Source organism: Leptodactylus fuscus, chromosome 7 (genome assembly GCF_031893055.1).
Source record: "Leptodactylus fuscus isolate aLepFus1 chromosome 7, aLepFus1.hap2, whole genome shotgun sequence".
Classification (NCBI taxonomy): domain Eukaryota; kingdom Metazoa; phylum Chordata; class Amphibia; order Anura; family Leptodactylidae; genus Leptodactylus; species Leptodactylus fuscus.
The window spans coordinates 50,269,738-50,341,826 of record NC_134271.1 but is presented as its reverse complement, the minus strand read 5'-3'; the positions used below and the strand labels follow the sequence as shown (position 1 = coordinate 50,341,826).

Sequence of the window (72,089 nt, the reverse complement as noted above, 5' to 3'; positions counted from 1 at the left end):
TTTTGATGTATACATATATCAATATACATAAATCAATCTTTTATTCCCCACCCCCAATAATATTTACCTTGATCGTGTTTATTGTTTTTTTAATTGTACATGATTTATAGCTCACTGGTTAACTTTTCTCCGCAGAACGTTTCTGATGTTTGGGCAATGGTGAAACAGATGACTGATGTTCTGCTGGTTCCAGCCTCTGATACACTGAAAAGTCGCTGCTCAGTTCAGATGCAGATGGCTTTTGTTAGACAAGCTTTAAGGTTCTTGGAAGAAAGGTAATGGTGGCCGCCTACTAGTATGAAATGGGATACTGCTCAATAGCGGTGATCTATTGAGAAGGAAGTGGTGCTTAGGCTAGTGAATCGATTTACTTGTGCATAGCTCTCATATGTAATTTATTTGCAGTTATAAAAACTACACAATGACGAGTGTATATGCCAACCTGCAGCAAGCACAGCTGGGAGGTGTCCCTGGCACTTACCATATAGTGCGGAGCTTCCTTAATATCAGGCTTCCTGCTCCTATCCCTGGACTACAGGTGACTATAGTTAGGTCATGTTTTATAAATAATAGTGTGTATGAAGAACAATGCTTAAGTAATTGTAAATTTACAGGATGGTGAACTGGATGGATACCCAGTTTGGGCCCTGATATACTACTGCCTGCGCTGTGGAGATATTTTAGCAGCACAGCAGGTCGTGAACAGAGTTCAGCATCAGTTGGGGGAGTTCAAGAACTGGTTTCAAGAATATGTTCACAGCGATGATCGCAGGTAACTGCAGTAATTCTTGACGGCTGATCTCTGCTGCTTAATGTTTGGATTGTTATTTGTATGTGTCTACGGGAGAACTGATTCTCTACAGTTCTCTAGGATCTTCTAGAAATGTCATTAGTTTCTAGTGTAGTAGAACTATTCATACTTTTTTCTGTCTTAAGAATTCAGTAACATGATATTATTAGACAGGTAATTTGAAGTACAATATAGGAGGATGTAACTTTTACATATGCAAGTTCACATGCTTTACTGCCTTTCATCACAGCCCATTATACTTGTGTTGTCTTATGCACTGGAGTCCTGGGTTCGAATCCTGCCAGGAACAACATCTGCAAGGAGTTTGTATGTTCTCCCCATGATTGCATGGATTTCCTCCCATTCTACAAAAAACATACTAATAGGAAAATAAATGTACAATGTGATCCCTTTATGGGACTTACAATCTACATTAAAAAAAATAAATTAGATGTTTCAGTGCCATTGCTAGTGTTGTATAGAATCCTGCACCCAGCCATGCAGTCTGCCTTTACAAACATTTGTGAAAGAATGGGCTGCACTAAAGAACTCACTAAATTCCAGAATGGTTTTTGTAATAGTTTTTGCAATTTCTTTCTGAAATTGCAGCTTTGAATGGTATCTTTGAAAAGTGAAAGTGCTTAGAAACCTCAACCATGAAGTAGAAAACCTGTGTAAAGTTACTGAGCAGCATTGCCAAGTGCTAACATCCATAGTTGGCAACACTGTGCTAACTCAGTAACTGCAGACTTCCAAACCTCTCTTGCCATTAAAACCAGCACGAAAACTGTGCGACAAGAACTTCATGACCCGGGTTTCCATATCCAATCTGCTGCATGAAAGCCTCAGATCACTAAGCACAATGTCAAGAGATGAATGGAGCAGTGTGAAGTATACTGCCACTGGACTCTGGAGCATTGGAGTGTGATCTCTAGCAGGCTAATAGATGAGTCTGGGTTTGACAAATGCCAGAACATTACATGCCCGTCTGCACTGTGCAAACTGTAAAGCATGGTGGAAGAGGGGTAATACTAAGGGTTAGTCTATATTTCCTAGTTTCAGTGAAAGGAAATCTTAATGCTTCAGCTTTCAATGATATTAAGTAAAATTGCATGAATTGAACTTTGAGAACAGTTTGGGGAAGGTCCTTTTCTGTTCCAATATAACTGTGCACCAAGCAAGGTCCATAAAGGGTTTGAGTTTAGTGTGGAACAATTTGACTGTCCCGCACAGAGACCTGACCTCAACCCCATCGAACACAATGATAAAGATTGCAGACCCTGCACCAGGCCCTCTCAACATCTGTGTCTGACTTCATGAATCAAATACCCACAGACATACTCTAAAGTTTGTAGAAAGTCCTCCATTGGATTTAGTATGGGACCTAACAGCTCCTTTAAGTGCAATGTGTAGGTGTACTTCTGTCCATATAGTAATTTCTAGAAGCTGTTCCAGTCCAGATATTTATCTTGAATGGGTTCTCTTGTTCCAGGTTATGTCCTTCAACAGAAAACAAACTCCGCCTACATTACAGAAGAGCTGTAAGGTCAAGCACTGATCCCTATAAAAGAGCTGTCTACTGTATCATTGGCCGCTGCGATGTGGCAGATAATCATAATGAGGTGGCAGATAAAACCGAAGACTATCTGTGGTTGAAGGTGAGTGGTGACATTCACAGGCAAAATTATAATTTCTGATAGCGAGCTCACATTATGCAGATTTTTCTAACCTTGACACTTTGCAGTAGAATTGTCATTGTCGTCATGGACCTAAGTTTCCACCTTGTTTGTTGGCTTACTTTCTCAAGAGGCTCAGAGGCCCGTGATCAAAACTCAGGACAGATCCTATTCCTGATCAGTTTTGTGGACCGTTCTCACTGACCTCAATGAATGGGTCTGTGGATGCATGGGTGGCATACAGATGACATCCATGTTGTGCATACCGCCTTTTCTGTATTTTTAAGTTTTACTAATTTTATACAATCTGCATAAAAAAGTTTCTTTTCTGCATGCAGCTCTAGCCTAAAGAAGTATTCTGAGCTATTTATGGCATACTTACTGAATCTGGAGGTCCATCATTAAAATGAGGCACATGGTTAAAACATTTCACCTTTTTTGCATGGCCTAATATTTTTTTTAATAATACCCTGAGTAGCATTTAGTACAGATAAGCAATGGGTGATACCAGAGACAGATACCATATTTCTTCTGCATCTCAGTGTTCTGTATTTTTTTTCATACAGTTGAATCAGATTTGCTTTGATGATGACACTAGCAGCTCTCCTCAAGACAGGCTTACTTTGCCACAGTTCCAGAAGCAGCTCCTTGAAGACTATGGTACATAGACTACAAATATGTATGCAAAAATGCATTCCAAATCTGTACAGGATTTTTATGGGATTGTTCTGTGTTTCAGGGGAATCGCATTTTGCTGCTAACCAGCATCCCTTCCTGTATTTTCAAGTCCTATTTCTTACTGCGCAGTTTGAGGCCGCTATTGCCCACTTGTTCCGTACAGAGCGCACACGCTGTCACGCAGTGCATGTGGCACTTGCTCTTTTTGAACTTAAGTTGCTTTTGAAGTCCTCTTCACAGAGTGCACAACTGTGTAAGTATGCAAGTTCTCTATAGTTATGTCATATTTGCTTTCCTTCTCTGTATCTTGACATGACATAGCTTAGACTGATAGCCAAGTGATAGGACTGTAGATGGCCAGTAATTCTTCTCATTAATACTGTTTTGTTTTTGTGCTTTTCCTTATTTTGTCAGTATTGAATACTGTCTGTCATTATCGTTCAGCTAATGTTCTTTGATATGCAGTGTGTTTGTGTATACACATATATAAGGGAGCACATCCTATTTGTTTACTTGGGAGAACAGAGCGCTACACACACACACACACACTCACACACACGGTATGGCTGGGCCTAGAACTAGTCAAGTCCCACTCAGGTTGTCAGTCTAGATGAGCTACTCAGTAGTTGGTAGGTAGGTATTGTAAATATGTTATACAGTTTTGCATTTGTCATTGCAGTGAGCCAGGAAGGAGGGGACCCTGTTGGTGTCAGACGTCTCAACTTTGTCCGTCTCCTTATGCTTTACACACGGAAGTTTGAACCAACAGACCCCCGAGAAGCTCTGCAATATTTTTACTTCCTCAGGTGGGTGTTATGAAAACCAAAGAGTAGACTGTTAAAGATTCTATTTGCATTGATTTAAAGGTATGCAGTGATCAGAAAGGGGGACATTTGTCCCTTCCGATATTTTGAGAATTGTTTTTTGCTGTGTGTATTTTTTATTTCAAAGCATCTATTCATGTATAAATTTATTAGAAAGTATTGTTGTATTACAGCATTGTAATATATCGTAAAGAATAATGTTTCCTTCTACACGTGTCATGCTGATTTTCTCCTGCTTACCTTCATACAGAATGTCCAGTAGCACACGTTTCCATATTCAACCTTCACATACACAAGACTTTGGGAGGGGGGGACGGAGGCTGCTGCCAGCAAGTGAATTGATTTATTGCCTGGTTCTGTACAGTGGTAGAGCAGTTTCAGTGCTTAGCCATTGCAGTTATTTGTGTCTTTCCTTAAGCCTCCTGCCCCTTCCCTATCCATAGACTTCTATGTTAAAAGTAACTCAGCCTGATTAATGGAGAGCAAAGCAGTTTTTTTTTTAATTGAGATCTATTACAAAGTTTCTTATATTAACTTATACTACTCATTTATGACCAGATGTATTAAAACTAGAAATACTTTTTAAAAATATGTACCTGAAACAAACATTCACGTAGATATCTGCCATAGCGGCAGGAACCCTTCAGATTGTACTACATCATATATTATTAGCAGAAGAGTTAGATGGGGACTTGCAGCATAGAGAAGGTGTAAGCTGTAACTCAGTTTTCAGAATATTAGAGCTTACTTCCCAATTGGAGAGAAAATAGGCTAAGCCACACACCCTTTCTCTTATCCATTATTACAAATGCTGGATTGTAATTTGAAATGGCATGGACGTGTGTGTTTTAGTGCTGGGACTGCGTTGCAAGCCTTTTTTTTTTCTTGCAGAAATGATAAGGACAGTCAAGACAAGAATATGTTCCTTCGATGCGTCAGTGAACTAGTGATTGAAAGTCGAGAGGTACAGACACTTCTGGTCTTAATACTCATTCCTCTTTTTAAGTTGGCATCTGATTATTTTTCTCTTTCATTTATAGTTTGATATGCTTCTTGGGAAGTTGGAGAAAGATGGTACAAGAAAGGTAATGGAATTTGTCACTTTACAAAAAACGTATAAAGCTCTGACATTATAAGCTTATTGTCAGAATGTGCAGCATGATTATGGCTGTCAGTTTTGTTTTATGCCAGGTTGTCCCATCTTTTAACATTTGTATTATTTTGGCAGCCTGGCGCAATTGATAAATTTACAAGGGACACAAATCCTATCATAAGCGAGGTGGCATCTGTAGCAGAACAGAAGGGGCTGTTTGAGGAAGCTGCTAAGCTGTATGACTTGGCAAAGGTAAATATCTCGCATTGTTTCCCAATGAACATTCCATGTTAATATTTAGTGCATTGTTGTAAAGGGAGGTTAGGAAAATAATTCTTCAGTGCAGAATCTGTATTTACACCAAAAGTTTTTATTTGACTATAATGTCTTGACTATCTCTCAGAGAATCATTTAGATCAAAACTGAATTGCACATAGATTTATTTAAAAAGAGTCAGTGCAAACACACAGGCATGGTGGAAGAGTGACCTATATGGTCTTCTGCTATGTTATTGATGGCAGCGCCGTCCACACAAGCCGTGGATAAAGCAGAACAGGGGCAGGGTGTCTTAATCAATAGGGAAAACTGTGCAAAGGAGTTAAGAGCACCACATAATAAGTGACAGCAGTCTGAAGTTAATTTTAAATTGCCAAGACCTTTAATGCTTTTGCCACACATTAGCGAATTCTCATGGCTTCTGAACAGGTACAATTATTTGAAGTGCATGTTCACATCTGGATATTTTGTTCATCTCTTTCTGCAGAATCCAGACAAGGTTTTGGAGTTGATCAATAAGTTGTTGAGTCCGGTTATTTCTCAAATCAGCTCTCCGCAGTCTAACAAGGAGCGACTGAAAAATATGGCGCTGTCTATTGCTGAAAGGTGAGATGATTCTCTATTTATTGCATCAAAATCTGATGTTCAGCAGTTTAGAGGAGGCAAAGTCATCATCAAAATGTACTGAGCAAGACTGCACACTCTTCAAGATTGCATTGAGAAGTACCTGAGTTTTCATTAAAAGTTGAAATGTGTGCAGGGTCTTGCTGGGCAGTCTATTCTATGACTGTATAAGCAGTCATAAATTATTTCTTATCAGTTTTTCTGCTACTAATAATCACTAGAGATGAACCGATCCGAACAGCACGCTCGCATAGAAATGAATGGACGTAGACGGCACGCGGGGGGTTAAGCGGCCGACCGCCGTCAAAGCGGAATTACCAGGTGCATCCATTCATTTCTATGGAGCGTGCTGTTCGGATCGGCTGATCCGAACAGTACTCGCTCATCTCTAATAATCACATTATGGCTGAAACACATTTTACATTTGTCTCAGGCTGTGGGTTTGTACAATAAGGGTCAGTCTGCCCCCTCCCCTATTCATTACTGATACTGTTCTGCCAGGAGTAACTATAAAATACCAAACAAATAGCTGAGGAAAGCCCAAGTGACCATAATGTTGGTCATCTAGGAACACTGGACAGCAAATACATGCAGACAAGCAGGTGAAACACAAGAGAAAAAAAAAACATGCACATAGTCATTAAAGCTACTTGCTGCCTGTGAATAATATCCCATCTCTAATCATGCAAGCAGCTAGAAGTACATACAAGTACATATGTAGGCTTTTCTTACATTGTAAGTTGTGAGATTTGCAAACTGTTCAGTTTTTTCACAGAGCAACAGTTTGCAGACGTGTGTGTTTGTGTGGTGTGAGGAGAATCAACCTCTCCCATCTGCATTCACTGTGTGAAGACAGAACAGAACCTCCTCGTCGATCTTGTGTCTATGGGCAAACTTCCCATAGAAAAGAGTGAACTTCAAATTGGATAGAAGGGAGAATCACATGCTCTATGAAAGGAGACCAAGTTGCCTGAAAAATTTGTGACTATTTAATGAATTGACGACTTTGCAAAACGAGCATTTGAATTCCTGTTTCTACTTACCGTATTTTTCGGACTATAAGACGCACTTTATGCGTCCCCGTACAGCTGCAGGGTCACCTGTCAATGTGGCCTTGCAGCTGTTGCAAAACTACAACTCCCATATATTAAATATTTTACCATTTTTTGCTTCAAAATTTTTCCCCTATTTTCCTCCTCTAAAACCTAGGTGCGTCTTATAGTCCGAAAAATACGGTAAATCCTTTTTACTGCTAGATGTTTTTATGTTGGTTTTTAGCAAGATGCTTGTGTGGATGAGTGACAGTCATCTTTAGTCTTCATATAATATAAACCCAATATTTTTTTTCATTTCCAGGTACAGATCACAAGGTGTAAGCGCAGAAAAAGCAGTAAACTCTACATTTTATCTGCTGTTGGATCTCATGACTTTCTTTGATAACTATCATTCTGGCCACGTGGATTTAGCATTTGATGTAAGTTTGTAAGGCGGCATCAAACATCTGTAGTTGGGGTGATTGTGTTTAAAAGACGTAATCATTTTTATAGGAGTGTTTCTGAATTAGTAGACTTCACGCTATATTTGAAGTGGAGGTAAAGGGCTGCTCCAGTTTCGTGAAGTAGTGGCTTTATCACTAGGATATGCCATCACTTTGACACATTAGTGTGCACTATTTTAGACCTACCAATCCCAAAAAGTAAAGGAGCTGCAGCACTAAATCAGACCCACACCAATGATTACTGTAGGTGGTAGCATATAATAACTATATGCCTCACTTTATGAGATGGCAGTATCCCTTTAAGGCCAATACTTTTGTGTCTTAATATCTTTATCTTGTTAATAGATTATTGAGAGGTTGAAGATTGTGCCTCTGAGCCAGGACACCGTGGAGGAGAGAGTTGCTGCATTCAGAAACTTCAGTGATGAGGTAAGTGAACAAAGAGATATGCATATAATATCAAGCAAAAGTATGAAGTGGTTTTCAATGTCTTTAGGATGTGCAGTAAAAAAAAAAAAAAAAAAGCACAAGTCGACCCACCAATCTGCAGAATAAATCGCCACCACATTTGTGTATCAGACATGGCAACTCTGGAAGTGGACTTCTCTGCTAGTGCAGCTTAGCCATGTTCAGCAAAATGGATGAACTGCAAAGTTGGGCACAGTTGCAAGTACAGACGTAATACCATGTCTGGTCCAACACAAATATCATTTCATGCTGTTAAATGGCAAGGGAACACTCTGTTCACCTGTCTATGCTATTAACCTATTGAAGTAAGCTTATTTTGTTTATCTCTACTTATGCTATTTCCAGGTCAGGCATAATTTATCAGAAGTTCTTCTTGCTACAATGAACATATTATACACCAAATACAAGAGGTTGAAGAGCAGTGGCCCATCTACACTTGGAAGACCACAGCGAGTATCAGAAGATAAAGACTTGGTGGGTAGTAGTCTGGTGTTTTGGGTATATATATAGTTGATTGTTTCTCTTGTTTATGTGTGTCACTAAATGCTTTTGTTTCATGCAGGTGTTACGCAGTCAAGCCCGGGCTCTGATCACTTTTGCTGGAATGATTCCATTCAGAATGTCTGGAGACACAAATGCACGGCTTGTACAGATGGAAGTCTTGATGAACTGATTCCGATATTTGTTTAAACCTTTTACAAGCACTATGTTTAGTATTGTTGTTGTTACTATATCCCAAATACAACTTATTTTGTTTTCAAGATCCTGTTGATTTATTTCTGTCCATCAGCTCCTTCTTGGATTTGGAGTCTCGACTGGAATAGTCCTTCACAAGCTTGCTTCAAAAAAATGTGTCTGATTCTGACTAACATAATATCTTCCACGTGTATTCCCACAGAGGCTAAAGGAAACTCCTGGCCACTTTGCAAAAGTCCACATGGGTGGTGTGGATTACCTGCTTCTGCAGGACCCTGCAGTCCCTAAAGTAGTGATTTCCTGCCTTATGTCTGAAGAAAGCCATAGTGTCAGGGACCCCTGGTTGGGTTAAAACTACCCTGATAAGAATAAAAATCTTATAACATGGCTGATAAAAAGACCTTTATCCAGTCAACCATTGTTGTAATTTTTATTGAAGACTATTTGCAATGTTGTTTCATTTTAGGAGTGGTTGAAAAATAACAATAAATCATTGTGAAGGTGGACGTTCCCTACCAGACCCTTTGTGGCATTGACCTGCACATTATGTGCACGCTCTGTAGAGATATTTGAATTACTCATTCTATTACTGTATTTCACCAAAGTCTTTGCCCTAGGTTATACTGGCTGACTCTTTTAGTCAGTGTTCTCTTTTTATCTACCCTTGATCTCTGTAAACAATTCCAGGTATATATTTCTGCAAGGTTTTTAGAGCTGCAGAGAAACATTCCTTGACCAACAAGCGTGATTTATGGGCTTGACTAATGAATTACAAAGTACATTGCTTAGTTTTTGGGTTTTTTTTTTCTCCTTTTACCTTCATTCATGTAGCAGGTAAAATAACGATTAAAAAATACTTCTTGGGTGGCAATATGACTTTTTAATATAAATATATATATATAGCGTTGCTCTCTATTGTAGCTTTTTTTAAATTCCTATTAAAGACAATTTATATCATAGTGTACAGTAAATGGCAGAGTCTGTAGTGAATTGCAAATATGTGCGAATACTTTGAGCAACATCAGTATTTCTTTAACCTAAAGTAAAAGTCTATTGCAGTGTCCATCCTTGTTCTACCTGTGAGCGTTGTATTGCACTACTAACTGTTTCCAGGACAAACAGGGTTAATTCCACCTTACATAAATTTCCCCTTACCCTTAGGGCAGACAATACACTTTTTCCATTAACTTCCCAGGATACTGCCAAACTCATTGTAGTAAAACTAATTTGCTCGCTGTCTCAAATGCTCTTGATAAAGATTTCTATCTTTTGGGCCCATTACAGCTGCATGTGACCTAAGACTTCAATAACCTTAATGAGACTTGTAATCTGATGCATTGAAAATGAAAAGGTTTTTTTTTTTACCCTTTGTAGAAAGTTTCATGGTAGATCTGTTATATTGTGAATGCAGCAGGGTCTTCATTCAGTTAGGAATTGAAAGGGGTTGATCGCTTTGTACAATCCCTGTTTGTTAGGATCCTTCTTCGATGATAAGATGTTCTGCTGCTGAGGTCTCGGTGATCCCCTGTAATCTGTGTGGATACCCTGCAGCGCCACCACAGGGGAAATGAAGCATTACATAGTTCTTGTAAATCAGTGGCCTGTCTGTGTAGTGCACAACTTGGGTCTATAGTGAATGCTGCCCTTTGTAGTTGTGGTTTACCCTGGGCAATAGATAAGGCTCTGGATTGTGGGTTTTCCTCTATTAACCCACTATTCCCTTAGGGTCTGTTTCTATGTTCAGGTTTTCTGATTAAGTTCTGAAGCCAAAACCACGTGTGGATCATAAAGGGAGAGAACATTAAAGGACAGGTTGTACTACTTTATTTAAATCTACTCTTGGTTTCCACTGTTTTTTGATGCTTCTTTTATGTTTGTTTTATGGTGCTGTTTTTTCAGCTTCCTATTTTTGTTCTGCCCTCAGGATAGAGGAGGATGTGTCCAGAGGCACAAAGGTCGCTAAAGGCCAGAGACCAACGTGTAGGGTAAACACCTCAATTAAAAACCGCGACGTTTCGCAGTCCCTGCAAAGTGGATGGGAACTTTTGCTAATCCCACCCACACATTGCAGTAAAATATCCTCAATGGAAATGCTGCGATTTCAAAAACCTCTGCATCTTTATAAATCGTAGCATTATAATTATACCTATGGAAATGTTGCCATTTTCCTTATAGGTATAAAGGAACAGAAAGTCTGCAGAGGAAAATTCTGTGCACTTTCTGTGAAAAAACAAACAAACAAAAACACAATGCATTTTCACTATGGTCTTTTCTACAGCGCTTTTTGGCTGCAGCTCATTACATAGGTCCTTAGCTTTAGTCTCTCCTCATAACAGGTCCTCTATGCCCCTTATGTTTATGGCCCTCTGTCTTTTTCAAGCCTAGTACAGTCTTTCTATGATCTGCCCTGAACTGAACTGTATAATCTAGGTGGGACTATACCTTTTTAATACATGACAATATCCTGCCGGCCTTAGAAGCATTCAGTTGACATTGCATACAGGTCCTTCTCCACCAGTGACTCTCCCAGCTTTACTACCCCCTAGGACATATGTTCTATGCAGATTATATTTACCCAGATACTTAACTTTACATTTATCCACATTAAACCTCATTTGCCATGTGGATGCCCAAACACTCAGTCCGTCCAAGTATTTTTTGTTACCTATGCACTACCTATTGCACTGTACTACATATCTTGGTGTCAACTTCAAAAATATTTGCGTTGCCAGTTTAGGATTATTTTTTCTTTTCATTATAATATGTTTGCAACTGGAATAGAGGCCTCCAGGAAAATCTGTTTAGTAGTGTAAAATATTTCCCATTGTAATAATGTAGTCTCAGGCCTTACTATAACTCCTAGGCAGCAGGCCCGCTGCCTCGGGGTCATATTTGACGCAGACCTTTCCTTCACCCCTCATGTTGAATCACTCGCACGTTCATGCCACCTCCACCTCAAAAACATCTCCAGAATACGCCCTTTTCTCACCAGAGATACACTAAAGACACTTATTGTCTCTTTCATTCATTCTCGCCTTGACTACTGTAACTCCTTACTTATCGGTCTTCCCCTCACTGAACTCTCCCCTCTACAATCTATTCTGAATGCAGTGGCCAGGCTCATCTATCAGGCTAGACGCTACAGTGATGCCTCTGGTCTGTGCCAGTCACTACATTGGCTGCCTATTCATTATAGAATAAAATATAAAGTTATCACCCTCATCCACAAGGCTCTTCATAATGCCGCACCTCCCTACATTTCCTCCCTCATCTCTGTCTACCGCCCAACCCGTGCTCTCCGTTCGCTCAATGACCTAACACATCCTCTATTATCAGAACCTCAAACGCTCGTATACAAGACTTCTCCCGAGCTGCACCACTTCTCTGGAATGCTCTACCCTGGACAATCAGATTAACTCCCAATTTCTACAGCTTCAAGCGCAAACTAAAGACACATCTTTTCAGACAAGCCTATCACAATTTCTAACGTAAACCCTTAACCCTCCTCTGTCCCCGCTCCCACATGATATGAGGCCATCTCAGGATAACTTTCTGTCCAAGCTCCATCCACATGTTACAGGACACGACTGGTGACGGCTCATAAAGTTTTATGTTTGTGTAATGACAGTCACCTCTATTACAAAAGTGTCTGACCTCTGCATAAGCAATACCGCCCCTGCTACCTCTTGTGTCACCCCCTCTACCTCATAGATTGTAAGCTCTTGCGAGCACGGCCCTCAGTCCCATTGTGTGAAATGACTTTCTTTGTAATGTATCTGTCTGTATTTGAACCCTACAAATTGTACAGCGCTGCGGAATATGTTGGCGCTATAGAAATAAAATTTATTATTATCTAACAATTGAATAACGCTGTGCTATATGCTATAAGCCCTTTGGGGTGGTGTTTACTAGTAGATGACATAGATATGGATGGGTTGTGGCACATGTTCATATATACTGCCACCGTTTCTCACCCTGACTACTGAGAAGAGAAGTGGTGACCGGTATTCATCGAGTCCTTACCTAATACAGAGGTATTTTACCCAATAAAAATGCTTTATGTGGAGTTTGGTTTTTTAACAACTCCACATGAGTACATAGAGGAACGAACAAAACTGAGAAATGGGGCGACTCGGATAGGAAAAAGATGGAAAGCAGTTCATCCAAATGACATACAATTAGAGAAACCAGGACTGTCATTTTGCTCCTCTAATAATAGACACGTGTTTGGTCAATACAGTCGTGTATTGTGTTAGGATGAAAGACATGCCTTGGGAATGTAATGCAAGTGTACCTGTTACCAAGGGGGAGGTATCAGCTGCAAATCCATCAGGGACCATCTACTCCTAAATTCTCATACAGGATCATGCAGATCAGAGGACTCCTTTTTGTACAAGGTAAGATTATAATTTAGGTATAAAGTGTTCATTTCTCAGTCCTTTGGTGCTGAATACTGAGGGACATACATGTATCCTCAGGCAGGGACGTTACATTGTGTATACTTGGATGTTGATCTATAGATTTGGGAGCTATGGTAATTCATTGCGGTGAATGAATGTCTTATTATGCTACATAACACTGCAGTTTTAGGTCATTGTGTGGTTTTTACTGTTCTTATGTGGTTATTACTTTTTTGTACCACAATGTGATTTTTAGTAGTTACATAGTAGATAAAGTTGGATGAAGACTCAGGTCCTAGAATTCCAATTCCAAACTCTAAAGTGTTGATCCAGAGGAAGGCAAAAAACCCCAAGAGGGTTATACCAATTGCCCCATGTCAGAGGAAAATGATTTCCTGACTCCAATCTGGCAATAAGTATAAATCAACTTGTCCTTACCAAAATCTAAGATTTCTCTGTTCGATAAGGGCATCCAGGTCCTCTTTGAACTTGAAAACTGAATCCACCATCACCACATATCACCTACTTATTCCCTTATTAAGGTATATGGTTTTCACTGGTCCTATTTAGAATGCTTTTAAAATGTCCCATTTTGTTTGTGTTTCATTTGGAGGACATCGTCCCAGTTTATGCTGCTAAACTCCTCTCTCAGCTTGTGGGTTTCCATCTTTTTCTGAAGATTACATCCAGCCTTATCCTTTCAGTCCTGTGACGCTGTTTTATGTTGATACTATTGCCTATTCAACTGTGTGGCCCTGGGGCCCAGGAGCGGCTATGCTATCAGAAAGCCCATCTCCCATCAATACAAATGTTTCCGAGATCTCCTCGTCCCCAGACTTACACCGATGTTTAATAGTATCGATGTTGATACACCGTTCACACGTCAGTCTGTCTTGGCACTTATTAACTGATAAGGATCCGACCAGTTGCGCAAGTTATTGTCCAGTTTCCCTCATTAACGTCCATGTCAGGCTATGCTCTAAAATACTGGCTAACTGATTGTCCCTTTAAGGCTGGGCCTCATCCATACTGGGGATGGGATCCTTTCCATGCCTTTCTTGGTACAGAACAGGAGCAGGAAGGGGTGCCCCTTGTCTTCCCTTCTATATGCACTTATGATGGAAGACCTGGTGGTGGTGTTGCATGATCCAGTGTGTCTTCAAATGGGACACAAACAGGTTAAGACAATGTTATATGCCAACAATTTCTTCCTATATGTATAATTTCCTACTCAGCCACGTATTTTGCTCATGTTGATTTTTAATGTGTTCAGACATTTTGAGCTTCTGAGTAATTTTAAAGTTAATCTTTCTAAGAGCCAGACCCATAAAATTACCCTGTACCCATCCAAGGCCACCCACATGGTGTATTGCTTTTCTTTTAAATGGCAGTCCACATCTATTAAGTACCTGGGAGCTCAGGGGACATTATACCATGTGGAGGGGCAGCTGTGGGACATTATAGGGCATGCTCACATGGCGGAAAAGGCCGCGGAAACTTTTTCCGCCGTGTGAACAGGGTATATCTCTAGAATAGTCTGAAATAAATGTGAGGTTTTGGAATCACCCCAGATGGGCAGTTATATTTCACTCTTGTGGAGCTATAGCCAGCGCTACTGAAGGCCCTTTAGTTTGTGCCTGGAAAAAAGCTAACGTGGGGGTACGTCCAACTTAGTGAACCATGCACTTGTGGCCCCCATACTCAATATTTATAACCAAATTTCAGGACCTGTAAAATATAGATCCAAAGAAATATCCCTTCAAAAGCTCAGAAATCATTTTTATAGAATGAATTTCATATATCTACTTGCCTGGTCCACCTGCAACTTGTTTAGGTCACATATTTGTGTTCAATGTCCTCAACGCTATATACTGTATATAGTCTTGGGCAAAAAATTGTAAAGGGAAACAGGGCACTCACCAACCAAAAGTAAAATTTTCAAGCTTTAATTCGTCATCATTAAAAAATGTATATAGTTATTGGCTATCCCTGTCTGACACCCTGTATTTCCCCTGTGTGATCTCCCACTTTCCCTCTGTGCAGGGGCGTAAGACTGGGCACCATAGCAAACTTTGGGGCCCCCCTTCACAGTATAATGTATCATAGTGACCCCTCTACGAGTATAATGTTATATAACGGACCCCACACACAGTATATTCCTTAGTGGCCCCTCCACACAGTATTATGTCCCATTGTGGTCTCTACGGTGTTCATTGCAAAAATTTTGGGTTCTAAAAAAAAACCTCATGATGATCGGAGGCCCAGCGGAGATGATACTTAGCTCTCCTGGGCTCCAGCATGAATCACTGCTGTTTTCGGCCTTATTCAATGACATCACAGAATTTTTACTATCTATTCTTTTCCTCCTACTATTTTCAGTGACTTGATATTTCACTCTTGTGGAGCTATAGCCTGCGATACTGAGGTTCCTTTTGTCTGTGTCTGAGATCACATAAGGTATGTCTGACTCCGTGAACCACACACATGTGCTCCCCCCTTACTCAATATTTATAACTACATTTTAGGACCTGTAAAATGTGGATCCAAAAAGTAACCATTTATAATCTCTAAAATGATTGTTGTACTGTGAAAAGTAGAGCGTACATTTGAAGGCGCCCATAACCCCTCCTCATTGTGTGGTTTCCTATCTGTTCTCTCATCTCGATCTGTTCTCAGCTCATTTACTTTTTTCTTTTTTTGGCCTAAGGCTGTGACATTTAGAGTTAAAGCATCTCACCGTCTCTTATTCTGGTTAGTGATTTTCAGGTTTGGTTCTTACTGGTTCCATGGAGTATAAAACCCCCATTCTCAGTTTATTGGAATAAGTTCCCTCAAACACCAGCCTGGCGATGAAATGGCTGAAAGCAGAGATGAGACTGCAGCAGAGACTGCCCCATCCTGTGGCCGCTTCACTATCCGCTCCCTGATCAGCTCTGAAGAGAGTACCAAATCTCAGTATGGACAGCAAGAAACTGCATATGACACCTTCAATCCCAACAACCTTACCCATTCCAATACCTTTTACATGAGGACATTTGGATATAATACACTTGATGCAGTCCCAAACTATGACCACTATGCTAATACTGAAATATCTGGAGAAGTGAAAAAAGTCAGACCAACTTTAGAGGACCTCCATTCCATCTTAAAGGTAAGATACAGAGGCAAGTTACTGTAATAAAATAGCTACATTGTGATGTTCTACTACTAGTTTTTATGATGTTCTCTATAACTTACTGATTCACTCTGTTATGTTCATCATTACATTATAGTATAATATAGATTTTTCTGTCCATTTTAATAAATGTTGTCCTCTATGCCTGATAAAAGTAGATATATGTGTTACTGTCTTCTGTGATACTTCATATATTTGCCCCCCTCCCTAGTTAAACACTTATTTATAATGTATGACCGATATTATTTCTTTGTATTCCACAATTGTCATCTTCTCTTATATATTTCCTTAGGTCTAGCCTAGGCACTGAGACGTCCTTTTAGATTCTTTCATATACATCCTTCGTGCTACGGGACTAGATGGCATACAGGTCCTCGATAGAGGACAGTCAATGGCACTGAAGGGAATTTGCTGGCTAACACTCTATTTACTAGGTTATTGTAGTATTTGTGCACCAAGAAAGAATCAGTCATACCTTAAACTGACTTTTTGTGGCTCTGCAGAGATACCATTTCCTTGCTGTTATTCATTACATCCTTCTTACAGGAAATAAGTGCTAACCAGGTCTCGTTATTCTCATAAGATGTGTGTAAATGGCACTGAGTATGTAAAATACTGAAATTATACTATAGTATATACAGGAGGATATATGATATTGCTATGACATTAGATTCTTGAAGAACTATTTCCCCAAGGTGGGACTATTAAAGGATTATTTTATCTTATCTTATCTACCTGGAACCCCGGGTAGGATATAACAGAGAGACTGTTGATCAAATATCGGTCCTTTTTCATTTGGGTCAGCTAAGCAGGCAGGGACTTGCATAGAAACTATGGAGCCCTATTAGCAAATGCTAAAATTACCCCCCTTTCCCCTTCCAATAATAAATAGTATTCCAATAGCATTCCAAATACCCCCTTTCCCCTTGCAGAATAAAGAAAACCAGCCAGTGTAGAAATGATGTCCTTTCTCTTGAAATATTTTAAGTAAATGCAAAAAAGAATAAAAAAAACCCTTCCCCCCTCCTGCCTGACTAACCCTTTCATATACATTGTTCCCCAAAGTGTCTCTTATTTGACCATACACTGACCTACCGCTGCTTTTTAATGATCTCCTGACAGTAAAGCTATGGAGTTGATAGGCCAAACCACAGGATCAGCTTTCTTAATTTTACTACAACCCAACTCTTCAGCTTTTAAACCAGGGTTGGCTGCCATTTTGCCAATATATGTACTGTGCAGTTTGCTTGTGTTACCAATAAATCTTGGATTTGGACCTAAAGAAGGGGAAAACGTCCCTGAAATGTGTCATTCTTGAACACATTTTCCTATTAAAGTTGCTATATTCCTCTAACTATCCAATCCTTGGAATACCTTCTTTCTGTCATTGTGAAATATATACAGAATCCATACAGATGCTTTTTTCTACGTTCTCTAGTTGTACATCTGTTTAGAAGAAACATGCTGTCTAGATTTCATTTGTTCATACTGGAAACAACAGCACTCAGTTTGATCTGTTGTACCACATACCACCGGTGCTTGCTAGACCTCCATTTTGCCTTATCAATCACGTTCCAGGATAGTGTCCATCATTTTCATGGAAGAAATGTCACTGAACAGACCCTTAGCTGCACTGCAGTTGATGACCCCTAGTTAAGGTTTCAGTACTCACAGAGAGCTGAACCTTCGACTGTTACAAAACATCATAAGGCCCGGTTCACATCTGCATTTAGTATTCCATTTGGGGAGTCCGCTTTGGGTCCCCTGAATGGAATACAGAACGCATTAAAAAGCAGTTAGCTAAGAAACCACATGGACCCATTGACTATAATGGGGTCCATGTGGTTAATGCTCGGTGTCCGCATGAATCTGGAAGCAGCACTTTTCTCTCTGCAGGAATGTGAATCGGGCCTTAGAGTCAAGTATTATAAAATAAACAGTGATGTATATGTCCATTAGTCAAATGAGAAATTGTCATTTACAAGCAGAGGGAGAATATTACATCTTATACAGACAGCTATGGACTCAGTAGTCCAAAACACCAACTGTACCTTTAATTTACAACATCCCAACTCCAACTCCTTAAATGGCTGATAGCCACAAGTCAGAAGCTCCTCTAATTCATTAAAAAGTCAGTGAATGAATCCCTATGAAAGTAAATTGAATGAATTATAAATAAAATATCAATAATTCTATTATATAAACGAAGATAAGTAATACAATTATTTTGAAGCTAGAGGCGGTAACTGTTGTCCGACCCCTAAATTAGCTCCAACAACCAACTTTACAGCCATGCTTATACAAGACCCCTTCTTCAATTGCAAGGAAAGCATGAAGGCAATGCAAAGTCACCAGGGCCTGACCTCTCCCAAGTGGTATATTTAGGATATGCAGATTATCTAGGCCCACCTCTCTTTCAAATGTTCATATGGTTAGCCCCTATTACCCAAATGACCTTTTAGGTCCCATGGCTCTCACAAGAGATATCTGGGGCACTTCTGTGGCCTGTTTCCCTCTCTCCCCCACATGCTCCTTGATGACAGCTTCTCTATTTCACTCCATCTTCCCACTGGGACTTGCAACGACAGTCTCAGGCACTTGGCTAAAGGCAGGTCTGTTTTAGATTATAGGACTCTCTCCCTCTTTCCATTTTATGCCTTGCAGTCTAAGTTTAATCTTTCCTTTTCTAGTGAATTTTCATAGATCCAGATCTCCCACTTAACTTGGACTATTTTTAGGGTTACCCAGGCTCCCGAGTCTACAATCTTTTAGAAAATCTGCAAATCTGAAGCCTCCATGGCTGCTCTCATTTCTGATATCTGTGGGATTCTTTCAGATCCAACCCCTGATGTGTTACCTAAGAACCCTTATATTCGAAAGTCTGAGAGTTACCTGGGGTAGACCTTGTCAGATGTACCTTGGCCACTGATATGGAGATGGGCGGCAAAGACCTTCCGTTGTATCACGCACAAGGAGAACTTATACAAGATGTTGATGCAATGGTGCCACACCACAGCCTTGTTTCATTCTTTTAATATGACTATACAAGACAATTGCTGGATATGGGGTCTCCGTCGAGCCCAACATTTTCCACCTGTTTTGGTCGTGTTCCCTTCTCCAGCCTTATTGGTGCCAGGTTCAAATGTTTATAGAACTCGTGATGGGAGTTTGCTTTCTCCTACTCCCTAAGATGTTCCTGCTGGGTGAACATACCCTACAGCGTTTAATCTATATGCTCAGCCAGTTGCCTCATGGCAAAATACTGGAGGTGGGCATCCCACTGGCACTTAAAGAGCTATATGCCAGAATTACAGCTCTCCAATAATGACAAGGAGAAGTTCCAGGTGGTCTGAGGACCTTTAGATTCTTTTCTATTGTACCCTCTTAAACTTGATTGTGATTTGTAAAGTTATAATTTTTTTCTTACTTGTGACCCCCCCCCCCTCCTTCGTGGCATATTTACTATTTTTCTATTTTATATAGTATTTATATATTTTGTTACTTTTATATGTTGGAAAACTTTAATAAAAATTACAATAAATAATTTTGTATAACAGACTTAGCTGACTTAGCTAGGGCAAATATCTTGAACATGGCGGGGCACACATCAGAGGTGTCCCTATCCCACAGCAATAGAGCCCTTGGCAGTCCCTCCACAAAATATAATGTTCCATAGCAGCCACACTGCACAGTATAATGTCCCATAGTGGCCCTTTTGGTGTTCCTTGCAAATATTGCCTAAAGTTTGTGTTTGGCAGAAGCCACAATTTTGGGGTTCACTACCCAAGAATTATTATTGTACTCTGAGGTCTTGAACTCGAAGGCCCAGGGGAGGTAACAAACATGACAAACTGTGTTACTTACCTCTCCTGGGCTCCAACGCGACTTCCTGCTCAGTTGTCAACTCTCTTCAATGACGTCACAGATGTGGGTTATGTCGGCACTATTATGTGTTATGATGCCGGCCTGACCCATTTGACGTCTGTAATGTCACTATAGAGGGCCGAAGACAGCAAGAAGTTGCGCTAAAGCCCATGAGATATACGTAACACTGTTTTTTTTTAAGTTTGATCACCTTCCTGAGGTCTCCGATCGTTATACTCCAGGATCTGAAGAGAGTATAATGATAGTTGTTTCGGTCCGGTCATATTTGGTCTGAACAGAACCGCCAGGCAATCCTCACAAGATGAATCTCACTAGCTTCGCCCAACAAATATTCTTACCACATGCCGTATTTGCCGACCCTGTTCCTCCTCATGGACGTCTTTGCTTCAACTTCAACCCTCCAGGGACCCCCGTGTGCCTCATATTATGCTGCCCAGTCTTTGCTGTATGTTTGTTCCTTTGCTATATATATGTATAAATAGTACCATTATGAAGAAAAAATCGTCCTGCAAACATTAAGCTCTCATGTGGCTCTATGAATGGAAAAATAAAAAATAGTCAAAAATGAAAATCGAAAATGCAGATGGGAAAGGGTTATAAAAACAAGACAAAAAAACTGTAGCAGCCAAAGTCAGCATGGTCCTGACTGTGGTTATCACTTAGAGCATTGCCTATGCTGATACATTGTAACGGACCACCACCTAACAGAAATCAAGAAAAAAATACTTTTCAAAGTTACTTCATTTTGCCATTTGTATAGGATATACAGTAGTATATAGACTGCTTAGACTTGGAGTCGGCTATAAACTCTCACATTCTGTCTCTACAGCAAGATCACCTGCAGCTTCCAGTATATGAAGCCAGTGACTCTCCTGATGGAGAAGCTGAAAACGTGGTGCAGAAACCAGCAGGGGAACCTGTTAGATTTGGGTGGATAAAAGGTGTAATGGTAAGATCTAAAAGATTAATGACAGATACCTGCTGTGTATTCCATTTTAGAATTTTTTTAGGGGGTCTAGCTATACTCAATGCACCAAGGTCCTGGCGCTTCATAGAACCCTCTACCAGAGGTATTACAAATAGTACACTAGTAAGGGCCATTGTTACGGATTTTGCAATAGGGCTCAAGAGCTTCAATATGCACATGTGTTCTGTATTCATTGAGGTTTTAAAAAAAAACAAAAAACTTCTAGATTATTCTATTAATATGGTAGAGTACATACTTGGTTATTATACAGATAGATGTGTTCCACTATGGCTAAAGAAGTTGCATAGTTAGTCATAAAAGGGCTGTGATACTTGAGGGGACCCAAAAGTTCCTTGGCCACAAAGAAAAACACCAGTATTACAAATGTCACATGTTAGGTGTTATATGATACTACAGACTTTGCATTATGACTCAGGAGCTTCAAGTCTTCTTGGGCTATTGTCTGCCTCTCACAATTACTTTTTCACTTCTAACATAGAAGAAATAATCCTATGTATTGCCATGTCACTTTTCCATACCTTTTAAGATCCGCTGCATGTTGAATATATGGGGAGTAATTCTTTATCTCCGACTGCCTTGGATAACAGCTCAAGCTGGGATAGGTCAGTACCATGTTCCATTTTCAAGTTACACTTTCTCATAACTGATATTTCGTACAGTAATTCATTGCTTACTCTTCCCATAGCACTCACCTGGATAATAATCTTCATATCTATAACAGTCACCACCATCACAGGATTGTCCATTTCAGCCATTTCCACCAATGGGAAAGTCAAATCAGGTAAAGTCATTGTGTGCCACCTGCCCATAGAAAAATAAAGCCACAGTTGTAGCAAGTTTTATATCCATCGGCAACTATGTTTGGGACCTCCACAAATTAATTCTATGCCAAATGTGACTGCATTTGTGTAGGGCATTAAAGGGGTTTTCTTATCTCAGGGTTTCACCTGCCCTCCTGTCTCCTCTTCCCTCCACTTCCTGGTTTTCAGCTGGATTTACATACACAGATAACAGAAGTGCTGCTCAAGAAACTTATCTAGCCCTTATCAGGGCTCATAAACTTAAAGCAGTATGCAGAAATAGAGCACGATAGATAAAGCAATGTGCTGGATAAAACAAACTGCAAATCTGAACGAGTATGATCCTTCAAATGCGAATACCCCTTTAAGCTATTTTTGGGATACATTTAGTTTGTGCCAATTTTTGTCCAACTTTTAGAGTCAACACACAATAGAGGCATTGAAGCACATTCTTTTCAAATAATTTGATGTGGAGATTTAAAGATATTCACTTTAAACACAATACCGCTTTGAGATCTTATGTACTGTGGAAGCCATTTTTAAATATATCATTTTAGGCAGTCATAACTTTTTCTGATACAGATCTCCAAATCCCATAATTTGACATACAGATAAAAAAATGAAATTTTGACTGCCAGCTACCACCACTAGAGGCAGTTTACTGTACTGTCAGTATTGTGTATGCAGTAAACTTTCTCTAGTGGAGACCGCAGACAAGAAATTAGAATTTTCTCTTCCTATAAAAAAATCTAGCTGTCTGAAGTCTCCACTAGAGGGTGCTTACTGCATACACAATACTGACAGTACAGTAAGCTCCCTCTAGTGGAGACTGCAGACAGCTAGATTTTTAGATGAAAAGAAAATTCTAATTTCTCTGGAGGGAGACCTTGTCCAAGAAAGCTGGTGGATGGACCATAACCCACAAATATGTTAACATTTTAGCCATTTATAAGTTAAAAATGAATGGGTATTTTATAGATAATCACTTTTGAGTGTGAAATAATAGAGAATGACCCACAGCCCAGGTATAAGTTGTAAGTGTATAACTATTGCACTACTTGTGGCTCATGTCTGCAAACTTAACTATTGGTGTGTTTCTTCACTGAAAATGTAGGAGGTACATATTTCCTTATATCTAGAAGTCTGGGGCCTGAGCTGGGAGGATCCATTGGGCTTATATTTGCATTTGCCAATGCTGTTGCAGTCGCCATGCATACTGTTGGTTTTGCAGAGACAGTTCGTGATCTAATGCAGGTAAAAGGAATATATGTATCCATTGGAATTAGAGATGACAAATACACGCTGCCATAAATAACATCTATCATTTTCTGACCTATAGGAAAATGGAGCAACCATTGTGGATCCTTCTAATGACATAAGAATTATTGGCATCATTACTGTCTTTATCCTATTAGGAATTTCACTCGCTGGTATGGAGTGGGAGGCTAAGGTAAGGACTATGCCACCAAACACGGACTCATTCTCTCCATGTGACTTCATGCTCTGTTCAGTCTAACTGTGGGGGACCTGAGAGACGTATTTTCTGTCAGCTTTTCACAAGTCTACTACATCAGAGTTTATGGCATACACTTCCTTAGTACAGAGCTACATGGCGTTCATGCATGGCCAATATGGCAACTCCATTATGACTCCATACACAGTGTACTGTGATATAGCTTGGAGGTATAAACAGTCACTTAGGAAATGAACCTGCATACAAAACACTACACATTACACTGATCCCTATTGGAATAGGAATGTCATATATCGAAATTTTACTTTTTATTTGTTACAATTCATAACCAAGTATCTTCGATGTACTTCCAATCTCTGTTCTTCAGGCTCAGATTCTCTTCTTTATTGTGATTATGGTGTCATTTGCAAACTATTTGGTCGGGACAGTGATTCCAGCCTCAGAAGAAAAAAAAGCCAAAGGTTTCTTCAGCTACAGAGGTGAGAGTTGAAGGTCTGTGATTCCTCAGAATGTAGCATTTAAAACATAAACCTTTTCTTGGAAATACAAGAAATACACAAAGCTAGCTGCTACATTCTGTTACATTGCGAATCAAGCAGCTCTTTAAGCCTGCTGTGCTTTACTATAACAGTCTATCACTGCACAGAATATGGAAATAAATCAATTAATAGTCTCTCCCCCTCCCCTGTCCATAGAGTTCTGTGTGTGAGCTGGGTACCAATACAGATTCTATTGAAGCAAACAGACTGATGATATATATATATATATATATATATAACTTTCATATTTCATTTTTCTATATACAGCTGACATCTTTGCTGAAAACTTTGTGCCTGCTTGGAGAGGAAATGACGGCAGCTTCTTTGGAATGTTTTCCATTTTCTTTCCTTCAGCCACTGGGATTCTAGCTGGAGCTAATATTTCGGGAGATCTTAAGGTACATTGAATACAATAGATCATATCAAACTGAAATACAGATGTAGCAGTTAAGCCTGACTTCTGCAACTGGTTTAACTACTACAGTATGATATCTTATCACAGAGGACAACAAAACCCAAAGAAAAGTCATTGAAAACATTTATATCATATATTTACCGTATATACTCGATTATAAGCCGAGTTTTTCAGCACAGTTTTTGTGCTGAAAAAGCCCCCCTCGACTTATACTTGAGTCCAACAAAAAAAGAGAATTTTTTTTTTTTTTTTTTTGTGGGGGTATCTATGACCAGCCACAATAGTAATGTATTGAATCTCCCATAAAATAGTGAAAAAAAAATATAATAAAAAATTAAATAAAAGTTCTAAATCACTCCTTTCCATAGAATACATATAAAAGTAGAAAATTACTGTGAAACAAATACACATTAGGTATCCCTGTGTCTGAAAGTGCCCGGTCTACTGAATATAGGGTATCTGCAGTACTCCTGATCCATCGGGAAGGGGTTAATAGGAGCACCGCAGATACCCTATATTCAGACAGACTGAATTCCAAGTGGGGAAAAAAAACCCAGTCCTCAAGCTCAAGGAAGGGGCAGACAGACAACCAAAACACCCCATCCCCTTTCCCAGCACCCAGCATCTACTGCACCCAAAAACTCTGACCATTTTAATTTTTGAAATTTTCCAGTAGCTGCTGCATTTCCCCCCTCGGCTTATACTCAAGTCAATAAGTTTTCCCAGTTTTTTTGTGGTAAAATGAGGAGCCTCGGCTTATATTCGGGTCGGCTTATACTCGAGTATATACGGTATATATAATACAATTAATTATGTTTAGGCATTTTCAACACACACTCACATTGTGTTTGCTTCTATGTGTTTTTATGTAGTTTTATTTTTTTCCTTACTCAGGACCCAGCAGTCGCTATTCCTAAAGGCACTCTCATGGCCATCTTCTGGACAACCATCTCATACCTGATTATATCTGCCACTATCGGTACAGAGATTAATAAACAACAGTAATAAACATATGTACTGCTTTGCCAAATCTTATATCACATCCTTAACTACATCCTAACATAATACTGTGTACTTCATTGTAGCCTTTGATAGGAAAGTGGCCCACGTATGTACAAATATCATATTTTTCCCATTGCAGGCTCCTGTGTGGTTCGAGATGCCTCTGGTAGTCTGAATGACACCATTATTGAGGGAGGTACAAACTGTGTTGGGCTTGCTTGTGGATACGGATGGAACTTCACCAACTGTGCCCTTAACCAGAGCTGTAAATATGGGCTGATAAATTATTACCAGGTACTTCAATTGTAGTTGGTCTGAATTAATGGACACATTAATCTTTAGTGGGTATTAAAATGCCGTCCTTTCATCGACTGGTAGGGAAGAAAATAGAATTGCCATTTAGAGGTCTTAAAGGGGTTTTCCTGCCCAAAATCAAATTTTTATACTGATGACCTATGCACAGGATAGGTTGTTAGTATGTCATATGTCGGTGTCTGACCCTGCACAGATCACGTGTTCTAACGGTCTCCGGGTACCAGAAGTAATATGAGCATCACAGAGGCCCTGTCTAATGCATAGCACTGGTTCTAGTAAACTGCAACGCTTTTCCTATAACTTGAATAGGAGCACCACTGCACTGCCGCTCGTCCACCAGCAGCTTCCGGCACCCAGAGGCTGCTACAACACATGATCTGACCCTGACAGATTACAGATTACATACTGAAGATGGTTTATCCTGTGGTTATCATCAATATGAAAATTCAATTTGGGGCTTGACAACCCCTTTATGAACTACATATTGCAGACAAATGGGAGCTGCCCAGAATTCCTTTACCAGTCAGCAACAGATTTCAAGAACTTATTTACAAGACAGGGTTTTACATTTGATATACATTTTTTTGTAAATAGACACCTAGTGCATATATTTATAGGCAAGTAATGGGAAATATCTATTGGGTGAATGAGTGTTAGTCCAATACACGTATGACCACACTAAGTGTTAGGGAATGGACCTGCAGAACTAACAGTAGACTTTATTATATATTTTAAAGTTTTTTTTTCTCCTGTTATTTCCAACCATCTTTGCCTGCACTGATCACTATTTCTGAAATCCTTTATCTAGAGATAAGCTTAGCTCATGAAAGTCTATGGAGAGGGGCAGGGGGAGCAGGCTGAGTAGGCCGAGAGCAGAGAGATAACAGGCACAGCTGTAGCTTTAAAGTGAAGGCCTTCTCTCTCTACAAAGGTGGTTTATCAGCTGAACTTTGAAGCCATGGCCATGTCTGTTATCTCTTTGCTCTCTGTCATTATAGTATTGTCTGTCCCACCACCCTGCTCTTCCAGGTCATGGACACTGGTCTGCAGTCCCTACCCATAGAGTGCATACTTTGGCTCTTCAAAACAATGAAATATTCTACTGTTCTGTTCCAGTCACTCCACTGCACCTATGGTATGTTTAAGGTATATTACCCCACATAAAGATGTCTAAGAAAAAAGTTCCTAGCTTCCTAGTTTCTTTTAAGCTGTTTCTGCTACTATGTTTCATGATTACCAAGTTTCATAGTAGATGAGGTTGGATGAAGACAGATACCCTACAGATTACCTGCATTTGAATTCAGATTGCGTATCAGACTCTGAACCTGTTTTCTCCACCAAGCCTGATATATGGTACTATTTTGCATGAACTCTTCCTGTCCTGACCTTGGACTATCCATTGACCATGTTTCTGCCTGTACCCTGAGTACCAAACGTTGACATGTCTTGACCTAATTGGGTTAGCTGTCATTATCACCAAGACTAGTCCTATCAGTAACAACCTGGTGGTCCCCTGCAGCAGAGTTCAGATTTACAAACAGAGGCTAAAGGGTGAATACCGCTTAGGCAACATCCTCAATAGTAGCCCAAAGTTGAGCTGGTTTAGTGACACAGTGGTTCCACACCCGCTGCATTACAGTCATCCTCCATTCTCTATAAACTTTACCAAGCTGGAGCTTATCTCTGTGTACCACCTGCAGAATATGGATCTGAAGATTAACTTCAAACAGTGATCAGCACAGGAAAACGACAAATAGCAAGGTTCAGAATATATATAATGTATATTACAAAGTTTACTGTTATCACCTGCACTTTTGATTAACATACAAGTTTAGGTATACTTTAAGACCTAATGCAAAGTTTCTTAATTTTAAGTTTTGAATCAATAGAAAGAGTTAAAAAAAAAGTTTGTAACGGTGTGCTATGATTTTAAAGGGCATTACCACCTACTGTGTGTGTTTACTAATAACATATCATTATGTGAATTTGAGGCAGTGACCTCATTCCACTATTGTAAGGAAGTGTATATTCCAAGTAACTGTGTAATATAAAATTGACTCTCTATGATCCATTTTTGATGGTGACCGCTTCTGACATTCTGACCCCGCACAGATATTTTCATAAAATTCTAATCACAGATGAACAAAAGTCTCATTAAGCGTCATTGAAATTGATACATCAGCACTTCCATAACATCCTGTGTACATTTCCTTTCTAATCTGTGTATTTTGCAGGCTATGAGTATGGTATCTGGATTTGCCCCTCTTGTTACTGCTGGGATTTTTGGTGCCACCCTGTCATCAGCTTTGGCTTGTCTTGTCTCTGCCCCTAAAGTATTTCAGGTACAGTATAACTGAATAGTGTGTATTTCTAAATATGGTATATACTGTATAATATGGTAATATATGTTTGTTAAGGTCACGTCATATGTGCAGTGAATTGTTATTCTTGACAAGTCGCCTACATATCTGAATAGAAGACTACCATAAGAATATTAAGACGATGAAGAGAAAGGAAACCGGCAGCTCTCCGAGGAACGTAAAAATTAACTTTTAATTCCAAAAAGTTAAAACATGTAATACATAACCAACAAAGTGACGAAAGAAATTAAAGAAAACCTCCCATAAAAAATGCTACTGAGAAAGAGACGATACAGTCTCGAAACAAGTCAGTAGCGTTTTTTATGGGGGGTTTTCTTTAGTTTCTTTCATCACTTTTTTGGTTATGTATTACGTTTTAACTTTTTGGAATTATAAGTTAATTTTTACGTTCCTCGGAGAGCTGCTGGTGTCCTTTCTGTTCATCGTCTTTCATTATGCTACTCCTTAAAGTCCGGAGTATCCATGCACCTCGAAGGTAACTTCACATAGAAGACTCATATGTGAAGGTGAGCCACAATTACTTCTTTCCTTTCTATATTATAAGAATATTAACCCTAGAATAGTGCTTAAAGAGGACCTTTCATGGTTTGGGCAACAGGCAGTTCTATATATTGCTGGAAAAACGACAGTGTACTGAATTCAGCGCATTGTCAGCTTTCACGATCTGTGCCCCAGGTGAAGAGCTAGCAGTCCTGGTAAAGTAGCTCTTCATCATCAGAAGGGAATTTCTGACAGTCTGTCAGGAATGTCCTTCTGCACAGCAGCGCCAATAGCGCTGTGCTCTGAGACTGGGGAGGAACGCCCCCTCCCCTCCTGATAATAATCTTCTAGGGGTGAGTACTGTGAGCACAGGGAGGGGGCGTTCCTCCCCGGTCTCACTGTACATCGCGATAGGCACTGCTGTGCAGAAGGACATACCTGACAGAGTGTCAGAAACGCCCTTCTGACTGTGAAGAGCTATGGTACCGGGAATTCAGCACACTGTCGGCTTTCCAGCAGTATATACAAATGCCTGTGCCTCAAACCATGAAAGGTCCTCTTTAAGGAAGTATAATTCAGTGTTGGAACTATGCAAGGGCCTATTCACACTGGCGTTAAGGCTCAATATAGTCAGGTTTCCATGCTGTGATAGGTAGACTAGTGTAATCTATTCTGTCCATTGTTCTCATGACCTACGGTATTTTATGTCAATATCATCCTTCAGGATCCATTAAAAAACCACATTTACCAGTTTCCAGTATAATTTTTTTGTTATGTTCTTGCAGTGCCTTTGTAAGGACAATCTCTACCCATTGATTGGCTTTTTTGGGAAAGGATATGGGAAGAACAATGAGCCAATTCGGGGATACCTCCTGACCTTTCTTATTGCAAGCGCATTTATTCTGATTGGTATGTCAGTCACATTACATTGATATGTTATATTGTGCTCTAGTTAATACAGGTACAGTACAGATTAAATTACCTGTAAAACATACTTATTAGTAGTCATACATTACTATTGTGACATTGTTCATACTCGATATGCAGTTCACCTTTTTCATTTTCCTGCAGGTGAACTGAACACTATTGCTCCGATCATCTCCAATTTCTTCCTGTGTTCCTACGCTTTGATAAATTTCAGTTGTTTCCATGCATCTATAACCAATTCACCAGGTAATATTAATACTTTTTAGAATTACAGAACCTCCAAAACCCCAGATCTGTGTCAAATAGACATTGCGGGCTTAGGGGGTCCATGTCTATATCTACTCAAAAGTTAACCTATTGGGGATTTCTGATTGATCAAGACCAAGGAGACGGCAAACAGGTTCCCTCACCAATTGGGCCCCCGGTTGCCTACTGCTCCAACCACTGAAGGTTATTGAACGTTCTTTTAGAGTGACAGGGCTAGACATGCTATATGATATTAATGGTAATAACTAACTAGAATAATCTTATAATTCCCCCTACAGGATGGAGACCTTCATTTAAGTATTACAGTAAATGGGCATCATTGTTTGGAGCAATAATCTCTGTCGTCATCATGTTCCTTCTGGCCTGGGAGTCTGCTCTTATTGCTATTGGCATTGTCATTTTTCTGTTGGCTTACGTCCTGTATAAGAAGCCTGGTAAGTACAGCTTTCCCAACATGACTTCCTTATTCTTTAACGCAATAAACAGTCTGCGCCATATTATTAGGTTGTACTAGTATGGTGTATGGACGATGCTAGTACAGCTGTAAGCTGTACTATATTCAGAAGAATGAGACTGAGCTGTAGCATGGCCGTATCACTGATGGATGCTATGTTACTTCCTGAGAAGTGGAGCTTTTTCTGAAGAAAGTAGAACTGTTTTCTAATCCTGGATAATCCATGAGAACAGCCTTCCTTTTGGCGCATTGTGATCTAGAATGGAGGGAGTATTAGAGCAGTTTGTGAGCAACAGAGCCGCCCCCAGTGCTCAAGATTGCTCATTTGCATATTCCAAAATAAATGAATACCTCATGAAGGCATGAATTTTCATGGGGAAAAAGCTTTACATTCAGGTGAGCCCGACCCATCTGTGTTGCTGGCAGTGGCATAAATATCGGGGTAGCAGTAGCCGCTGCCACACGGCCCAGGGCATTAGGAGGCCTGGCGGGCACCTGATTGTGTTTTTTGTTTTTTTTCTTTAATAGGCCGTTACCTGCTGGAGTAACCTCAGCAGGTAATGGGCCCTATTTACTTACCGACCCTCGCTCCTGCTCTCGGATGCCTGCGCTTCCCCTTCTGCAGAAGCAGAAGCGGCTGTGAGCAGGGGCGGGTATCGGTAAGTGAGAGCGCAGAACTGCAAACCCCACAAACACTGTTATCATTATACTTTGGTGTCTGAAAAGACCGCAGAGTATAATGATTGGAGACAGAGAGGAGGTGAGGGAACATAAAAAACAATGTTACTTACCTCTCTTTCGCAATCTGCGGGCCTGTTTGATGACATCCAAGACGACAAGTGGGCCAGGCCAGCATCATTATGCATAGTATCGCCGGCCTGGGTCAGGTAATGTCTAGTCTAAAAATGAAGATGGCTGAAAGTACCGGGAAGTGTGCCGGAACCAGGGAGAGGTAGGTAACATTGTTTTTTTATATTTGTATCCTCCCCTGGGTCTCCGATCACAATACTCTGGGGTCTGAAAAGACCCCAGAGTATAATAATTGTTCATGGGTAGTCCACAATGGAACATAATACTGTGTGCAGGGGACATTATGGGGCATTATGGTGTGTTCAGAGGCCACTATGGGGCATAATAGTGTGTGCAGAGGCCTCTATGGGGTATAATATTGTGTGCAGAGGCTACTATGGGACATAATAGTATATATAGAATTGTGGTTTGTGGATGGGGGGGGCCTGGGCTGCTTTATTAATGTTAATTTTTGTCTTATAAGACATGTTGTATGTGTAATATAACATTTGACATAACTCATTTATTGAATTCTTTTTTTTTACATTTCTTTCTACCATACAGAGGCAAATTGGGGGTCCTCTGTGCAGGCAGGATCCTATAACATGGCTCTGTCTTACTGTGTGGGGCTTAACCAAGTGGAGGATCACATAAAAAATTTCAGGTAAATATAACGTTTTTTATGTTGTTTTTTGGAAGCATCACATAAGGTAGCTATAGAAGCGGTATGGGTTTGGTGTTTGCAAAGTATGTGCCCCATAGACTGAGTTCCAGAAAGTACATTATCAAGCCATTGTGCTATAGCCAAGGTATTTAGATACAGAACTAGGGCAACTAACTGAATAAACTGAGATACCTATGAATAAACAGAGTTACAGTATAAATGATAATTGTCTGGATACTCTCAAACAATACTAGAGGGAGTATACTGTTATATATCCAATAAGCCTTATAAACTCCCTCCTTCATTGCAGGCCAGAATATTAGCATTTGATATTGTGGCTAAAGGGAGCATTGACAACAGCGTTATATTATTGAAGTGTATTTTTTCTGTAATGAAGTCCCTTATATCTATCTATATTGTCCCTCTTTTTGAGAGGATCACCTCTCTAGAAGATATTTTTTCACTGCAATTTTGGATAGTTGTCCAATGGCTATTACTGTGTTTAGATGGCGCTTTTCTTTGAATGTAGTAATAAAACCTAATCTGTGCATGAAATTTTGACCTTTATATCCTATAGACCACAGTGTTTAGTCCTGACGGGACCTCCAAACTTCCGGCCAGCTCTGGTGGATTTTGTAGGAACATTTACAAAGAAGCAAAGCCTTATGATTTGTGGAAATGTAATAGTTGTAAGTAGAAAGCAAGTTCTGATATATGGCTGTACTGAATGCATTGAGCTTATTGTATGACGTGTGTTACTACAGCAGCCTGCTTGTAGCAGATACGGCAGCAGACACTGTTCACTACATCCTGCTGTCGTACTCATTCTATTTACACACACATATCCAGGGGCAAACAGAGTAGTGTAACATGTGTCTACATAAAAACAGGTTTGTTGTTTGCAGCCATGTAGACATACACTATGGGTCTCCATGAGAGCTTAAGAAACAAAATGGGAGCCTGTGAAATACAGTAAAGTTTGTGTATCTTTACACAGGAGCGCAAAGTATTTTTGCTAAAGGACATTAGGAAACACTGCAGATATCTCTATGCTTTACTATTACTTTATTAAAGAGCTGCAGTACCCAAACTGGCCACTACACTTTGTACGACAAGTGAGCAACCCATTGTTCCCCACAAGTAAACATTACCAGGACCCCTGCTCAGTGGCGTAACTAGGAATGGCAGGGCCCCGTGGCGAACTTTTGACATGGGGCCCCCTCCAAGAGGGGTACATGGGCGTGTAGGCTGTTTGTGAATAAGAGGGTGACGTGGGGTTCAGGGGGTGTATAAGCAAGAGGGTGATCTGGAGGGGGGAACCCCCCCATTCCACCACACTCTTTCTCACCCACAGCCTGCACCCCCATTCCCCCTTATTTCTCACACACAGCCTGTGCCCCCAGGTCACCCTCTTTGCTCAAACACAGCCTTCACCACCCATTCCCTCCTCTTGCTCGCATAGGGCAGAATGGGGGGTGCAGAATGTGAGTAGGAGGGGTACATAGGTGTGCAGGCTGTATGTGAGAAAGGAAGGAATGGGGGTGCAGACTTTCTCACACACAGCATGCACACCCATGTACCCCTCTTCCTCACAGCCTATAACCCATTCCCCCATTGTACACTGACCTGTACAATCCGGGTAGCTCCGCCCACAAAAGACACTATGTTAGTAGATTAAAGGACCTTTGATGACGTCATGTCTCAGGTCCTTCAATCTACTAGTATAGATGTCGGCACAGGGCCTGGGGACAGCGGGCAGGAGATAGAAGTTTCTCCTGCCCGCTGTCACTATGCAAGTGCTGGGAGGCAGCAGGGGCCCGGACAGCAGGCCCCTGTTTGGATGCAGTAGTAAAGGCAGCAATTGCTGACTTTACTACTGTTAAAAGATGGACTGTGAAGGAGGCAGCTCCTCTCCATCTTCAGGCAGCCCCCGGCACTGCAGTAAATATGGCCCGTTACGTGATGGAGTTACACCAGCAGGTAACGGCCTATTTAAAAAAAAAAAAAAGAAATCCGCAGCGGTAGCAGCTGTCACCAGGCCCCCAAGTGTCCCGGGCCCTGTGTCAGCTGCTACCACGGTAGTTACGCCCCTACCCCTGCTGCTCTGGTTCAGCTGATATGCAGGGGTCCCAGGATCTAATATTGATAGGCCATCAATATTAGATACTGGATATCTCCTTCAAGTGTTTACTATCCATTTATGATTATTATTCTCCATTTCAAAGGGGTTTTCCCACCTCATGAAGTTAAGGCTTTATGACTGGTTGAGGCCTTACCTTTAGTACCTGCACTGATATTGAGGAGGAGATTGCAGATCTTGTTTAGTGCTCCATCTGTACTGTTAACCAGCGCACCTGCTATCCATAGTATATAGAAGGATGATAAAGGGGTGTCATTGTTAAAGTCAAAAATCGACTATATCATGGCTCAATCAGTCAGTCCAAATTAATAAGCATGTTTAAACTACTAATAATGACACAGACACTGCATTTCCGTATCAAATATCAGCCATGCTAGCCCCTTAGCCCAGCTCAGCACTACTGACTCTTTATTGAAAGTTCACACACTTAAGAAACAAAGAAAGGAGGAGTTACTGCCTCCTTGACATTCCTGAGCTGCTGTCCATCTCCCATTGGCTCCAAACTTCAATGTCCAGCTGGGCACCACCTCCTCTGACCTAAAGAATTCCACCAGAGGCATGGCAAGCAGGAACAAGCTCCATCTTGGATTCAAAGTCCTTTGTCTCAGATCTATGTAACCTTATTAAGGAAAAATTAGTATTTCTACAATATAAAGTATAAGAATCTTGATTCATGTTCTCAGACTTGACATCATATCCTAACAATAAGGCATCACATATTGTACATCTATAAGTATACTTCAAGAGGACCTTTCACCATCTCCAAGTTGTCCAGATCTGTATATCAATTAATAGGTTCTACTCCACTGATTTTGGCACTGATTCTACTCCACTGATTTGGAATTTTCTTCTGTAGCCCCCACTGTTCCCGAGCAATCAGAGCTGTTATCTTTGATATGCTATTTATTCTCTGTAATATCAGGCGGGCGGTGTCAGGCAGGAGCAGACAAGGGATGTCATTCTGAGCTCTGACACTGGCTGCCTCGGATTGGATCTCTGAACCACGATCCCCTGCCTGACACGCCCCCTTCTGACATTACAGAGCTTAAAGGGATTCTACCATTAAAACTTTTTTTTTATCTAGGTAACACGTCGGAATAGTCTTTAGAAAGGCTATTCGTCTCCTACCTTTGGAAGTAATCTCCGCCGCGCTGTTCGTTCGAAATACCGGTTTGTACCGGTATGCTAATTAGTTCTCTCGCAGCGATGGGGGTGTCCTCCAGCGCAGGAGATGCGATGGGGATGTCCCCATTGCTGCTCGAAAACCGACTCCAGCGCCGCCTCTGTCTTCTTCTGCATCCTCCCCTTCCTTCTTCGGCTTGACGTCGGACGCCTGCGCAGTACACTCTGTTCGGCGAACTTTGCTGAACGTACTGCGCATGCCCGCGGCCATAGTGCCGACACCGCAAGTTCGCCGAACAGAGCGTACTGCGCAGGCGTCCGACATCAAGCCGAAGAAGGAAGGGGAGGATGCAGAAGAAGACAGAGGCGGCGCTGGAGTCGGTTTTCGAGCAGCAATAGGGACGCCCCCATCGCATCTCCTGCGCTGGGGGACGCCCCCATCGCTGCGAGAGAATTAATTAGCATACCGGTACAAACCGGTATTTCGAACGAACGGCGCGGCGGAGATCACTTCCAAAGGTAGGAGACGAATAGCCTTTCTGAAGGCTATTCTGACGTGTTACCTAGAAAAAAAAAAGTTTTAATGGTAGAATCCCTTTAAATTGCATACCAAGCATCAAAACTAACTGCACTTGTTAGGGGGCGTTCACACTACCGTCGGTGTCCGACAAGTAGTGTCCGCTCAAAATCTGTCACGGACACTAGGAGCGGACACTAGCTGTGTCCGTGACACCTGTCATTCATCTCAATGGGCATCGGGTGCGTTCTTTTGCACTCCGTGCCCGTCCTTCCCTGTCCGCAAGTGAAGATGTCTGACTTCACAAGCGGACAGAAAAACCCTGCATGCAGGGTTCTTCTGTCCGCTTAAGAAGTCGGACATCTTCTCTTGCGGACAGGAAAGGACGGGCACGGAGTGCAAAAGAACGCACCCGATGCCCATTGAGATGAATGACAGGTGTCACGGACACAGCTAGTGTCCGCTCCTAGTGTCCGTGACAGATTTTGAGCGGACACTACATGTCGGACACCGACGGTAGTGTGAACGCTCCCTTGTTGAGAATGGTGAGAGCTGGAGAGGAAATTCCAACTGTACTTAAATCAGTGGAGTGGCAACTATTAACAGATGCAAAGAACTAGCGAAGGTGGTAAAATGTCCTCTTTAAATATAACACCTTATCTTTCGTACACAGGGTCCACGTAAACAAAAACTTCAAGAGCTGAATCCAGACGGCCATATTAAGTGGCTAAATAAGAGAAAAATCAGATCCTTTTATACGGGAATAATTGCTGATGACCTACGTAGTGGAACCCAGATGCTTATTCAGGTAATAATTTTATTTCTTTCACGTATCAAGCTTGAGAATAAGTGTCATATGTGTGCATAGCAACCAATCACACATGACTCAATTTTCCACAAAAATGGACAACAAATGCACAACATTAAATAAAACAGCTATTTTACTCCAAAATACAATTTCATAAAAATCTCATTCTTTTGTGAGAACCTGGCCAGTGAACAGAGATGAATAGCACCACATATGCACTACTTTTCTTTTCCTGCAGGAGCAGCATTCCACTGATCACTGTTACAGGAATTTCTTTCTTCTGACTGCCTGACATGTTATGCTCTGTCTCTTTAAAAATAGTTGTTCTACAGCTGTAGTGTATATTCTCCAGTTATAATACATACCAAAGCTGCTGCAGAACCTCATAATTTACACCTCAGTTGCTGAATATTATAATACAAACCTCAGATGCTTCAGATCTACTTTTCAAAAAGGAATGGGACATGCCAAACAAACATTCAGGGGAAGATAGAAAACTCCTGTTTACTCTTCAAAAATATGTTCTACTATAGCTGATATGTGTATTGTAAAGAATATTGTACTATTCCCTGAAATTTCCCCAATGTGGGACTATTAAAGGATTATCTTATCTAATATAGAGAGTTTTGTGACATGTATCTAGGTATACAAACCTGTAGCCTCATAATTTTTATAGAACCACAAACATACCTCCCAACTTTTGAAAAGTAGAAAGAGGGACAAAATGTGCAGCGCGCTGTGGTAAATTTGGCTCCGCCCACTTTTGTGTAGACTCCGCCCGTTCTTATTCATTTTCCATGTGCCCCCACACAGTATAATACTCCTACAGTCACCCGTAAATTATATGTCCCCCCTCTATCTCTCCCCCAGTTTCATATACACCCTTCATCTGCCCCCAGTTTCATGTCCCCCCTCCATCTCTGCCCCCAGCTTCATGTCCCCTCCATCTCTGCCTCCAGATTCATGTCCCCCCATCTCTGCCCCCAGATTCATGTCCCTCCATCTCTGCCCCCAGATTCATGTCCCCCCATCTCTTTCCCCAGTGTCATGCCATCCCCTCCTTCATCTGCCCACAGTTTCATGTTCCACCTCAATGTGTACACACATTAAACTCACCTTTTCCTCGCTCCCCTGCCGCTCTCTCCGCAGTCTTGCTAATACTGTTGTAGGTGCAATGTGACGTCATCACATCGCGTCTACACAGCCACTAGCCGGAATGCAGCAGCAAAGCAAGGAGCTGATCTGAGTTGAAGGGCATACCTCCCTCCAACCAGGACCACGGGACACATCACCGAAATCGTGAATGTCCCACGGAAATCGGGACGGTTGGGAGGTATGCCACAAACTCCATGGTGATATCTAATATTCAAATATAGTAGTATGAAGTTTGCGGTCATAATCCTATACATTAGGGTTGTTTTCAAACTATTGTGTGTTCTTATATAGGCATCTGGGCTTGGTCACATGAGACCAAATGTGCTGTTTTTAGGATATAAGAAGAACTGGCACTCGTCTCACCCAAGGAATATTGAAAGTTATGTGGCGATACTGCAGTACGTATGAACATCCCATCATTTATCATAGATTTGTAATGAAAGAATTTTTTTGAGAGAAGTCTTTCATTTCATATTCACTGGCTAACACGGTACAAGGATATATTTTTTCTTTTACATAGATTTGTATAAATAAAACTATTAATTTATGACTTTAAAAAAAGAGGATAACACTATTATATGTGTATGCATCAATAATATAACTATTTGTAATATTGGTAAAAAAAACAAAACGTTAGTTTTCTGTTATACCATTATATATGCTATGCTTGTTTCTCTTCTTAATTATTATTGCATGTTTTATGCTAAATGCTAAAGGAGATCTGTTTCCTTTACCACTTACTAAGCAGTTCTTCTGCTCATCATCTTCAATCTGACTTGCATAATAGTTTTCTCTATATTCAAACTCACACAGAACTTTTGCAGGGCCACATCTGTCCTGAGGCAAGATGAGTATCTCGCCTCAGGTGGCAGATTGCCAAGTGCCTCAGGGGGAGGCAAAGACAGTATTTGTCACAAGATTCGTCAGTAATGGAACTTCCAATACTATACTATGCGGTACCTTCAGACCCCAGAGTAAAATGAGTGGAGATCCAGGGGAGGTGAATAAACATAACAAAGAGTGTTACTCACCTCCCTTGGGCTCTGATCTTCGGGCCTCTTAAAGACATCATAAATGGCTTATATCATGTGGTTTATGTAGGTGTCACTGTGCGTCATTACGCCGACATGACCACTGAGGCCCAGTCTCTGATGTCATTCATGAGACCTGAAGAGGCCCGAAGACTGGAGTCCAGGGGAGATAAGTAAAAGTGTATGTTATGTTTGTTCACCTCCTCTGGGCCTCTGCTTATTATACTCAAGGGTCTGAAGAGATAATAATAATAATAATAGCTTGTGAGTGACCGAACTCAAAATTTTTGGAAAATTGGTTTAAAAAAAACAAAAAAACATAGGGGCCACTGTGGGATGCTGTACTGTGTGGAGGGGCCACTGTGAGAACCCTACCCAGGGACCCTCCGGAGTTTCTCCAATTCCTAGAGCACTGAGACTTGGTGACTGTCCCTGGCTTCTTTCAATCACTGCGCATGGACTCAGTGCAGCTTCATTGCTGAGTGATGTGCATGCGTAGTGGTAGTCAAGCCTAATTTTCTAGGGGGAAAAAGGGCGCCATTTTAATTTTTACCTTAGGCAGCAAAAAAGTCTTAATTGGCTTTGGCTCTGTGGAGAAGGGAGGTGTGGAGAAGGGGGCTGCTGCCAGCTAGTTTGATTTATTGCCTTATTCTGTGCACCAATAGCTCCTTATCTACAAACCTAGCAGTGTTAAAAGCACACAGTGTAGCAGAGTCTAGCAGCATTAGTTAGCTAAATACCTTTTCTCAGCATCTTCTTCCCCTCTTCTCTGTTCATAGATTCATATGTAGAAAGTAACTCAGCCTGAAAGTAGAGTAGAAAACATATTTCTTTAATAGGATACATTACAAAGCTTCTTATTTTCACAGGTACTGTTCATTTATACAAAGTTGTTTATAACTGGAGGTTTTAAAGTTTCAAAATAAAAAAGTTCAGTACCAACTCTGATCTTTAGGTGGCAGATACTCTACATTTAATCCTGCATAGAATGTGTTAGTTGATGTAGAGTGGGGGGCTGTCTGATTTAAGAAAAGTATTTCCCTAAAAGAGATTGCTTAGTTAATAGTCTTGCATTCAGGACCCTCACCTATGAACCAAGGAGTGACATCAAAGACTGTTTCTCACTCAGGTGGACCTAGGATCTTCTTACATTACTCAAGCCCTTTGATTTCAATGAGCACTTTATTTGTCCTTCTTTCACATTACTCCTAAGACTACTGCTGAGTACTGGGGTCACATCAGGATATCCTGTGGTTTTCTTATTATTGGATGGCTCTGATAACAATCATGGATTTCCCAAAACAGACAACCCTTTTAATAATACCAAAAGGAATACTAGTAATAAAGTTCACAGCGTGTAGTTATTATGTGTCTTATGGTGAAATTTACCAGTGGTCTTCCAGCATCTGATACTCATGGAGAATATCTCACTAGCTCTTTTCACTTGTCTCATCTCAATGGACCTCAATGGTCTTCAGTCTGAGTCTGAAAACAATTTCTCAATAGACAATCCTCTGTCTTGTAGTGATGCTTTTGACTTTAACTGTGGATTGTGCCTGCTGAGGATGAAAGATGGTCTGAACATGTCTCGTGTCATGCAAGCTCATAGTAAGTGCACTTCCACATATCTTTGTATCTCCTTTTATAGCATAGACTAGCTAGAGTAACAAGCTGATATTGTTCTACATAGTAAATCCTGTGTACCAACAAACAGAGGAACCAAAGTTGAAAACTTGTGCTGAAAACGGAACAGACTGCATGCCTCAAGGAGCATGTAAGTAACCACTGTGGTTTAGAAGTAGTGGACAATACTGTAAGCCATAGAATGGACTCACCCTATAACTCATAATGTGATCTGTCAGCCATTAAAGATAGGCAACAACATAGTGTCACTTAAAACACTCCATCATCCATCTCTCTTAAGATGTCAACCACAGGATCTGCTGTCTTGTAGATCTTGGAGTACATTATACACATTAGATGGTCGGGTGGTCCCACCACAATCCGCAGGATCAGCCACTGAAAATCTAATGTGTATTGGCAGCTTTACAGTGGGAAGGGGTTTTTGCACAGATACAGGACATTGTGTCTGTACAAAAAAAACCAAAAACGGTTTTCCAGATGGAGAGGCTGCATACGGAGACCGGCGGTCACCTTTAAAAACTCATTCAAATTAATGGGTTTTAAAGATGTCCACTGGCAAGTCGTCCCGTGTCCAGTTTCCCTGGGGTTTAGGAAAGGAACCCCAGGGTGGACAGCGGCGGTAGTGTGAATGCCCCTAAGAGTGATTTAGTCAGCCATGTGACTTTTAAATTTGGTCGATTGTATTGCAACCGTCAGTTCACAGTAGCATTTGCAGAATGACTCTAATGTTTGTTGATGAAATTTTTGCCTGTAAAATAAATAAAATTGTAATAATATGTCATTTCTGTGAATTACAGTGGACCCTGAAACTGTTACAGATGAGCAGCAGGCCAGCACCGTTTTCCAGATTAACCAGGGAAAAAAGACAATAGATATTTACTGGCTCTTTGATGATGGAGGTATATGTATGTGTATATAGTGTATATATATTGGGCTAATTCATTTGTCTGCCTTTATTAACTTTTCAAAGGAAAAATTAAATGAAAATAAGTGATATTACTAACCTTTTAATGCCATGTTACATACCTGCAAAATGGCATTGAAATCATGTTAATGGCTGCGAGGATCTGCAGGCAAAATGGCATCTTCCTCAGGAAAAAAAATCATACAGCCATTAACATTCAGTTTAAATACTGCATACCCACGCGGCTTCCTGCTGTACCATGGCATGCAATAGTTGTGTGGCCCCACGAGATCCATAGCTTGTCAAGAATACAATCCAGCGGAGGTGGCTACAGCAGGATATTCTGCTTCCAATTTACTTTTATGCAGATGTATCTGCACAGGAGCTCAGTATGTCAGGGGATCATATAACCTCAACAACAACAACTATTAGACTGCAGGTAAATATCTAATCTAGTGGTCTTCATGGATGATGGTTACAGGCAGATTGTAAGAGAGACATACAGGGATTCTATGTGTTGATTCTTTAGAAAACAAGGGGCCCATAACTGTTCATGCACAGGGGCCTTCCGTTCTCCATGTCGGCCTTCAGCCATATTAGTATTACCAGGATGTTTGTATTCAGTTTTCATGATTGTAGGTGACATGAAGGTAATCCCTCTACCTTATAGCCCATCAGGAGGAGTTGCCTCAAACATTTGATGGAACTATCCCAAGGGTCAGGTTCCCTTCCAAACAGTATGGACACTGAACAAACATCAATGCTTAGCTTAACACAGGCTTCTGTTTATGGCAGGACTGACTCTACTGATCCCCTACCTTCTGACCCGTAAAAAGAGATGGGAGAAAGTTAAAATCCGAGTCTTTGTGGGAGGACAGATCAACAGGATGGATGAAGAGCGCAAAGCGTAAGACTAATTCCATAATGATAAATATACACAAAATGATTTACATACAAAGAAGTGTACAACCTTTCACATCATGAGTTGTCTTCATATAGCAACGTTGTGTTTTTCACAAACATTTTAGATCTCTGCTGTAGCTGATAAATTGCTGCATGGGTTAATTTAATGATCTTAATGTATTAAAGTGTCCTCCCAATTATAAAACTACTTATCATAAATGAAGAGTACAAGTGAATATAAGAAAATGTGAAATATATTATGAAGCAAAAAATGCTTTGTTCTCAATTTATCAGGCTGAGTTACTTTTAACACAGAAATCTATGGAAAGGGGAGGGGGAAGAGGAGGAGGAAAACTGTCTAAGAGGAGAAGAAAGCATTATTCTTTAATACATATTTAAGACATATCGAAGCATCTTATCTTATATTCACCTGTACTCTTCATTTAAGAAAAGTTGATTTATAATTGAAGGTATTAAAGTACAGGGGCTTCATCATCTCGAAATGTAGATTTCTAGTAAATGTCTATCCATGAGGATGAGTTGGATTCATAAGTGAGGTAATATATGGTTCCATGCTGTTCATTAATACTATCACTTATGTGTTATGACAATTATTATCCAACAACAATAGAATCAACAGATTTTACTGGCATTTTATTATTTTAGCTCAATAATAGTTATTGTGTTACAGGATGATCTCTTTGTTGAGTAAGTTCAGAATTGGATTCCATGAAGTTCACGTTTTACCAGATATCAACCAGAAACCACGGCCTGAACAGTAAGGACACTGGGAACCTGCAATTTTTAATTTATTTTTTTTTGTGCTCAAAAAGCACATACTTATTCATGATCTCAACATGATTCTATATGATATATAAACACACAATAACCAATTCACATCAAACTGTTCTGTGAGTTTAATATCAGAGAAGATTCTTGAGGATGATGGCCTTGCTCTGATATCTCAAGGCTGCTTTAGTAAGGCTGGTCTTACACGACCTTCAGTTAAGTCCACAAATGGTCCGCAATTGTGGGTTCTCACATTGTATTCAGTGCGGCCTCTTACACGGACACACCATGGCATAGACTGTGCCATAGAACTCTACGGAATGACTTTTTGGAGTGAAATTTAGTGTTGCTGATCCGCAAATTGCGGACCTCAAAAACCACTACGGTCGTGTAAGACCAGCCTTACTAAACAACTAACAATAGCCTGTCCAGTGTTGACCAGCTTTGAAAAAAAAAACTTTTCAAGAGCCCATACACAAGACTGTTTGCTAGGTCAGTTTGCTATCCGTGTTTTTCCCAGATAGCACACTGACCCACTCATTTCTCTCGGCCCAAGCACATGACCGTGCACAGCCCATGTACAGTTGGGGCAGAAGCGCGGCCGATGCATGGACAGCACAACGATGACATCCATGTGGCTGTGCCATTCAATCACGGCCGGTGGCTCACACAAGGGGCCTAATGTAAAAAGTTTTTTTCTTCAAAGATGGTCACCTCAAGCTAACTCATCGGTAGTACCAGTATTATCAGGCTCCCCTGAGGACAGGCAGGTAATGTAAATCACATGGCCCAAGACAACATTTTGCAGTTAAGATCTCATTCTACATATCAGTCAAATAAACTATTGATGTTTGTTGACAGTGTGAAGAGGTTTGAAGATCTTATTGCTCCATACATGCTGAATGACGGCTTCAAAGATGAACTCCTGGTCAATGAGATGAGACGTGACTGTCCATGGAAGATATCAGATGAGGAAATGAAGAGGAACAGGGCCAAGGTATGAATACATTTACACTGTGCAGGTATGGAGCGCCTTTGATAAGTCAAAAGTAAGCAGCTGTCTCCAACAGATAAACCTGTAAACCAGCATTGCTTGAGAAACCAGGCAAATCTAATTGTACTATTATTTGACGCCGTAACTAGAATTGTACATAATGCTAAGACTGTGTGGATGTATTCCCATTCTCCTCTACAATATCTCTTCCCCACATAATCGAAATGAAGACATAGAAGGTTACCTCCTTTTCTGTGGGCAGCAGTCGGCCACATCTTTTTTTGGCAAACAAAAACACAACAAAGACAACAAGCCCTGAGAAAAGCAAACTCTGAATCGGGAGTGGATGGCCCAGCGCCATCATCCGGAGGGCCAAACACCTTCCCGTCCACCCTAACTTCTGTGCAGCATCGCCCTCCAGCTGTGACTTGCCAACATAACTCAAGGATCAACTGAAACGAAGAAAAATAACCACCAGTAAACAAAAACACCAAAAACAATGGATTTTTTTTTTTTTATTAAGCCAAAATTACCAAACATAACACCACCGTAATATCATCATCAAGGAGTAAGGAACGAGATATGCTCTACGTTAATGCTTTCCTCTTGTCATGGCACTTCAGGAAACAGGGAGGGTTTTTTTTTGCCAGATTATGAGGTGAATTCTGCTCCTTCAGGCTAAAGGCCCCACTTTTCACAGTGGACTTTCTGCTTCCATTATACATATATGGAAACCTCCAGCAATTCCATAGGTATAATTGACATGCTGCAATGTGAAAAAATGCAAGAGTTTTTCAAATCACAGCATTTCCCCTGCGGATTATTTTCTGCAATGTGTGGATGGGATTAGCCAGATTCCACTTTTCAGGAACTGTAAAACGCTGCAGTGTCTAGGATACGTAGGGCTCTGGCCTAAAAAAAACACCTGACTCTCCTCCCATTCATTTCAATAGGAGTCTGTAGCAGATTTTTTCCTCTAACTGCCATCCATCATGAGCTGACCTTAGGCGATAGCCTCAGATGGCGCCTCATGACATAATCTGGGGGTGGCAGTCTTTTTTAATTTGGCCACTACCTATTGGATAATAATAATAATAATAATACATTTTATTTATATAGCGCCAACATATTCCGCAGCACTGTACAATTTATAGGGTTCAGATACAGACATACATAACAAAGAACGTCATTTCACACAATGGGACTGAGGGCCCTGCTCAAAAGAGCTTACAATCTATGAGGTAGAGGGGGTGACACAAGAGATAGCAGGGGCGGCATTGCTTATACAGTGTTCAGACAATTTTGTGCATTAGGAATTGTGATAGGCTTGTCTGAAAAGATGCGTCTTTAGTTTGCGTTTGAAACTGTAGAAGTTGGGAGTTAATCTTATTGTCCGGGGTAGAGCATTCCAGAGAAGTGGTGCAGCTCGGGAGAAGTCTTGTATACGAGCGTGGGAGGTTCTGATAATAGAGGATGTAAGTGTTAGATCATTGAGTGAGCGGAGAACACGGGTTGGGCGGTAGACAGAGATGAGGGAAGAAATGTAGGGAGGTGCGGCATTATGGAGAGCCTTGTGGATGAGAGTAATAACTTTATATTTTATTCTATAACTAATAGGCAGCCAATGTAGTGACTGGCACAGACCGGAGGCATCGCTGTAGCGTCTAGCCTGATAGATGAGCCTGGCCGCTGCATTCAGAATAGATTGTAGAGGAGAGAGTTTAGTGAGGGGAAGACCGATTAGTAAGGAGTTACAGTAGTCAAGGCGAGAATGAATCAGAGAGACAATAAGTGTCTTTAGTGTATCTCTGGTAAGGAAAGGGCGTATTCTGGAGATGTTTTTGAGGTGAAGGTGACATGAACGTGCGAGTGATTCAATATGAGGGGTGAAGGAAAGGTCTGCGTCAAATATGACCCCGAGGCAGCGGGCATGCTGCCTAGGAGTTATAGTAAGGCCTGAGACTGCAATGGATATATCAGGGACAGATCTGTTAGATGGTGGAAACAGTAGTAGTTCAGTCTTAGAGAGATTTAGTTTCAGATAGAGCGAGGACATGATATTAGAGACAGCAGAGAGACAGTCACTGGTGTTCTGTATGAGTGCAGGGGTGATGTCACGGGAAGATGTGTATAATTGGGTGTCATCAGCATAAAGATGGTACCTGAAGCCAAATCTGGCGATGGTTTGTCCAATGGGGGCTGTGTAGAGAGAAAAGAGCAGGGGGCCGAGGACCGAGCCCTGCGGAACCCCAACAGCAAGGGAAAGAGGGGAGGAAACAGAGCCCGCGAATGATACACTGAAAGTGCGGTCTGAGAGATAAGAGGAGAACCAGGAGAGCGCAGTGTCATTGAGGCCGACTGAGCGGAGCATAGTGAGGAGAAGTTGATGGTCAACAGTGTCAAAAGCTGCAGAGAGGTCCAGAAGAATAAGAAGAGAGAAGTCACCATTGGATTTAGCCATTAGGAGATCATTGGAGACTTTTGTGAGAGCTGTTTCAGTAGAGTGCAGAGCGCGAAAACCAGATTGTAAGGGGTCAAGCAGAGAGATAACGGATTAACCGAGAATAAACCAGGCGTTCCAAAAGTTTAGAGATGAAGGGGAGGTTAGAGACGGGTCGATAGTTAGCAGCACAGGATGGGTCCAGGGAGGGTTTTTTCAGTAGCGGGGTTATAACAGCATGCTTGAAGGAGGATGGGAAGATTCCAGAAGAGAGAGAGAGGTTAAATATTTTAGTAAGGTAAGTAGTGACAGCAGGGGACAGAGATTGGAGAAGGTGTGAGGGGAAGGGGTCACTACTGCAGGTTGTGGGGCGAGATGAAGAAAGTAGCTGGGAGACTTCCTCTTCTGTGACAGGTTCAAAAGATGAGAATGGACAGTCTGAAGTGCGGCTGGTGAGGGGATCAGTACTATCGTAGGTGTGGGAGTCAATGCCACCTGGGGCTTGGGCAGTAATTTCCTGACGGATCTTATCAATTTTATCATGGAAATACATGGCCAGGTCATCAGCACTAAGGTCTGTGAATGGCGTCTGCACCTTGGGTGTGAGTAAGGAGTGAAAGGTTTCAAAAAGCCTTTTAGGGTTGCTGGAGAGAGAAGAGATGAGGGCGGTGAAATAGTCTTGTTTGGCGAGGTAAAGGGCAGAGCTATATGTTTTAAGCATAAACTTGAAGTGGAGGAAATCTGCAGGTGAGCGTGATTTTCTCCAGAGACGTTCGGCACACCTAGAGCAGCGCTGAAGAAATCGTGTCTGTGGCGTGTGCCAGGGCTGCTGCCTCCTATGTGGGACTTTACGAGTGGAGGGGGGGAGCAACCTCATCCAATGCATTTTTGAGGGTTTCATTATAGTGACTGGTGGCCAGATTGGGACAGGAGATTGAAGAGATGGGGGACAGGGAGGACTGTAGAGTATCTGAGAGGTGCTGGGTGTCAATAGCACGCAAGTTCCTATGTGTGTGATGGGTAGGGGCATCTTGTGAAGGGGAGAGAGCACTGATGGTGAGAGATAGAAGGTTGTGGTCAGAAAGCGGCAGAGAAGAGTTAGAAAATTTAGAGACTGTGAGGAGTCGATGGAAGACAAGATCAATTGTGTTACCATCTATATGTGTGGCGGAAGAAGAACATTGTGAGAGACCAAGAGAAGTGGTTAATGAGAGAAACTGTGAGGCAGCCGGGGAGTGAGGGGGGGCAATAGGGATGTTAAAGTCACCCATGATGAGGGTAGGAATGTCACTGGATAAAAAGTGGGGAAGCCAAGAAGCAAAGTGGTCCAAAAATTGGTAGGGTGAGCCAGGTGGGCGGTAGATCACAGCTACACGTAAGGAGAGTGGGCGGAAAAGTCTGATAGCATGGACTTCAAATGAGGAGAATGTGAGTGAGGGGACCGGGGGAATGGACTGAAAAATGCACTGCGGTGACAGCAGTAATCCTACCCCACCACCCTGCCTATTATCAGGCCTAGAGGTGTGTGCGAATTGTAGGCCACCATGACACAGAGCAGCAGGGGAGGCCGTGTCTGCCTGCTGGATCCAAGTTTCAGTAAAGGCGAGCAGGCCGAGGGATTTACTAAGGAATAAGTCATTAATGTATTCTAGTTTGTTACACACTGAGCGGGCGTTCCAGAGAGAGCAGTTAAAAGAGACATGGGAGAGATGAGGGGAAGGAACACGGTAAATATTGATGAGGTTTGTAGGCCTTCTATGTGTGCAGGAAGAAGAGTTAGTGAAGGAAGAGGAGCCGGGGTTAGGAGAGATGTCCCCAGCAGCTAGGAGGAGCAGAATGGACAGAGACAGAAGGTGGTTCAGGGATTTATGTGGGCGCTTATGTTTGGTGTCACTGCTAAAAGAAGTAAAGGGGTGATTACAGAGTGTGAAAAGTGTGTGAGAGCTGTACATGGGAGAAGGAAGAAGAGAGGGACTGATATGGATGGCGTGTGGTGGAGGTGGAGGAGAGATCTGCAGGAAGCCAATGGCTAAGATAGTAAGAGACAGTGCAGCTACAGGATACCATGAGGTAAAACTTGTTGTTTTAGGTTGAAATTTACCTGGTGTTCTGCCATGGTTAGCCTGTTTCGTGCCATGTATAAGTGCACTTTGGTAAATCTGCACTTCGGTTAAGATGCAATTTGGTTAAGATGCATGCTGCAGATGAGATGCCCCCGCATATGAGATGCACCCCATAAGCTATATCTACTTATATAGGAAAGCACAGCTTCAGACTAGCACTAATTGGATTATTGCAATAGGTAGAGGCTGATAATTTACTCGCCCATCCATGCTCCTGTCCAGGCTGGCCTCCGCTACAGGCTCTAGGCAGCTCTGCACATTATGTCCCAATGCTGTAGAATGAGCCATAAACGGTGTGGATGCCAAAAAAGAGGGGGGTGTTATACTGTGTGGATCAAAAAAGGGGGCCATAATATGTGTTGGGACCTAGGAAGCCATGTTACATGACATCACTGTATTATGGTCTACAGCTAGAAGGTCCCCAGTACTATATATCTGGGGAAGGCTGTGGATATTCCAGCCAATGGCAGAACTGCAGCCATAAGGGTCACAGCAGTCACCCTTGCGACCGGGCCCCTAAACCCTCACCACACTACGGTCACCAACAGAAGGGAATTGAATACTTACCTCTTCTTCTTGGAAAGCACTTATGTGGCACCCGGCTGTGCACTTCTTTTAATGTCCTTCCGGCTATGGTACCTCTTACCAAGGTCATGGATCCCGCAGCAGCCACTACAGTTTTAGTTCTGCCACTGCCTATGTTAATATTAACCTTATGATTGCTTTCTATAGACTATAAATGTAACTATGCCTAACTGGAATTGCCACATTTATACACTCTCAGAATTACAAAAGGGCCCTTTGACAATGCTGATGTGGCCTGCAGTGAAAATGAGTTTGACACACCTACCCTAGTTGATTTTTTTCAGCTGGCAGAAAAAAAAGTGCCCTGACCTATCTTCAGGTGGATTCTGCCGAAAGCTCCCATAGAAATAAATGGAGACATTTTTGAAGTGGTTTATTCAAAATCTGCTTCAAACAATGCTAGAGATCTTACAAAAAAGAGCCTTGTGTGCTGGGTACAAAACAAACTTGAATTTACGCTTAGCATACTACATACACACAACTCAACGCTCTGCATTATCAATGTTTTGTCATTTAGATAATTTAGATTTTTTATTTTATAGTCTTTGAGACAAATCCGTCTGAATGAGATCCTCCTGGATTACTCCCGGGATGCCGCACTGATCGTTGTGTGAGTACCATGTACAAAACATGTATTATAGATACTATATATATATATATATATATATATATATATATATATATATACACACAGAGTGTATATATATATATATATATATATATATATATATATATATATACACACACTAATATAATGGTAATTTAAAGATACTAGATGAATAATTGATACTTTCATGCTTATAAACGTATGGTGTCTTCTTGTATATGGTTATGGCTTAACTGGCCCACCAAAGTCCCAACAATGAGAGCCACATTTGGGGCTGAATAATGTATATTGAATAGAATTAGCTAATTCCATGTGGTGCAAACATTTAGTAATTGTGTGTAAACTAGGAAGTTAACTTTATATCTCTAACTTAGAAACTTTGCAAATAAAGGAGAAAGTCAAATTTACCTATGTTAAACAGTGAAGGGGAAAATCAAATATAAATACACTTATGGAACAATGAATGACACACAGAACCATAAGACTTATGAGACTTATCTGAGGCACGTGAAGCCTAGTCTCATTTAACTCCATAATGGTAGCTCAAGGCAGGAAAGTGCTTGATGTGTCCTATAAGTGGACAGAGAATGCTCGCCTAGGTGGATGACAGGTGTTCAGACATATAGTAGAAATCACGAAAACTTTATCTTGCTCCACACATTGTAACACAAGACTAAGTTTCTGTCCTTTTTACTAGAACAATGCCGGTTGCTAGAAAAGGCAAATGTCCCAGCTCTCTACATATGGCCTGGCTGGAGACACTGTCACAAGACCTGAGACCACCAGTTCTACTAGTCAGAGGAAATCAGAAGAATGTCTTAACCATGTATTGCCAATAAGAAGAGGTCCAGTACCAAACATGCTAGCAGTAGAAGATCAAGGCTGTTGGAGGATAAGCACCCATGCTAGCAGCAAATCTGCATTAATGAAAACATGGCTAGCATTGTTCCTGATCTGTACTTGTCTCTCTGCTGCATATGAACTACAGTAGTGGCATTTCCTCCACAAGTTAAAGGGGTTTTCCAGCCTAACAATTTAATGTTCTATCCTAAGTATGGGTTATCAGATTAGTGTGGGTCTGGTACCCCACCAGTCTGGTATTCTCAGCAGCGGATACTCAGAGAATGGAGCAGGAAGCAGACAGCTCTGTTCTCTGTGTAGTGGCCAGATAAGGTACTACAGATAATCTCATATTTATTTTAATGGGATGAAAACTACAGTGACTGAAGTTCCATCACTAACAGAGCTGTCTCCTTCTTGCCCTATTCTCTGTAGTTCAGCTAATCGATGGGGGTGACATCAGACCCCCACATATCTGATATTAATGACTTATCTTTAGGATAGGTCATCAATATTTAAAGGTCGGAAAAACTGTTTATGAAGTCTTAAGAAAGTTGCACTAAGCTTCTATGATGAAAAAAAAATGTTTTATTTAAAAACTATAAAATAAAAAAGTGAAGTAATATAGTATAAAGTAGTAATAAAAATATGTATATGAAATAAACACATAATATAAAATATTAAACAACTACAGAAATACTAGGAAAAGATACCATAATCTCCTTCTCTTTTCAGTGATGTTTTATAGAAAATGGGGCCCTGGGATGGTTTTTGTCATACTATCACTGACATAAATGATACTATCATACAATTCATAATATTAGCCATCCCTTGTCAAAATAGTATAACCAGACATTCCGTAAATAACACTACCATATAGTGTCCACATAACGCTGAACATTGTTGTGGCCTCCATATAGACTGCTGGTTTTTCGGCTCCCACCAATGGACCATTGATTTGTTTAATTTTGTGTTTTCACACTGCACTGATCAGAGAGACCAATGCAGTGAATTTATAGGGAGCAATGTTCATCTGCAACTGTACAGATCTGCTTTAAAGGGGTTTACTGCAATTTTAACATTTGTGAGCTCAATATTAGCAAAACAACAAAGTCTGCAATGCTAGACTAGTTCCTCCCTCATCCCCCACCTCTGGTCTTGTGCTACCCCTGCAGCAAACGGCTGAGATATTATCACTATAGGTCTTATGTCGGCAGAGAAACAACAAGGGGTGCGTAGATATTAAGGATTATTTTGCCATTTTGAGCCCAATCAGTGATGCTTACTCCCCTTATAATGTAAATATAAGGTATTCTGACAATAGACAAGCAATGAATATTTTGTGATTTTGCAGTTATTTATATTTTATTATTATTTAAAATAACTATTTACTTCTGATCATAGATTATTATTCTCCTTTAGTGAGTGATACAGATGCATAAATAAAGTATTTAGGCTTCATTCAACTAACAGGTGAACTGATACCGTGCAAGATCCATTGTACAAGTCTCCAATGGTAGTGTGAACTCAGCGTAATAAGAACCAAGCAGGGATTGTGTAGAAATGAACTGCTGTTTTTTTCTAATTTTTTTTTTAAGTTAACATGGCTCAGTTATTTCGGCCAATAAATCTGGCTGTGAATCAGATCAATTTGGTGCTTTTACTTGTCCATAGAGATAGTTGTCTACTGTCTAAAGCCAGTTGCACATGACCGTGTGCTAACTGGCTGCCTTTAATGAATGGCATGGGCAGCACATGGGGGACACATGAATATCACCCATGTGAGGCCCGTGCACCGGCCATGCTACTGCGGGCCCTTTCATTCAGTGAATAGGAGCCACAGAAGCAGGGCTGCAAAATCAGACAGGAATAGGACCTGCTCCTTATTTTTTGGCTTGGACACATGCCTGTGTAATTCATGGTCATGTTTACGGTCCCATAGAAATGAATGGGTTAGTGTAATATCCTGGAAAAACGGTTGTATGCAAGGGGGCTAACAGGCAAACAAGTTTTCCAAGTTAGCCAAGCATGCATGTTTATTAGAAAGGGGCAAAAAAGATAAGCTGCTGCCAAAAACTTAAGACAGTGACTTACTTTAGTAGTTTTTGTCTGGTCTAACTTTTTTTTTTTAAATCAATCTTTAAAGGGATCCAATCATTAGATTCCCTTTTTTTCTCCCTAACACATAGGAATAGCCTTAAGAAAGACTATTCTTCTCTTACCTTTAGATGTCTTTTCCGCGCCGCCGTTCGGTAGAAATCCCGGTTTTCTCCTGTACACAAATGAGTTTTCTCGCAACACTGGGGGGAGTCCCCAGCGCTCACACAGCACTGTGGGTGTCCCCAATGCTGCGAGAGAAATCTCCAGTGACGCTGGAGATTTTAGAGTGATGCCTTTTAGGGTGTGATGCCATGTATAGGCCACATATAACCTTCTAGAGTGACACTTTCCAATTTACTTATGTCCCAATCCAATATTCACTTGTAACTTCATGCAATTTTGTATTTCTCATTTCTATAACTAATAAACACATGAAATATATACCCAGCTGTATGTTATTATAATAATCATCCAGATTCCTGTATTTTATAAGATTATGATCAAGTATAAATATTTAGAAAAGATATTGTTAATAAAATATTTATGACAGATACAATTTGGTGCTTTCTTCTATACAATATACTGCAAGCCAAAGTACTGGAACTCCAAAGAATCTGCTATTGTATAAACTCAACTGCTAAATTTAACTATCATACATTTATATATTATACATTCTGCCTAGTATAAAAGTAAAGATATAGAAATGTTGTGCTCTCTCACTATTTACCACTTTTTTTTTTATGTATAGATTGTGAGCCCCACATGTGGCTCACAATGTAAATTTTTCCCTATCAGTATGTCTTTTGGAGTATGGGATGGAAATCCCCGCAAACACAGGGAGAACATACAAACTCCTTGCAGATGTTTTTTTTGCCCTTGGCAGGATTCAAACTGAGGACTCCAGTGCTGCAAGGCTGCAGCGCTAACCACTGAGCCACCGTGTGGCCTCTACACTGGCTCCACTCTTGATCGATGTCACACATAATGAATTACCTATGCTATGGGGGGGATAGATGACTATAGTAACAGCCGCCATGGCATAGGTAATTAATTGCCTGTGAGATTGGTGGCTGAATGACCCAGGAGGCTGAACTCCACTTCAAGTCATATGAACCTGGTTTTGCGACGTGGTAGGAACCCCCAGATCTATCATCTGCTATAACCAGGAAAAGTAAGTAAATTGCCAATCCCCAGAAAATCCTTTAAAGGGTTAAGGCAAATATGTGACAAAGCTAAGAAAACTTACCCATCTATATCCATATTCACAGTAGACTATACTGTAGGTAAATTGGAAATGTGTGGCAGTCAGGACTGGGCCAAACTTAGCAGAGAACCTATCTATTTTTAAGGTCACCACCCAGTGCCGCCAACAAACAGAAAGACTGTCCCATCGACAGAAACTTGATGCGACCAAGAATATGGTGCTCAAGCAAGTATGGCCTAGTCTCTAGCGCACCAAGCAGTTCATTCTCATTTAGAATAAAACTAGAATTTCTCATCACCAGAATTGTACTTTGACACAAGAAAGGTATGTGCAGTAATGCGAATAACTGGTTCTATAACACCAGGGTTCAAAGACGTTTTGGCGGTGATAGACTCCCAGGATGGAGTCAAGGTCCACAATCAAGTCTGTATAATATGACAGCTTGGCTCATCCTTATGTACGGTAAGTGGTTATTTTCTCCCTTGTTAGTTTAGAGCCTCATACACATAACCATGTGTATTTTATGGCCTCAGAAAATGGATCTGTAAAACATTAGAATGTATAAGCCCAAGCCCCAAAACAAACAGATACAGGACCTGTGCTGAGTTCTGCGTCCTGGACTCAGGGAGCCCACACAGATCAGTGAAAAAGTCTGTGTGCACGGGAACATGGGAAGAATATGTAAATCTGACTTCCATGATGTAATTAGGATGGGTCATACAAATGAATGAGCGCAGTGACATAAGCAATGCAGGAAGCCTTAGACATGACAATTTCATCAGATCAGTCAGGGATTACACAATGGGAATTCCTTGTACTGAATGCTGTTCTAAGTAAAGGCAACATAAACATACAACTAGAAGTACAGGAACATCATATACGTGGGAATAATGTAGTCATTATTCATCTCCAATAACTTGCAATGCTATGGATATTTCTCTACAGATTTATCAGCCAATGTGGGATGTTTAGCCATGTTGTGTCCTGAACTCCTCTGATTTATATAAACAGTAGTCTGTATTCTGCATTGGCAATATTTTAAAATTATTTGTAGACTCCATATTACTGGTATAATCCATTGACTAACATACTTTTTTCTCATAATACATATGATACACCAGCATTAGAGAATGGCTATATAAAGTATAAGTAAACTATAAATAAATGTATACTTACACTTTAAATCCAGAAAAAATTAAGTGTAAAAGTGCCCAACAGCATCATATTAAAATAAAGAAAAGTTTACTCACCTCTCCATAATACCCCACTGCTCTGGTCTGTAGTCTACCAGGGATTGAGTCTTGTTTCCTGGTGTCTCCTGACATCACAAAAAAAACGCTATAAGATGCCCGTCCAGCCAGTCACTGACTAACACAGACCATCCTTCTGGTCAGTGAATGGCTGAATGGGCAGCTCTGAGTGTTTCCTATGGTGTCAAAAGTCATAAGGAAATGGAGCTCAGCCAAGAAGCCATGAAGATCAAAGCAGCTGGGACTGTGGAGGGATGAGTCAACTTTTCTTATTTTACTTGCCCCTGTTAGGCTCTGTTACACATGTTCCTGGGGGCTGGAAACCCCCTTTAGGAGTAACCCAACGCCCACATTAGTCTAGAATGAGTAACCTGATCATTCAAAGAAATTGTACAGGCAATGCCCAAAGATAAAATAAAATGGGAAATACCAAGCAATATGGAGTATGGAAAATTTATATATGAGATAGTGTATATATACCGTACTCATACATTCTCCAGTCATGAAGTGGTATAGAAAGAAAAACACATCTAAGAAATGTATGCAAAAAATGTGGTATGATTAGAGCCATAATATGTCCTTGGCCCAGCCTTGTCTTGAATTCTGAATATGTCTCATGTATCTGAAACAAACATATGGCATTTTTCGTGTAGCTGTGCTGAAAGTGCCCAAAATAATATTTGATATAGGAAAACATTTTCACTACAGCCAGTCCTGACTTTGTGTGAATAGACTTCACTACATATAGAGTATGTTGATTCTGCGGGAAAATGTCATATAGGGTTAACATCTAGTTGTAACTAAATACCACATCTAAAAATTGTACTTATGAAAGTAAAGCTCACGAAACTAGAACATCTGCAGTCACAAGAGCAGGCAAAGGGGGCAAAGACACTGCACCTGTTGTTTATGGTAACCCAAATATAATGTTGACATATGACTTATATGTTAGTGGTAGCAACTACTGGCTTAGCAAGGCTGTAGTCTGCCAGTCTACTAGGAAACATCTCTGTCATCTTTCTTCTATGCTAGTACTTGAAATGTTGTCACAAAGATATCTTAAAGATCACCATACACATCAATACTATTAATATAGTCAAACAAGCCTACTCTCCCAGAATGTGCAGGAGACTCCCACCAATGGTGCCCTGACCTGCCCCAAGTAATAGACATGCACTCTGACTTGCACTGTTGATGGTGCTCATATGGGAGCATAAAGGATGAGATCAGCTGACAGTGTTGTTACACCTGTCAGATGATCTCTGGACTACATTGGGCATTGGTAGGAATGAAAATTCATTAGGGCCCCTTCACACGGAGTAAATGCGCGTGTATTTTGGCAAAATACATGTGTAAAAATCAGTCTTCCATTGACTTCAATGGCTTTTTTTCTTTTTTTTACACGTGTAAAAAAACACGTCAAAATACACGTGTAAAATGTCATTGAAGTCAATGGGAGTCTTATTTTTACATGTGTATTTTGCCAAAATACACGCGCGTTTACTCTGTGTGAAGGGGCCCTAACTGATCATTGGCCTGTGGGAGTTAGGAGATCTGAAGCGTGGGCTCAATGGTCATTGTGAGGAATGGTTTAGTTTTTTTTAATCTTTTTAATAGTCACATAGTCCTACAATCAAATAGTTGTGTATACAAAGTACATATGGTGCGTACAAAGTACGTATAGGGTATACAAAGAATATGGGAAACATTTTATCAATATAGAAAAATAAACAGCCCAATCTATTCATTATGGGGCAATCCTGAGGTGTATCTCACTAGACTTAGGCTATGTACAGATGGCTGTGCAAAACAGCTGTGAAAAACGTCCATTGTATATAACCGTCTTGCACAAGAGGGGCACCCATTATCACAGAACCCCACACATTACAGTGTATGGAAGAATCTGTGAAAATGGACAAAAATAAGACATGACCTACAATTTCATGATCTGTTACAAAAGCCCCCATTCATAGACATTGAACTTAAAGCTGCTGTGACGTTAATAAAATGGACATCACACGGGTATTAATCATGGTTGTGAGAATGTAGCTTCAAGTTCCAACATGGTTGCACATGAGAATAATACAACTCATATACAGTTCAGGTGAAACATTTCTAGTACTGCCTCTGGGTGATACTGAACTTGAAAGGCAATAGACGTCCCTGATATAGATTTGTTGCTCTGTTATCAGTAATGTCTCACTTTCTCCTACCATGTGCCCTGTACTTGGATCTGTTGTTTGTAAACCAGTGTAATCTCTCTGCTGCCTGTTGCACTATACACCTTCTAAGGACTCTCAAGAGACTGCTCTGCAATACTTTACATAACTGTCATCAGCACCTGCTAATGAAACCACAGACCATTTCCATGCAATCACTTCACAAAAAAAAACCCTATGTGCACAATGGTATACATTACATCTTGATTTTTACAGTTTTAGAATATGTTTACCTTAGACTGAGGCTACATGTTGCAGAAATGCAGTCAAGATAAAATGCAGTGTTTTAGTCCCAGCAAAATGCAGGATATTTTATTTACTCTCATACATACAAGGAATTGGGGGGAGCTGCATTTCCAAATACACATTTTTGAAAAACACGGTATTGCCTCATTCACACTTGTGCATGCTGTCTGTCTGCTGTGAATCAGCTGAAATTGCAGAAAAACAGATTGGGAACAGCTTGCAAATGGTTCGTTTAAAAACCCATTTATTTCAATTAGTTTTTAAAGCAATGCGCAGGTGTCCGTTTGCAGCCTTTCCACCATGAAACCACTTTTTTTGCGCGGACACAAAGTTGGACATGCAGGACTCTGTGTCCATCCAAAGAAAGCAGTTTCATGGCGGGGAGAGGCAAACGGACACCTGTGCATTGCTTTAAAAACCCATTGAAATTATCATTATTTTTTTTAAACGGACCGTTTGCAAGCCGTTACCAATCTGTTTTTCTGGCGGATGGACAGCAGGCGAGAGTGTGAATGTTCCATAAGTTAATTTTACCTGGTGAAATATTGGGAAATAGATGGTGGGGGCTTGCAAAAATGAAAAACACTTAAGAATAATCCTTGGGTTTTCAGAAAGCTGCGCAGACATTTTTAAAATAGCTGTTGATGAAGTTCATATGGCAGACTCCACTGCTGGACTGCTGTTATGCTAGGCAGTATTACACAGTCATTGACAACAACAACAAAAAATAATGCACCCAGATAGAAATATCGAATTGCTGCAAATCTCAGCATGTAGTAATGGCAGATATGTACATGCTAGCAGAAAAAGGAACCCATTGAAGTCAATGGGAGGCTTTTTTTTTTTTCCAGCGCTGAATCTGATGTGGATTCCACACCAAATTCAGCACCATGTTCCTTTGTGTGAATGCACCTGAAGACTTTGTCCAACTGACAGACTTTGAGAGGGAGTGCATTGTTGGGAATGAATATGGTTGAACTGCCCATAATCTGTTCCGACTTCGCTTTTAGGAAGTGGTTATGTAAGGGGCATACATGGTAAACAGGTTTTGGACTTGCCCAGACAGACTACCAGTAGAAAAAAAAACATTTTCAGGCACTTAGAAAGAAATCTAGTGACACAGCACCCATTACATGTCCTGCCATTAGCAGCTAGCTACCATCACCTTTGTTTGCAGTGGTGTCACGAATAAAAAACCTTGAGTGCTACAAACTGGAACTGTATCGTCCTTGGTGCCGAATCTCGGTTCTGATTGGTATTCAACAATGGGTTGATTTTGAGTACGGTGGCTTCACAGTGAGCACTTCAATCTGTTTAGCTTTGGAGCGACAAAGTGTATAAACTGCTGGATGATAATCTGGGGAGCCATCACATACTGCAGTTAGTCAGCCCTAGTAGTGAACTGAGGTACACTAACAGTTCAGTAATGCAGCTACATGTGTTGCTTCTTGCCTCTGTGCCATTTTGCAACCCTTCCTTGGCCAGTCCGGGCACCAGATATACTTTCAGTCAAGCAATTATGGGACCAGCAAGGATGCTAGCTTCATTATGAACCTATGAGTGTGTAGGATCTACAAGCTCATCTGTAGACAAACGTTCCAGAACCTGTATGCCTTTCTGTATGCCTAATATCTACAGTTTCAAACGCATACTAAAGACACATCTTTTCAGACAAGCCTATCACAGTTTCTAACGTAAACCCTTAACCCTCCTCTGCCCCCGCTCCCACATTTCCCCACATAATATGTTGTCATCTTATGCTAACTTTATAGGTCCAAGCTCCATCCACATGTTAAAGGACACAACTGTTGACGGCTCATAAAGTCTTATGTTAATGTAATGACAGTCACCTCTATTACAAAAGTGTCTGACCTCTGTATAAGCAATGCCGCCCCTGCTACCTCTTGTGCCACTGTCTCTACCTCATAAATTGTAAGCTCTTGCGAGCAGGGCCCTCAGTCCCGTTGTGTGAAATGACTTTCTTTGTAATGTATCTTTCTGTCTGTATTCGAACCCTACAAATTGTACAGCGCTGCGGAATATGTTGGTGCTATATAAATAAAATTTATTATTATATTATCATTATTATGCCTTGTGGCAGCTATACAAAGGCAGGTTTCTAGAAAAAAAAAAAAAGTGAAAAGAATATATCTTGATAGAGAAAGTGCTTTTTATCCTCTTCTAATATGTGAACAGCCTAGCAAGTGGCTGGAGTGGGATGAAGATAGAAGATTCCACTCCCTCTAGCAGGGCAGTCCACGGTTTGGATTGCTTAATAAACCTCATTAGGAGTCAGCTGAGAAGACTCTTGAAGAAGTGAGTTCATTACTCAGACATGTCTCTAAGCCTGGGGAAGTAGAGAGGACACATTGCTAAAATCCTGGACGAGTGCAAGTATAAAAGGTTGTTGTTGTTCACACTGTGATTGTGTCTGGTCTAGGATAAACTCAGTCTAGTCCAAGTAGTAAGGGACTGTTCTTTGTTTAGTTAGTGCCTGGACATGGTTTATTGTTTGTTTTCTGTGACACTAAATGTATTATGTGCAATAAATCTGGTTGAAGTCAGTTTAAAGCAGAATATTCTCTGTGTTGGACTGAAATTCTGGCTGTGCCATCTTGCCTAACCCAGGAAAGAAGGTGATCCTGTGAGCTTTCTCCTGAAAATTTCACAGCCTCCATGCCCAACAGTATCTCATCTTGTTAGAGGAGGCCCATCACTGTACTAGAACCTCCTTTCAGTTGTATGGATTTTCCCAATAAACTTACATGTACCATTACATTCACATATTAGGTTATATTTGATTCCAATAATTTATTTTTGGTGAATTATTTTATCAGTGAGTATATATTTTGAACCTGAGCCCATAGGAGGATCCTCTGCTATAGTTTCATGCTATAGGTTTTGATGCCACTGTGGTGCATCACTTGAGGGTTAACTCTGGATGCTAAGGGTTTAAAGACCCTGCCATATTATGGCCTATAATTCATATTGCCATATTCTTTAATGTGTACTGTAAATTTCAAAGTTGAAACTTTTATTATAAGTTCTTGCATGTATGGGCCATTGTGTGATATCTATTCAATTGAGGACTTGCAACCACAACAGTTCCCTATAATTCTTGAGTGGTGGTGAGCCAAGTTAAAACATGATGGTCTTTACGAATACCCTGAGGCTGCCTTAGATCCAATACTTTATATAGTTCAGTATAGTAAAAGCAGTCTCTATTCAATACTTACTGACACTAACCATGGGTTTATGGTACCCACTAGAGAGGAGCGAGTACTATTCGAAACTGCCTTTTCGAATAGCACGCTCCTATAGGAATGAATGGACGCAGGCAGCACGGCCTGTGCCGTGCGTCCGGCCGCTTAACCCCCTGCGCGCTGGCTGCGTCCATTCATTCCTATGGGAGAGTGCTATTCGAAACGGAAGTTTCAAATAGTACTCACTCATCTCTAGTACCCACTAACATTCATACACGTATGTCCAAAGTCCAAGCAACATGAGAGAGAAGGTTGATATGCTCCATATTTTGGGGTTTTTTTTGGACTTGACCTGCGTTCCAGTAATTTTGGAGTCATTTTACTCTTCAGCTGAGTGGGGTCCCCTTAAAATCCTACCAAGAGGACTATTAGGGGGAAAAACCCTCTAACATACAGCAAGTAATAATGTATATATCTTGGGATGACTGCACCTGTTGAAGGATGGTATATATTAAGCAAAAAGTGAACTGTCTTGAAGTTTATGTATTGAAAGTAGGAAACCTAATGAAATGAGCAACTGTGACAAGGGCTAAATGTGATCACTAGAAGGCTGCACGTGCCATATCCCCAAATCTTAGCTAGTACAATAGTATTCATGGGATGTGGATTCACCATATAAGAGGGGGGGGGCTATAGAGTCGAGAGTAAAGGTCAGAACCATGGGAAACCAAGGCTCACTGATGCAAATGGTGGTGGGCTATAGAGTCAAGAGTAAAGGTTCATGGCCTTGGTTGAAAATCTCAGCTAGTAGAATAGTATTCATGGGATGTGGATTCGCCATATAAGAGCGGCTCTTACTCTGGCAGACCTGTTCAGTGGTCGACCCCACAATCACTAGAGCAGGGGACCCCAGTTCTTTTTTCCCTCTTCCTCCCCTCAACCAACCTCAGGATGGCTGAAAGTAAAGTTTTGGTTTGGTCTATGTAACCAGATGAATAGGTTATAAACACTTCTTAATCTGACTTATTACAGAACAAAGGTCAGTCAACAGCTTGCAGTGCACAGAAATATGTTGTTCCACATTCATCGCCCTAAATTCCTTCTCTGTCCATCTGCCTAATGATTTAGTTTGTCTACGGGAAGTGACGTATAGAGCTGTGCATTCCTCCATCCCTCCAGAGATCAGAGCACTGTAAATAACCTAATCCAACATGGCGGGGCATCAGTCCTTTACTTAAACTGCGCATGCGAAAAGAGCAAGTTATCCGGAATCGGCTTCGCTCTGTTTTTTTCCTCAGGATTGCATCAGCTATGCCCCGCCTAATGTCAAATCTTTCCAAGGTGATTGGTACACGTGTGGCCACGAGACCTGTAACTGTCCAATCCTCACCGGCCACACATGTTTTGGTTACAGGAGCGTGGCTATAAAAGCCGGAGAGCTAGCGCTCCGCGGTCACAGCTTCTCTAATTGTGTAACAGAGTAGCGGGCGGTGGACGTTGTGACCGGAAGTGGCGTGTCCTTGATCCAGGATGGCGGACGGAGAAGTGACATTGTTAATTCGTAGCCCTAGTTTAAGGCAGGAGGAGCGGGAGGTGAAGGTTCCGCGGAGCTTCACCGTCCTGGATCTGAAGTCGCAGCTGAGACGGGAGTTCCCTGGACATCCGGTAAGAGCGCAAGTCCCTGGGGCCGGGCCTACTGGTTACGTCATAGGGTTAGCTTTATGGAGCCGCTAACTCAAGACCTGTCATTTTGTGTAGAACTATAACTCCCAGCAAGCCTTGTCTGTAGAATAGTCTATGCTTTACAGCTGAAGGCGGGCTATTGTTCCCAGTTAGCAGCCATCTCAGGCTGCTTGTCTTACAGAATAATTTGCCCCTATGACAACTCCTCTGTTCCTAGACTATGTGATCTCCGCAATCCTTATACATTTCTGTATTTAGTGACGTTCAGACATATCTTATTATGGGCTGTCTGTAATCTATCCGCTTGTTGGCAGTGAATGGGTTCAGTTGTGTTTCTATGTGGAGGAATGCCTGATATACTTAGAGCGCTTTCTATGGCTACATCTGAATGTGGATAGGAATGTTTCCGTTCACTGACAGCAAAGTGCAAATAGAAATTCTGCCATGTTTACATCTGCTCCTGTGTGTCCTGGTCAGTCAGGGAACCTGAACTCTGGACAACAGTGCTTGACAAGACCCCATGGACTATATTGGGATCTGTTAGGTGTCTGTTCTCTTAAACTGAAGCTGCCAGATCAAAGTCGGTCTTGCATCTATTTTTCGTACAGTGAGACTCGGTGGAAATACGACCCCAGCCTACGATGTAACAAATAAATCTGTCTGGGGAATCTGTTACTCATCCCACCTCTGGGCTTGAACATATGGGAACAGCCAGTCTGAGCTCTAACTCCGTATCTCCAGCATAGTGTATGTCAATGTGCTGTTCCCATATCACTCACCTTTTGTGAGAGTTATTACATCTGCACAGAGGACCACTGCCAGTTTGTTTCTATCAAGTTATAAATGTCCTTGCGTTGATGTAATGGGACGCGATTAACTCTTTGGAGGACCAGTCACAGTGTCTGAAGCGCCTACTGACATGTCGTCCTAAGCATTTGGTGTCCTGTTTATCCAAGCTGTAAATAAGCCCATCTAGTGTTAATGCACACTAGTGTATAATTGTCAAGTGGGTTGTAACACTGCTTGACCTACTGTAGAGACCCCACTGCCAGAGAAAGTGGTGTTGTCTCGTACTTGGCTAGTGTACACTATAAAAAGGCTAATATCTGTGGAATGGCTGAACAGATATGGATACACAATGTACAGGATGACTGCATCTGTCAGATGAGCCATGTTGGACTTGTCAGACTTGGTGACATCCTCTGTACATGGAAACTTAATATACAATATGTTGTCTGTCTTCTAGTCTGCAATTTGTCTGTGCTTTACAGTAGTAGATGGAGTTGGACATATAAAACCTTGCAGGTCTCAGTATGAGCACATTTACTTTTGTAAGTTGATATGCAGGCAGCACACTAAATTTTGACCTCATAGACCTGTGATTGATGGTATAGTCCAGTGGCTTTGGATAGTGTAATCCCTGGTAGGTGGAGAGCAGTGTTCTTGCAGAGTTTAGGATGATGCAAGATTTTCCATGAACACCATCCCTTCCTTATTGCAGCTCAGCCTTAAAGAGGACCTTTCCTCAGAGATCTGTGGTATTATGTAACGCTAGAAAGCAGACCCTGCTCTGATTTCAGCTATCCCAGTATGCACCCCGGTGGTGGAGATATTTTTGCCATTGGTTGCGGCACCAATCTCTGTGCTGTCAGAAAGGGAGGCTTTACAACTTGGCATCATCACTAGGCTGTGAGGAACGCCTGCCCCGACAGTACTCTTCCATAACCTTGTATTGTCAGGGCAGGCATTCCTCACAACCCATTGATGACGTTATAGCGGTATGTAATACCGCACCTCTCTGAGGACTTGGAAGGTTCTCTTTAAGTTAGTTGAGTGATCAGAACGTGGTTTGCTTTGAAGATGAAATGCTCAATCATCGGCATGTATCATCTGCCATAACAAAGCTAAACTAGTCTGTTAATGGTGCCCCTTGAGGGGAACTAGATTACGCGTCGTGAGACTGTACCCCTCACCGATTCCTCTGTTAATCTGTAGTCTTCAATTATTTTTTTTTAAGGGATTGTCCACTTTCTATAATTGATGACCTAGCCTTATATAGGCCATCAATATTAAATCTGCAGGAGTCCAACACCTGGAGAGCCATCAATTTGGAAAGTGGATAACCCCTTTAAAAACCATCTCCTTTTGATATTGGGGGAAGGATGGTATATTAGCTTTCCGCTACATGGTAGTTAGTCTTAAGACAGATAATGACCTGGTGGCAACTGACACTAATAAACTCAGAACCAGTATTTCTTCTTGGGTGGCCAAATGGGTAAAGCTATTTGCAGTGAAGGGTCATGCACGGACTGTCTTGCTTACTCATACACTACCCATGTATAACTGGATTTGCCTGATGCTTTGGATGGATGAAATATTTGTAGGTGTCAGAAGCGCTGCTGGCTCATCTGGCCATATTTTAGATATTAAAGCACGGGGTGTGTTGGATATGAAAGAGTAAGGAAGCTGCACATCAAGACTAAATCTGTATCCTAGACATTAGATGTACTTCCACTGAGCCTGTTGATATCAATGGGCTGTAATGTATATGGGGGAGGCTGAATATGAACTACTTGAGCTTTTATGCTCTGAAATATTGTGTTGGCAGCAGCACTTCGTTTCCTTTCCAAACATGTGCGTGCTTAGTCTGGCATGCTTGTCTTCAGAGCTGATTTACAAATAATCACTTTTGTATGGCCAGAGTTGGACTAGATAGCTAGAGTCCCTTTAACCCACCCAACATGCACCTATAGTGTGCTGCTATGGCATAGTATCTGTATGCATTTACAGTTAGCATCCCTGGCTTCAACAGCCTTCTCCAGGTATAGATGGTATACAGGTTGAATTGCAGAAATGATAGTGCCTGTTCATCATGGTGAAATCTTATCTGTCTTATGATGATCTGTATGTATTAGCTACATACTGAGTATTAATCTGTTTTCTTCTTATATATCTGCAGGCGGAACAAGAGCAGAGGCTGATTTATTCAGGAAAGCTTCTACCGGACCATCTGAAACTCAATGAAGTCCTGTCCAAGGTAAATAAGTGCTGACCTGGTCAATGGTTTGAGTGCATGACCGCTTCAGAATAAACTGAACAATGTTTGTTTGCTATGTGACCTAAAACATGCTTTGTTTTTGCTTTGCAGGAAGCTCGACATGTATTGCATCTTGTTTGCTCAATTAAAAATATTCTGCAAAATCAGGTACGGATAACTTAGATTTTAGTCATGGTTTTTATATACCAGTTTATATCTCACACACACTGACCCTCACCTGTTTGTCATAGGCCATGAACCCATCGATTGTGTTACGACTGTCTTATATGCACAGTGATCTGAGATATGTTTCCTTGCGTATATGGGTGCACAATCTGTTATTTTGGCAAAAAAACTTAATACAAAACGAGTGCCTTAGCCACTTCAGCTGTTCTTAGGGGAGCTCAGGGTATCGGACCCCACTGCTCTTTTTATTGATGACTTGGAAAACCCATTAAACACTTTGCTTGGGTGTTTTGTTGCTGTCTGAGTCTGCATTTAGTTTGATAGGCCTGTCACTGCAACAATTATATTTTCCTATTTGTTAAAAAATAAACCCCTTTCCAAAGCACCTTAAGGCTGAGCCCACACATTGCGGAAACGTGGGGCTTCAGCCTAAACTATCATTTTGACACCTCCAAAGGGTTACTGTAGTTCTGGACTGCAACAATGGGCAGTTTCAATAATTGATGGATTATTTCTTTTAGGCGCAAGAAGGCAGACAGAAGCCTACAGTGGGTGCAGCCAGTACACCAAACACTGCTCCTCAGACAGATGGCATCCGACAGAGGAATGTCCCACAGAGTTCTCCTGACGCACGGATAGACACACCCAGGTATGGAAGTCACAGGTCATGCGTGTTACTGTTCATGCCAGTTAAAGCTGTAGCATATTACTGCTATAGTTTGTTACAAAGTATGTAATATATAAATTTATTTTTTAGGTCTGAAGGAGTGAATCCTGCTTTTTCCCCGTACTCTGTATACAGCCCACAGCAGATCCTATGGCTGCAGCAAATGTATGCCAGACAGTACTATATGCAATAGTAAGTTGTTTGTTTGTTTTTGTTTTCTCCCCCCAATTAAACAGTATTTGTTTGTATAGAGTTGTGCAGCTGATGTCATTTGAGCACGTATTTTGTATTTGGTTACTTAACCAGTCTACTAAAGACCTTTGTGTCATTGGCTTATCATCCCTGGAATTACTAGGAATTATCCTATAGCATTTTGTAAATCATTCATGGCATAGGCATGCGGGTTACTTCTGGGATCTACGTCTATCACTAATATGTGGGTACCTTGACCTTCTGTCCTGTCTGGTGCTGCAGTTGGGTGTGCATGCAGGTTCTGAATACCTCCAAGCACATTTATTCTATATGTGGAAATCCTATAGAAGAGGATAGTGTGTTGCACATGCCCAGCCATTTAACTATTTCCAGGCAGGACACAAGTTGGGCTACTCAATTTTGGAGCTGCTTGTGGTTCCCAGAAGCAGAGCCTGCATTCATCAAACATTATGGCATATGCTGTGGGCATTCCATAAATGTCTAAGATGAGAATAGCCGTTGAAACTTGTTTGTTTCCAGTGCTTTTCTTTCTTCTCATCTCTGCTATTTTGTCCACTAGCTATGCTGCTGCCGCCGCTACAGCTACCAGTTCTCCATCCCAAAGAAGACAGGAAATACCAGTTGTGCCACCTGCTGCTCCAGACCCTTTGCCTCATCCTTTCCCAGCTGCCAACCCGGCCCCTAATCCAGAGGCTCCTGCTCCAGTCAATCCAGTGGCCAACCAAAATCTCCGTATGAATGCTCAAGGAGGCTTGGTCGAGGAAGAAGATGACTTAAACAGAGACTGGTTGGACTGGATTTACACAGCTGCACGATTTTCGATCTTTCTCAGTATCCTCTACTTCTACTCCAGCCTAAGCCGCTTCATGATGGTCCTGGGTGCAATGATCCTGATGTACCTGTAAGTATCATTCAAAGTGTAGTCAGACTCTAGTAGAATAAACCTATTATTTGGCTATGTGTGCCACCATATAGCTGAAGACCACTTTATATTCTCTCTTGCTGAGAGAGCAGTGTAAGTGTGCAGATGGACAGTGTGTACAATACACCCAACTGCAAACTAAAGCAGGTGAAGGGTTCACCGATCTCTCTTGGTCAGTCTAACACTTTAAGGGAAGCAGGAAAATAGAAGGGCTGCTGCTTTAAATCTGACTACAGCAGTGTCTGCTGTCGTAAATGGTGAGCAGAACATATCCGTATTTGTATAACTTCTCATGCAAACAAATGTCAACACAAAACTAAACCGGTATGTGACGTACAGTGAGATGGAGGAGGAAAGCTTTAGCTTAGTTCACCCTTAATCATATTTGCTGTAGGTGTAGATTTTGCAACAAGAGGTTGTAGCAGAAATCCAGACAGCTAGACATATCCTCTAATCTATAAATTCTGCCAAACCTTATCAATCCACATTGAGATGGTAGGTTGGTCCTCAGTAAGCCATTAGAGAGGGATATGGAACGTAACTGCAATAGTCAGCAGGTTAGGTAAGTATTTAGAATGACGGCTTTAGAGTTTAGGTGTACTTTGGTATTATATCTGTGTACCATCTGGTGACCAGTTTAGATTAGTTTTATTCTTCTGATGTAATGTACCCCTCTGGCTAGGGAAGGTAACAGCCAGTTGACCATTCATAAACTTCAAGGAAATATTACAGGCAAACTACAGAGTTTTGAGGAAAGATGATCTGGAATAGAGAAATTGGAAATGCAATTGTTTAATACAGCAAACAAGTCTCACAAATGGTGACCGGTCCTCTGTTTTCTGAGTAGATATTGGTTCCTAGAAACTATGCTTTATGATATATAGATGTCAGATTAGTCTTTTATTTCATACTTGCGTTTCTTGTAGGCACACAGCAGGATGGTTTCCCTTCAGACAAAGACCTCCACAAGAAGTTGCAGCCCCCGTCCAGCAACCTGTCCAAAATCAACAAGATCCAAACAACAATTTGCAGGTGAGCTACTTGTATATTTATTATTATTAATAATAATAATATTCAATAAATTTTATGTGAAAATTAGCATTCACTTGCTAGTGTGTAAGGAGGGGGGGGGCTACTTAAAGTTGTAACTCTGTTTTTATACCACCTTGAATAAGAAAGTTGAAGTTGAGATTCCAGTTCTAGCTGTAAAAGGAGAATCACTAGTCCAGACATGAAGTGTGGTATGAAATCTGATATTCGTTCCTCTAGGTCAGGGGTAGGGAACGTACGGCTCTCCAGCTGTTACAAAACTACAACTCCCAGCATGCATACTTGCTCTGCTGTTCTTGGAACTCCCATGGAAGTGAATGGAGCATGATGGGAGTTGTAGTTTCACAGCAGCTGGAGAGCCGAAGGTTCCCTACCCCTGTTGTAGGTGGTATAGAACTGGAGATGCAGGGGAAGTAGACTGATTCAGGTGCACCTTAGCATTTTTATTAGGAAACTGCCACCTCTTAATAATTCATGTGTTAGAAGGGAAATCTATGCCAGTCAGGAACTATTGTAGATTTCCTATATAACACACGCCTGCTTTCTGCCTTGTTCCATCCACATTGAAGATGGTGCCAAAGAATGCGATGTGACACATCTTTGGCGGAAAGAACTTCATGTCCGAGATGCACAATAACTCCCATCTGTGCTGTGTGTAGGGAGAAGTGTAAAGTCAGTTTTCTATTAAAAGTATATAAAATAGGGTAATAGAGAGATACACTTTCCAAACCTTTCATTGGTTACAAAATGTTTAATCTCTCATGAATTCTAGATTTTAAGGATGTGTTGATCCAGGGTTTTTATACTGACTGCCAGATTGGAGTTGGGAAGGAATTTTCTCCCTGAAATGGGGCAATTGGCAAGAGCCTCATGGGGTTGTTTTTTTTGTTTGTTTTTTTTTTTTTGCCTTCCCCTGGATCAACACTGTGGGCGATTTGTAAGATTATAGGTTGGACTTGATGGACTGATGACTTCATCCAACCTCATCCACTATGTAACTATAGAAGAGTGGAATACCTGTCATTTTGGAAGCTCTCAAGGAAGGAAGGGGGGGGGGGGAGAGTCCTGGTTACTGAGGGCAACTGCTCCACTTCTCACCTGCGCTAGTGTTTCTCGTAGGTTTTGCTACGCTCATTGGGAGTTGTCACGTAGTCACGTGCCCCTCTACCATTTAATGACTATTTTATTGTTTATAACACGTTTTATGTAATATAACCCAATAATTACAATAATCTTTCTTCCTTTGTAGGAGAATGATCCACCTGGAGAGGATGTGGCCAATGAGCCCACGGCTGCCACTCTTCCAGCACATTCCTTTGTATCGACAGCCTGGGTGTTTTTTAAAACCTTTTTTGCCTCCTTGATTCCTGAAGGTCCTCCAGCCATGGCTCAGTAATGACGAAACAAAGGGATGCTATTGATCTGGACTTCAAACCTCATGCTTCTAGTCTTCCATCCTTTACATGGCCAAGTATTGGCCTGACTAAGGAACTGATGCTTTTTAGTGTTCTGAGGAAGACTATCTGTGATGGATTTCCTACGTAATGCATACTGTTTTATTCCAGTCCAAAGATATGTATGCAATTATTACTCTGAGCAGACCCCTCTCCCCCTCTTCTGCTCGTGTCATTTGATTCCTTGTGGAATGTCGGGATAATTTACACTAATTGTAGTGTTAAAGTTTACAAACAGTAACAAACCTAGCATACTGGCCATTCTTGCTGTTTTTTTTGTTTTTTCTGCCGCAGAGCAGATTTTACCATTATCGGTATGCTACTTTGCATTTCAAACTTTTTGTGCTCATATTTCATGCACAAGCCTGCACTTTAGTGAAAACTTTCAATAAATTGAAATGCTTTCTATTGTATTTAATTGATTTGTTTATTCATGAATTTAGGGTTTTCTGTGGCCACCACACTTCATATTGTTGACATGAAAATTGATAGGGCATGTCTTCTGTTGCTTTGCACTCCATTGTCTTGCAACTTTTTTTTTCCCCTACTGTTTTATTGAACACACAATGCAACACAGTGTATAAGACCACATAAAGTCAGTTAATACCTCATAATGAAGACTTCCTTGCAAGTTACACATTAGAACCTGTATGGATCCAGCATAATGCAATAGTTTCTTACAGTTAATATTGGAATGTGAGGATCCGTCCTCATTCACACGTTGCACCTCTCACTGTGAAAGAGATTAAAAACTGACTATAACAAAGCAACCATTGCACATGGAATAGATGAACTTAGTGGATTATATTAACCCCTTAGCGACCCTTGACATAACTGTACATCATGGGTCGCATGGGGATGTATGGAGCGAGCTCACACGCTGAGCTCCCTCCATACACGGCAGATGCCGGCTGTATCATACAGCCAGGACCTGCCAATAACAGCAGCGGTCGGTGCCCGAGCCGATCGCTGCTGTTAACCCTTTACACACTGCGGTCAAACGTGACCGCAGTGTGTAAACGGCGGCATGGGCGCCGCCATGTTTTGCCGATCGCCGCCCTCCTGAACGTCACATGAGGGCGGTGATTGGTTGCTATGACAGCCGGAAGCCTATTGAAGGCTTCCAGGCTTGTCTCTGCACTAGATCTATTAGACGATGCCAGAGGCATCGTCTAATAGAAGTGCTGCAATTTTGCTATTCGCTGCAATACTGTAGTATTGCAGTGAATAGTATGAGCGATCAGACCCCCTAGGTTTCAAGGTACCTAAGGGGTCTGATCATAAATGTAACAGAAGAAAAAAAAAGTTTTTAAAAGTATAAAAAAAATTAAAAAAATAAAGTTCAAATCACCCCCCTTTCCCTAGATTAGCTATAAAAGTAATTAAAGAACATTAAACATATTAGGTATCCCCGCGCTCCAAAATGCCCGAACTATTAGAATATTAAAACATTTATCCCGTACTGCGAACGGCGTAGCGGCAAAAAAAATAAAAACAGCCAAAAAGCGTTTTTTTTTCAACACTTCGCCTCCTATAAAAAATTGAATAAAAAGTGATCAAACCATCAGATCTTTCCCCAAATGGTATCAATAGAAACGTCATCTTGTCCCGCATAAAAAGACACCACAACCAGCTCCATACATGGAAATATGAAAAAGTTACAGGTGTTAGAACATCATGACACAAATTTTTTTTTCTATTTTGCAAAGTTTATCATTTTTTTTTAAAAGTATCAAAACATTTCAAATACTATATAAATTTGGTATCACCGCGTTCGTACTGACACGTAGAACACAGGTAACATGTCATTTGTACCAAACAGTGAACGCTGTAAAAAATTAAACCCATAAGAAAATGGCGCAAATGCATTTTTTCTCCAATTGCACCTCAGTCTGAATTTTTTTTTCCAGCTTCCCAGTACATTGCACAGCATATTGAATGGTGCCATTACAAAGTACAATTTGTCCCGCAAACAATAAGCCATCATGTGACTCTGTGAACTGAAAAATGAAAAAGTTATGGCTCTTGAAATGTGAGGAGGGAAAAACGAAAATGCGAAACCAAAAAATGGCCTGGTCCTTAAGGGGTTAACAATGCGCTTAGGAGTTATCAAGGTCCTAATAAAGAGGTTTTGGTGTACCGAGGACAGGCAGTGAGCTTTTAGTGGAGATTTCTAACCTGTTGAAAAGTTCATCCCACATTGACCTGGGAGAATAATGGGTTATTTACGTATTCTACCATGCCGTCCCATTCCTTTGCAAACTTAGGTTTGTATACCGGTTTCTCACAGTAGATTGTATGATTCATTTCCCCACAGTCGGTAGCTTGTCGTGTTTCTGGCAAAGACTAAAGATTTCTATAAGAATATTCTCATATGATGTGACCGTTCAGACTCCTGCAAGAGGCCCAACAAGCAGGGTAGCTGGGACTTGGGTCATAATAATTCAGGATTATATGGCTATAACTTTTCTCTCC

General features: G+C 41.1%; 3 protein-coding genes across 4 annotated transcripts in view; all 3 read left to right on the top strand.

Moving 5' to 3' along the window:
- The window catches only part of NUP93 (nucleoporin 93), an 18,335-nt gene extending 9,445 nt beyond the window's left edge, over positions 1-8,890 (top strand). For both annotated transcript variants that reach the window (XM_075281850.1, XM_075281851.1), the window contains exons 8-22: positions 136-275; positions 406-538; positions 615-772; positions 2,283-2,448; positions 3,033-3,126; positions 3,206-3,397; positions 3,824-3,950; positions 4,860-4,932; positions 5,009-5,053; positions 5,197-5,313; positions 5,825-5,943; positions 7,318-7,435; positions 7,805-7,888; positions 8,273-8,401; positions 8,490-8,890. In XM_075281850.1, the coding sequence (XP_075137951.1) occupies positions 136-275; positions 406-538; positions 615-772; positions 2,283-2,448; positions 3,033-3,126; positions 3,206-3,397; positions 3,824-3,950; positions 4,860-4,932; positions 5,009-5,053; positions 5,197-5,313; positions 5,825-5,943; positions 7,318-7,435; positions 7,805-7,888; positions 8,273-8,401; positions 8,490-8,600 (1,806 nt within the window). In that variant the 3' untranslated portion in view covers positions 8,601-8,890. The remainder of the gene's footprint in view (positions 1-135; positions 276-405; positions 539-614; positions 773-2,282; positions 2,449-3,032; positions 3,127-3,205; positions 3,398-3,823; positions 3,951-4,859; positions 4,933-5,008; positions 5,054-5,196; positions 5,314-5,824; positions 5,944-7,317; positions 7,436-7,804; positions 7,889-8,272; positions 8,402-8,489) is intronic.
- A 6,960-nt stretch (positions 8,891-15,850) lies between these two features.
- SLC12A3 (solute carrier family 12 member 3) lies at positions 15,851-50,179 on the top strand. Its single transcript, XM_075281870.1, has 26 exons — positions 15,851-16,174; positions 20,913-21,032; positions 21,598-21,673; positions 21,757-21,852; positions 22,986-23,125; positions 23,211-23,321; positions 23,713-23,824; positions 24,152-24,282; positions 25,194-25,278; positions 25,441-25,595; positions 27,851-27,958; positions 29,263-29,386; positions 29,549-29,650; positions 29,950-30,105; positions 31,479-31,578; positions 32,156-32,267; positions 36,031-36,165; positions 37,612-37,718; positions 39,877-39,959; positions 40,042-40,125; positions 40,793-40,894; positions 41,695-41,806; positions 42,494-42,580; positions 43,453-43,588; positions 49,276-49,343; positions 50,038-50,179. Exons 1-26 carry the CDS (start codon positions 15,878-15,880, stop codon positions 50,177-50,179), a joined length of 3,081 nt encoding a protein of 1,026 aa, XP_075137971.1. The 5' UTR covers positions 15,851-15,877.
- An 11,671-nt stretch (positions 50,180-61,850) lies between these two features.
- Positions 61,851-70,012, top strand: HERPUD1 (homocysteine inducible ER protein with ubiquitin like domain 1). Its single transcript, XM_075281849.1, has 8 exons — positions 61,851-62,067; positions 65,045-65,122; positions 65,234-65,290; positions 65,830-65,957; positions 66,066-66,167; positions 66,748-67,089; positions 68,037-68,142; positions 69,410-70,012. Exons 1-8 carry the CDS (start codon positions 61,933-61,935, stop codon positions 69,554-69,556), a joined length of 1,095 nt encoding a protein of 364 aa, XP_075137950.1. The 5' UTR covers positions 61,851-61,932; the 3' UTR covers positions 69,557-70,012.
- The last annotated feature ends 2,077 nt before the right edge of the window (positions 70,013-72,089 follow it).

What these genes read in the sequence shown, in the direction of transcription:
- SLC12A3 (XM_075281870.1), top strand. Translation starts at nt 15,878, where the DNA reads ATGGCTGAAAGCAGAGATGAGACTGCAGCAGAGACTGCCCCATCCTGT. An exon ending in CAGTTCGTGATCTAATGCAG is followed by an intron (nt 23,126 to 23,210) that starts GTAAAAGGAATA and finishes TCTGACCTATAG; the next exon opens with GAAAATGGAGCAACCATTGT. An exon ending in CAGAAACCACGGCCTGAACA is followed by an intron (nt 42,581 to 43,452) that starts GTAAGGACACTG and finishes GTTTGTTGACAG; the next exon opens with TGTGAAGAGGTTTGAAGATC.
- HERPUD1 (XM_075281849.1), top strand. Translation starts at nt 61,933, where the DNA reads ATGGCGGACGGAGAAGTGACATTGTTAATTCGTAGCCCTAGTTTAAGG. An exon ending in GGGAGTTCCCTGGACATCCG is followed by an intron (nt 62,068 to 65,044) that starts GTAAGAGCGCAA and finishes ATATATCTGCAG; the next exon opens with GCGGAACAAGAGCAGAGGCT. An exon ending in AGACAGTACTATATGCAATA is followed by an intron (nt 66,168 to 66,747) that starts GTAAGTTGTTTG and finishes TTTGTCCACTAG; the next exon opens with CTATGCTGCTGCCGCCGCTA.